The 71,899-nt window shown below is 36.0% G+C and overlaps 1 protein-coding gene and 1 pseudogene across 1 annotated transcript; both read left to right on the top strand.

Moving 5' to 3' along the window:
- The first annotated feature begins 32,976 nt into the window (after positions 1-32,976).
- LOC143601211 (putative methyltransferase TCM_000336) lies at positions 32,977-36,416 on the top strand. Its single transcript, XM_077078679.1, has 4 exons — positions 32,977-33,464; positions 34,196-34,606; positions 35,123-35,395; positions 36,013-36,416. Exons 1-4 carry the CDS (start codon positions 33,390-33,392, stop codon positions 36,343-36,345), a joined length of 1,092 nt encoding a protein of 363 aa, XP_076934794.1. The 5' UTR covers positions 32,977-33,389; the 3' UTR covers positions 36,346-36,416.
- Positions 36,417-48,620: 12,204 nt separating this feature from the next.
- Positions 48,621-54,121, top strand: LOC143601212 (putative methyltransferase TCM_000336; annotated as a pseudogene).
- The last annotated feature ends 17,778 nt before the right edge of the window (positions 54,122-71,899 follow it).

The following is a 71,899-nucleotide window of genomic DNA, read 5'->3' as shown; positions in this document are numbered from 1 at the left end:
GGGTTTTCTAGCTCGGTTTAAGTGAAAATGGCATGTAAAGAGAGATTTTGGTTCTGGAAAATTACAGAGGACTATGTGGATGGCAGGGGTCATCCAGGAAAAATTGGGATTTTTCTAAGGTCGTTTGGTATTTACAACATATTTAGTGTTTAAATGGTGTTTAAAAATAGATAAATAAATTTTAAATATAGAAATTAATTCTGGAAATATTTTTATAAAATTCCCCACTGTCAAAAAGTGATTTGTGCAAAATTTCAAGATCCGAGATTAAACGATAATTATTTGTGCAAAAAACAAACTTTTAAAGTTTTAAAAACGCGTAAACCGGTAAAGTTCGCCTAAACGAGCTGACCGGTGTATAAAAACCCTAAAAATGAATTATTTTCATATAACTGTGTTAAATGTAGATCATCCCGAAAATAATTCGGATGATTTGAGTAATTTTAACCGATTTAACAGTTTCCGGTACGCTAAAGACGGAAACGGGTCCCGCGGCCAATCGGGGCGTCTAAACCGAGCTCTAATTTCACAACTTTAATTAAATTATCAGGTCAACAACTATTTTCGGGTCGTGTGTGACCAAACTCATTTTTGAAACGTAAAACGGATAACCGTGCTAGGCACGCAAAACGGAAAAAACGACTATAGTAATTTTGACTAGTGAACTCTAAACGATATCACAATCTGAGTCCGAAGAAGTGTTTCTGGGTTAACATTGCCCCCGGAACGGGTACAGTACTGGGTTAACAGTGTCCCCAGATGTCCCTAGAAGTGTTTCTGGGTTAACATTGCCCCCGGAACGGGTACAGTACTGGGTTAACAGTGTCTGTACCGGTTAACACGGTTAAAGATTATATAAACTATAATTGTATAATAACGATCGTAGGGATCATATTACAGATTGGACGTGTTAACTAATAATGACTGTTGTTACCCTGCTTGCATGTGCTAAGTGAGTTTCACGAGCCCCTTTTTCTGAATTGTTTTTAAATATTTTCTCGGGGCGGAAGCATGTTACTACTAAAATGTCTAAGTACATACGGAACGCATGGATTTGCGTGTATTTATATATATTTTATTGTACGGAATCGTACGGAAATGTACTAAGATGGTAATTGTCTGAGTTGCTAACATTCTAAGGCCCTGGAACACGAGTGATTAACTGAAAGCCGGTAGAGTGTGAATAGTACTATTGGCCTGACAAACCCAACTGGTCCGGCATGGATTTGCTGATGTTTCCCAGCCAGTTGCACAGTCTATTTTGTTGTATATATATTTTGCTATGTAATGTTAGGCATAGCGGTTTGGGGCAGGTCCGTGGGCGGAGTATGCCACGGGGTTGTGTGTGGATAGTCAGAGGTTTCACTTGTGGGCTCAGCATAATTACATCGATAATATTATATTTTGATAACGATTTATCATGGGTTTACTCGAATTGTGAAACTCACCAACTATTCGTAGTTGACCCCGTTTTCTCACATGCTTTTCAGGTACAATTAAGATGCAGTGATTGCTTACCGTGCTAAGTGCTTGATGTGTGTAAGATTTGCGTGTGAGATGTTATGATACATTATATTAGATAGAATTATGTATCGTATTGTAGATGTGTGTATCACCTAGACGGTAATGCAATATGAGATAATGTAATTTGAAGTATTTAATGTATTCAGTTTTCTTTATAAACAATGTGGTTGATATCAGAGGTGTCTGTTGCATCCCGTTTACGTTTCCGCTGCGGTTTCGGGGTGTTACAGAACTTGGTATCAGAGCCATTGGTTATAAAGACTTAGGATGTCTTTAAAAGATACCTAAAATATAACAAGTAGCTCAAGTATTATAGGATCTGAATATCAACTAATAATATATAGTGACGAGATCTGGATGAACTTGGATGGACAAGTGAGTTATTATGGTCCGGAACATAATAACAGACTTGTCCGCACGAGGGAATTCAGGGGAAGTCACGGGGTACATTAATAGGTAAAAATGGCAACATATGTGTAAAGTATATAATATTATTTATACGTGTTAATGTGTATATATATGTACATATCTTGTGGGTACATGTATTGAGAAAATAGGACCCTGATAAGGAACCGGGGGATGAAATAATAAAAGTACTTGAGGATGCTGAAAATTTCTAGAGCATCGGTTGATGATAAGTCTGACTTATCGGGCCATAGTTATGATAGTACCAAGTTAGATCTCCCGTTTGACATTAACCAGAAATATCTAGTAACCGTCACTACCCAACCAAATTGATAAATCGCTTACCCTACCAACACCGGTACCATATATCCTAATAACCCCATATGTTCACCCGAACCGCCGACCCTCACGTACGGACGGACCTGTACGTGAACCCATTCTTATTCATTAAGGTAAAAAAAAATAAAAAAATAAAATAAAATAAAATAATAATAATAATATTAATAATAAATTTGATAATAAATGAGCAGATAGAAATAATATAAGAATATATATGTGTATTTCACACTCTCAAACATATGAGACATACCACCTTCAGATCGAGAATTACCGATTTTAGCGAACCTAGAACGCCGGAGGACAATGACTGAGCAAGTGATAGAGTTTCCCATAATAGTAATTGATAATATTTGAGGGCAACATGGGTTGCGCGATTACCTCGAACCTTGCAACTCCCTATGTTATCCTTACATCCGTTAGATGCCTATACCCATGCATACTCGAATAGAATGATTACCCATACACAAAGAGGTGTTGGAATCATTATAGCATAGTTGGTTGTTCGTTCGTAGGGGGTATACCGTGTATGTCGGATATACAAATAGACACGGATATTATAACTCCGTGGTACGTAATCGTTTGGTGCTCACGGTGAGCATGTATCGGTTATGCTGACATGCAGAAGGATATTGAAATCAAGCATATTAAACATTAATCTTTGTTGAGAAAGATCTATATGTCGGTTGGTGACAAGGGTTATGAAACATATTTAAACGTTAACCGACGTCAGGTTAAGTCCATATGTTATTATATTTGTGGGACATATATACTAGTTACTGGTATGTGTAATATGTATGATAATATTTGGTGTGTATGTGTACCCGCTGTTATGATTGAGCTGGTAACGAGTTATACGGTGAGATTAGTATTGATTATTGCGTACGGGATGGGTACGGCAGAATGACATAAAAAGAGTAACTCCAATGATGGAGATTGATATGAGTCAGTTGATTGCTCAAAGATAGCAGATGATGATACGGAAAGTCGTATCACAGATCACTGCTAGTGTTGATGCAAATGTGATCGCAGAATTATAGATTGAGCAATCACATGTTTATGAATATTTCAATTCTTAATGTTATTACTTAGAGTGATAATGTCCCACCGAATACTATTATGACTACAAGTATTAGTTATAAACTAAACATGAATAGTAGTCGTAATGAATTAGATCCGGTATGAAGGATATGTTTGTTGGTTGTGTTAAGGAAATTATTAGTAGTTTACTGATGGTAAAGGGAGGAATAGATTAGCGAGTGGATAGAAAAGATCGAAATGGTTAAGGATATTGGTAAGAGTCTAGAACATTTTGTGGTGAAATATGCTACAGATATGTTGGTAGATTATGTTGTATCGTGATGGAACACGATGGTACAAAATTATAGTTAGAAAATTTTTACTCAGATGATATGGTCAGAATTTAAAATTCTTGTGCTAGAGCACTTTTATTCGAGTAATTAAGTTCAGAGATTGGAAACTGAGCTATGGAAGATAGAAATGTTGTGTGCTGATCACTTAGAACACGCTAATCGTTTGAAGGAATTGTCATGTCTGGTAACGTGGCTAATTACTCCTAAAAACTAAGCGAAGTGAGCGCTATATTGGGGACTAACTCCATCGATAAGGAGTATAGTCAATCTTGTAAAATATACAACCTTTGGAAGGGTTGTGTCACAAGCCAGCATTGATATATTTGACTCTATGGGAAGCGGACTGGAAGGACGTTAGGTGAGACGTCGAGTGTTAAAGAAGAGAAATGATAAAGGTATAGTGCAAGATAGGCTTCTGAATAAGTAGGTATGTCCTACAACCCAGAATTATACTAAGACTAGTTCTGGTGTGAAAACATGAACCGCATGAAGGGTCCTTCCCTAAATGTGGAAAATATGGTTATCGGCAGGAAGAAGAATGTCGAGTGATAGTAGGCCACATGTATGGTAAAGATGGACGTAATTCCCCGATTGTAGAACCAATTAAAGCCATGTGAACCGGCAACCCCAACCCATTCGTGTACAACCACTCCGAACCCAACAGCTTCAATAACAATCCATCCAAAGAAATCAAATTATGCCAAACAGTTGTACTTGCTATGAATGTGGCAGTACAGGACATTTCAAGAGAAATTGCCCAAAGTTGAACCAAGGTGTCGTTGGAAGACGAACCTCATGACAAGCATCAACCTCTGATCAAGAAAGGAGCCGTGCTTTTATGAGTAATTCGAATAAAGCACGTCATGATCCAAAGATGGTATTAAGTATGTTGTAATTTTAAATCAATAGGCTTCAGTGATATTTTTACGGTCGCCGATAGAAGTTTTGTCTCCGTTCAGTTCCTATCGATAGCAAACCTTCCGATTAGTGAAACCATAGAACCTTATACCGTAGAAGTCGCTAGCGGTAAAACCATGATAGTTAATCAGATAGTTCGGAATTGCCCCTTTACTCTGAACGATCAATCCTTCCTGATTGACTTATTACCGGTAGAATTAGGTAGTTTTGACGTAATAGTGGGAATGGATTGGTTAGCACGTAACAAAGTGGAAATAAAATGTGAAAAGAAAATCGTCAAGATCCGGGTGTCGGATGGCGAAGAGATGTTAGTGCAAGGAGAGAAGTCGGGCACAATGATACCATTTATATCCCACCTCAAGGTGTTAAAATATCTACACCAGGGATGCGTGGCGTATCTAGCGAGCTTGACGGCCACAGATTCTGAGGAGAAACGGGTGGATGATACCCCGGTGGTACGCGAATTTCCACAAGTTTTCCCAGAAGAACTTCCTGGATTACCGCCAACCCGACAGGTCGAATTCAGAATCGATTTAATACCTCAAGCTGGCCCTGTTGCTAAGGCACCCTACCGATTTGCACCGTCCGAGATGCAAGAATTATCCAATCAGATGCAATAATTGTTGGATAAAGGATTTATACGTCCTAGTCATTCCCCATGGGGTGCACCTGTATTATTCGTGAAAAAGAAGGACGGGAGCCTTAGAATGTGCATTGATTACAGGAAGTTGAACAAGTTAACAATCAAAAATAGGTACCCTCTTCCCCAAATTGATGATCTGTTTGACCAGCTGTAAGGTGCGAGCTATTTCTCAAAAATCGATCTTAGATCGGGATACCATCAGGTTAGAATTCAGGAAGAAGATATCCCAAAAACCGCATTCCGGACTCGTTACGGCCATTACGAATTCTTAGTTATGCCTTTCGGACTAACAAATGCGCCGGCAGTGTTCATGGACCTCATGAATCGAGTCTGTAAACCATACCTCGATAAATTCGTCATCGTGTTTATTGACGATATTTTGATCTACTCGAAAAGTAAAGAAGAGCACGAGCAACACTTAAGAATAATTTTAGAGCTTCTGAATCAGGAAAAGTTGTATGCAAAACTCTCCAAGTGTAACTTCTGGTTACAAGAAGTGCAATTCCGCGGTCACGTTGTAAACCATCAAGGAATACACGTTGATCCGAGTAAGGTTGAAGCAATTAAGAATTGGCAAACGCCTAAATCGCCAAAGGAAACCCACCAATTCTTAGGCTTAGCTGGATATTATCATCGATTTATAGAGAACTTTTCCAGCATCGCCCAACCTTTAATTCTCCTGACCCAAAAGGATCGAAAGTATGAATGGGGAGAAGAACAGGAAACGGCGTTTCAAACGTTAAAGCAAAAATTGTGCCAAGCGCCGATTCTAAGTCTCCCCGATGGAGACGATGGTTTTGTCGCGTATTGTGACGCATCGCGTAGAGGGTTAGGATGCGTGTTGATGCAGAATAATAAGGTTATAACCTATGCTTCCCGACAGTTAAAAGAACACGAGAAAAATTACACTACTCACGACTTAGAACTGGGAGCGGTTATCTTCGCACTTAAAATCTAGAGACATTATCTCTACGGTACGAAGTGCACCATCTTCACCAATCATAAAAGTTTGCAGCACATATTCGATCAGAAAGAACTGAATATGAGGCAACGATGATGGGTCGAATTGTTAAGCGATTATGACTGTGACATCCGTTATCACCCCGCCAAGGCTAACGTCGTAGCCGATGCCTTGAGTAGGAAAGATCGGGTTAAGCCATTGCGAGTGCGAGCGCTGGGGGTGATAGTCCAGTCGAACCTTTCGGACTTGATTCGAGTCGCTCAACGTGAGGCGTTGAGAGAGGAACAATTGGAAAAGGAGAAACTTTACGGCAATGAGAAGAATTTCGAACAGCGCGTGGACGAAATTCTCTACTTCAAAAATCAGGTTTGGATCCCGACCCTCCATGACCTTCGTGATTTAATCATGGACGAAGCGCATAGATCGAAATAGTCATCCTACTTCCATTATTGGAAGGCGGTGAAGGAAGCATCGAGAGCTTGAAGCTTTCTATGGGTGAAGTAATTATCACCAATTTGTTAAATTGAAAATGGGCGTCAATCAAGCCATAAGATTTGAATTGATTCGAGAAACAACCAATCGGATTTATAATATTTAAGATAAGTTGAAAGCAGCGCGAGATTGGCAAAGGATTTATGCCAACATTCAAAGGAAACCATTGTCACTGGAAAGAGGTGACAAGGCGTTTTTAAGGCATCACCTTAGAGAGGTGATATGAGGTTTGGCAAAACCGAAAATAGCTCCTTAATATATTGGACCTCATGAGACTATTTCCATGATTGGTCATTTAGTTTATCGATTAAAGTACTCCAGGGGCTAAGTACTATTCATGACATTTTGCCATGTATACGGATTGAAAAGTACCTAAGCGATGAGGCAACGAAAGTACCAATAATGGAGGTACTCATAGAAGACATGCTTGATATCATAAATAATTCCGTAGAGATAGTAGACGGGAAAACTAAACAGTTTGGACACACCAAGCTTTATTGATTAAGATTAAGTGGAATTCACAGCGAGGACCAGATTATACCTGGTAACATGAGGGTGAATTCTATAGGAAAAACCCCCACCTTTCTCTCGGAAGGGGATAGTGGGCGTGTAAAATTTCGAGGACAACGGGGGGAGAATGTAACGATTCCGACTAGACCAGGTATACCCTAACCGGTAGACAATAGTTACGTTATATTCAATGTCGGGTACATGAATTACCATAGTAATTATACGAGAATACATGGTTCACTGTATTGATTGCACGTGAATATATAATTCATCGTATTGAATATGCGATTAATCGATCGATAGTTATTGAAACCCGAACGAATCGAGGGTTCAATTATAGACGATATCTATAATATTTAATGATTTTACGAAGCATTAATGCTTCGGGATAAGTAAAGTACGGCACAGAAAAAGAATTTCGATTTAATGGTACGTCGGTGCGTTAAACGAAACCTTTAATACCAAACCAAGCAAGAGACGATCGATCAAGCCGAAAAAGATGCGCAATTATTAATAATATGATGTTTTAAGTTAATAAATGTCATGGTTTAAGTTTTTAAAGTTTTTAAGTCGGTTTTATATAAATTTCATTTTTTAAGCCGAAAACGACCATTTTAGCCTCGTTTTAAGCCAAATTAAACATTTAACCGAAAAACGAACTGAACCAGATTATCCACAACATTATCCGGATTTCCATAATCCAAATATGTGGCTAGAAATGGAGAGGTGGGTCCCACCCCACCCCCCTCATATCCGATCGGACCAAAGGGGATATCCCCAAGCCCTTTATTCTTTTTTCTACAAGCATCCCATCTCCATCTTCAACTCTCTCCACAATTTCATCTAAAAACCCGAGTTTGTAGCAAGAAAAGTAAGGTAAAAATCGAGTTAATTACGTTTCCATCTTCGTTTCTTGAGTTTATTTGCAAGAAAATGAGGTTTCAAAGATGAAAACCGATTCTTGCATGATCAAGTGATGTATACGGGTTATACAAGGGATCTTGGTCCAATTAAGGAGTTAAACGAACCAAAAACGAATTTTTACGGTTTAAACTTTAGTTTTGAAACAATAACCGAAACTATAGTGTAAGAGGCTTGATTGTGAGTGTAACTTGCTTGGTATTGTGGTATGTTGGTTGTAGGTTCTGTATTTAGTGGTAGATAAGGCGGAAAGACGAGTGTGTAGCTTGTAGTGGCGGAAAACAAAAGGTATATTCGGTTTTTGTATGATGTTTGTGTTTTGGACAGATTGTGGTACGTTTAGAGTTAGGTCATGAAATTTTACAGAGGTGTTAGATATATGAAAATATGAGTTCTGTGAAATTTTGGTAATTTTTGGACAAATGATGAATATTTGGTGAATTTAATGCTCGGTTTTGGCTAAAAATGGTGAAAAATAGTTAAATATCATGAAAAATTCTGGAAAATTTCAGATAAGCTTTTTATAACATGTAAAAGTGACACAAAAAAAATTTTAGGTCCGTTGGAGAAGTCTAAGTAGGCTTTTCGGTTAAACGAGTTCTAGGGTTTTCTAGCTCGGTTTAAGTGAAAATGGCATGTAAAGAGAGATTTTGGTTCTGGAAAAATTACAGAGGACTATGTGGATGGCAGGGGTCATCCAGGAAAAATTTGGGATTTTTCTAAGGTCGTTTGGTATTTACAACATATTTAGTGTTTAAATGGTGTTTAAAAATAGATAAATAAATTTTAAATATAGAAATTAATTCTGGAAATATTTTTATAAAATTCCCCACTGTCAAAAAGTGATTTGTGCAAAATTTCAAGATCCGAGATTAAACGGATAATTATTTGTGCAAAAACAAACTTTTAAAGTTTAAAACGCGTAAACCGGTAAAGTTCGCCTAAACGAGCTGACCGGTGTATAAAAACCCTAAAAATGAATTATTTTCATATAACTGTGTTAAATGTAGATCATCCGAAAATAATTCGGATGATTTGAGTAATTTTAACCGATTTAACAGTTTCCGGTACGCTAAAGACGGAAACGGGTCCCGCGGCCAATCGGGGCGTCTAAACCGAGCTCTAATTTCACAACTTTAATTAAATTATCAGTCAACAACTATTTTCGGGTCGTGTGTGACCAAACTCATTTTTGAAACGTAAAAACGGATAACCGTGCTAGGCACGCAAAACGGAAAAAACGACTATAGTAATTTTGACTAGTGAACTCTAAACGATATCACAATCTGAGTCCGAAGAAGTGTTTCTGGGTTAACATTGCCCCCGGAACGGGTACAGTACTGGGTTAACAGTGTCCCCCCTAGAAGTGTTTCTGGGTTAACATTGCCCCCGGAACGGGTACAGTACTGGGTTAACAGTGTCCCTAGATGTACCGGTTAACACGGTTAAAGATTATATAAACTATAATTGTATAATAACGATCGTAGGGATCATATTACAGATTGGACGTGTTAACTAATAATGACTGTTGTTAGCTGCTTGCATGTGCTAAGGTGAGTTTCACGAGCCCCTTTTTCTGAATTGTTTTTAAATATTTTCTCGGGGCGGAAGCATGTTACTACTGAAATGTCTAAGTACATACGGAACGCATGGATTTGCGTGTATTTATATATATTTTATTGTACGGGAATCGTACGGAAATGTACTAAGATGGTAATTGTCTGAGTTGCTAACATTCTAAGGCCCTGGAACACGAGTGATTAACTGAAAGCCGGTAGAGTGTGAATAGTACTATTGGTATGACAAACCCAACTGGTCCGGCATGGATTTGCTGATGTTTCCCAGCCAGTTGCACATGTCTATTTTGTTGTTATATATATTTTTCTATGTAATGTTAGGCATAGCGGTTTGGGGCAGGTCCGTGGGCGGAGTATGCCACGGGGTTGTGTGTGGATAGTCAGAGGTTTCACTTGTGGGCTCAGCATAATTACATCGATAATATTATATTTTGATAACGATTTATCATGGTTTACTCGAATTGTGAAACTCACCAACTATTCGTAGTTGACCCGTTTTCTCACATGCTTTTCAGGTACAATTAAGATGCAGTGATTGCTTACGTGCTAAGTGCTTGATGTGTGTAAGATTTGCGTGTGGGATGTTATGATACATTATATTAGATAGAATTATGTATCGTATTGTATGATGTGTGTATCAACTAGACGGTAATGAAATATGAGATAATGTAATTTGAAGTATATTAATGTATTCAGTTTTCTTTATAAACAATGTGGTTGATATCAGAGGCCCGTTTACGTTTCCGCTGCGGTTTCGGGGTGTTACAGTTAAAATAATGAGAATGGTTAAGGACTGTAAGATAGAGTTAGAGGGACATGAGTTCCCTATTACTTTGTATGTTATGACCTTAGGAGGGTTTAATGTGGTTTTGGGAATGGATTAGTTATCAGAGTATGAAGCTCAAATAGTGTGTACGATAATAAGGTTTAATTGTATATATGTGTATAAAAAAACTAAAATTCTTATATTTCATTCCGGTTTCATAGAAAAACTTCGTAGTATACGCATCTGTATAATTTAATTTAATCTCTAGTTACGTAATGTACACATATGTACATTATCATTTACCTTAAATTGCATATATGTGCATAAAAAACCATGTATGTACATAGTATACATATGTGTATCATTTAGCTAAACCTAGACGTTTTTTTTTCATGAAACCGGGATGATAAATAAGAATTTTGGTTTTTTCACTTTTTTCATTTTTGCGTTTTTTTATTTTGTGATTTTTTTTATTTTTGTGTTTTTGTGGTCCACAATAATTCTTAAAGTTCTCAATTTCAAAATAGTTCTCACATGATCCCGATCCTATATAGGGAAAGGATTAAGATAGAACTCTTTAGAGAAAGAACTAGAGTACTAATAAAGAAGTATTTTTAATTTAATTAAAAAAATTATTGTATTTATTTCTTTCATCATTCTTATATGTTGTTATTCCTCATCACAATAATATATAAAAAAATTAAAATAAAAAAAAAACTCATTGTAATGCATATATGCAATAAATTGACTTTTTTATAATGCATATGTGCAATAGTGTGTATTTTGATATTTGAAATATTGTTGAATAGCATATATACAGTTTTTTGTATTGTATATTTGCAATAGTGTTATATTATATGCAAAAATAAAAAAAATTGATATAGTGCATATTTGCATTAGTGTTGTATTACATATGTGCGAGAGTGTGTTTTGCATACAATTATTAGTGTTATATTTGCATATATTCAATAGTGTGCATTATATAATGCATTTGTGTTGTATTATATGCAATAACACATCTATTTATATATGCAATACACATTAATGCACATATGCATTACATCAACAACTTTTTTTCTTTTTTTAGGAACAATATCATCTTATTAGGAAGAAAGAAAAAAAATCGTAAAATATTATTTTTTAAAAGAATTTAAAAAATAATTCTTTAGTAGTTCTCTAGTTCTCTTTTTAAAATGAGTTCTCTCTAGATCTCACATATATATATATATATATATGAACGAGGTTAGTTACCCGTGTAGCACACTGGATAGAATAAGCAATTTTTTTAAATAATAACATAATGTGATATACAAAAAAAATGTATCACATATATAAAGATATATTATACGTTAAAAATTACACATTACGTAATTTGAAAATAAAAAATTGTTAGAAATTTAATAAATTGTAAATTTTCTTTGTTATTTTCTATATCAAAACTTAGTTGTAAATGACTACTTTTTTAAACCAACTCGTGTACCAAAACTCATTATAATCTTAAACTGTTTTGACATGGATAATGTTTAAAATTTTAACCGGTTAAGGAAATCCACCCATTTCGTATTGATTACTTATAAAAAGCTAATATTAATATCTAATGCAATATATTTTATATTAAACAAATTAACATATTTATGATGGTATTAATTCTTTTAAATTAGGATGAAATTATTAAAATTCAAAATGAAATATTAAAAAAAGAAATGTAATTAATATGAGAGAGAGGAAGAAAATTTTGTAAGGATCAACATAGTAATGACATGTGACATTTAGAAAGCTTTATTTATTAAATAGTGTGTGTGTGTATATATATATATATAAACCATCGTTAGTGAAGATCAAACATCTTATCACCATTTTAAAACTAAACCAACTTCACCACCATTTCTTATGGTAAAAGAACAGTTAAATATCAAAATCATTAAAGTATGAATAAAATGTGGGAAAATTAAATAAAATGACCATTTGAATAGAGAGAAATTAAAATAACTCGTTAATCTTCAATATTTTCAAAATGGATCAAGAGATTTGGACCGGGGCGATGGAATTTAAAAATATAATAAATCACATATGCTTCGTCCATATTTAAAGTTAATCACGTCTTTCCTGTCTAAATTCTAAATAATTTCCTCTTCTATAACACTTTTTTCTCTCTACTTCAACCCCTCTCTCTCTCTTCCAGTGGCGAAACTTGGGATTAGTCACGGGGTGACACAAGTCACGGACTCAAAAACATTTTCGGGTCGACTTCGGGCCGGATCAAAAAATATGACATCTATATATCTAATTTTTCTTTATTTATTCAAACAATTGTTCATACAATAAAAAAAACAAAATAATTTTTTAACCAACAGAGAATAAAATATTCATGATGATACGAAAGGAAGGGTGAGTAGGGATAAGTAAATTCGGTATTTATACCGGTACTGGTTCCGAAATCGATACAGATTTGGTACCGTCGGTACTGAATAGATACAAAAGTTTTGAGTTTTGTTACCGATCTCATCCCTAAGGGTGATGCCTGTCTTGGATAAAAATCAGCTAAGGATAATGTATCCGAATCTGTTATGTGAGGTTTAGTGCTAAATTGATAACAATGAATATAAGAACGAAATTGAGATGAACACAGCGATTTGTTGCGAGGAAAAACCCTTGATCTTGTTCAGATCTAAGGAAAAAACCCCGGGTGATGACAACTGTCGATCACCACTTTATTAATATCAAAAGTGGATGTTACAAGGGTTGGAGATTATGATCAGAAGTACAATAGTTGCTATGTGTGTGTATGTTGCTGGAGAGAATTATGAGAGCTGCTAAAGTGTGTCAGGTGATAAGTGTGTAACCCTAGCTGATCACAATCTCGTTATATACAAAAAATAACAATAACTAATGTCCTATTTTTAAGGCACCACTCCCACTAGCTTCATCTACGACTTTGACCACGTGTTTGACAAGTTTACTAGCGAGATATCCGGTGGAATAAGTCTTAGAGCCGTTGCACTTGATGAATATCAACCTTCATATAAGAAATAACCGTTAACAACACCAAATACCGAGGATCCATGATCCTGACATAGCTCTGGAACTCTTCAGAAGGATCATGGATCTAGACACGTCTTCAAGAATAACATATCCTCAATACTCAATTACTTGTGACTCAAAAAGAAGTCCTATAAATTCGCCACTATCCCCACCACGTGCTGAAGGTGCCTTCTAGGGAAACATTAGGTAGACCACGTCCTATAGCCGTTATACCTATCAAATATTAACCTACATATGAGAAACAACGTTAGTAATACCAATTGCTGAGGATCCTTAATCCTGACAAGATCTGACTAAGGATAACTGATCCAAGAACATATGCCAGGATAACGTATCCACAATGTCAAATTTCCGTGTCCTAACAATTGCCCCAAAATGGCGGTTGTGATAAGTTCACAGCTGTCATTTTGCCTTTGAAATCAAACTTCCTGCAAAAACAGATGAGATTTGACAAGCTAGATATAATTATCAAATATCTATAGAGTTTTCTTGGGAACTTCCCTTCTGGCTATATATCCAACTCCTCTTATTCTCCCTGCACATCATGAACAACTAGTAACACATGTTTAACCAGGATAGATGGTCCATATTTTGAATGGTGAAGTTCGGGTTAAAACTGTAAGTAAGTTTAATAAACGGCATCTTTTGACTATTTGCTTGTTACTTGTTATTTTGAAAGTTTGTTTGATAGAACTTTAGCTTTATTGAAAGTTTAAAGAGATAATCTTGAGTTAAAAGTTTTAGGATAGAATATCCTTGCCAAAATAATTTAAAAATCTTAAATCCTTAAGTAAAAGGGTCTACAAAGATCTTAGCCAAATAAATGTAAATTGACAAGTAGAAATCATACCATAAGGTCTAATTAGACCTAGGTTACCATAAGTAATGATCATTTCGTGATCCTTGTATAAGTGATGAACTTAGAACATCTGTTTCAAACAACTTATAATGTTTACTGGGATCAAACCCATTAAGCTGGGGACAAGCCCAAATAATAAACTGGGGACAAGCCCGTGCAACTGGGGACAAGCCCGTGAACTGGGGACAAGCCCAAAACCGGGGACAAGCCCAAAACTGGGAACAAGCCCAAATACGGATGTTAACTGGGGACTCTCCCAACCCGAGATTTAGCCCAAACGAAGATAACGTGAAAACGTTATAAACCGGTGGTATGGTACGTCTACCATAAATCGTAGGATCCTCCATATAGCCGAAGACAACGAAATTGTCAGCCACTAAGCGTGTACTGGTCCCGCTGCCCCGGACTATACGTTGGATAACGTGCGCTTTAGGCGAGAGTGCAGAAACTCTATTTATAAGAAAGGTGAAAACCTTTAAACCTTAGAGGATATGACCATCGGGGGTCATACCCAAACGTGGGCTAGGCCAAGGGAAATAGTATAGTACCTTGAATGTAAAGGAGAGGTGGACAACCTCTTGGTTATTACACATCTTATTAACATCCTGCATTGATACTTAAAACTTGGAAAAAATAAATTATTAAGAATATGTTATATTGGAATTAATAATAGGAAATTGTAAAGAATAAGTAATCAGATAGATATTACCAATTTCGGGATCCTGGATCCTCTAAGGATAATGGATCCTCAAGGATACTTGATCCTGATCAGAAGAAATATTTCTTGAGGTGTATAGCATTCCATGCTCTTGGTAATGCCTTCCATTGTGAGCGAATGATATGCCCCCTTTCTTGCCTCCGACTCGATCTGATAAGGTCCTTCCCATTTGGGTGCTAACTTTCCATCAGCCGGATTGGTAGTATTTTGGAAGGCTTTCCTCAAAATTAAATCTCCTTCTTGAAATCTTCTGATCCTTATATTCTTGTTCTATGCCCTAGCTACCCTTTGTTGATAAGCTGCCATTCTGATCTTGGCCAAGTCTCTGAGTTCTTCAACAGTATCCAAGTCTTCAAGAAGGATTTCTTCGTTGGCTTCAGGATCACGGATGCTCGTTCTTGCTGTAGGAACCACCATCTCTGTTGGGATTACTGCTTCTGATCCAAATACCAATGAAAAGGGTGTTTGGCATGTTGCATTCTTGGGTGTTGTCCTGTCGGCCCAAAGAACATATGGTAGTTCCTCGACCCACTTTCCCTTCTTGGATCCTAGTTTCTTCGTTAATTGTTGATGATAATTTTGTTGCTAGACTCCTCTTGACCATTAGCTTGAGGATGCACTGGAGTTGAAGTAATTATCTTTATGCCCCAGCTGTCACAAAAGTTAGTTGTTCTTTTCCCAATAAATTGGGAACCATTATCACATATAATCTCAGAAGGAATACCAAATCTAGTTATAATATTCCTTTTAATAAAAGATATAACTTCCCATTCTCGGACTTGTACGAATGCTTCTGCTTCAATCCATTTAGAGAAGTAGTCCGTCATAGCAAGCATAAAGACCTTTCCACCTGGTGCCTTTGGTAGCTTACCAGCAATGTCCATTACCCATTTCATGAAAGGCCATGAAGAGGATATAGGATACATTGGTTCTGCTGGTTGATGAAGGATATTTGTATGCCTTTGGCAGGCATCACACTTCTTCGAATACTCTATTGCATCCTTCTTCATTGTCGGCCAGAAGTATCCAGTCCTAAGTATCCTGGAGAATAATGCACTTCCCCCTGTGTGGTTGCCGCAATCTCCTTCGTGAAAATCTTTAAGTACTTCTTGGATTTCAGGATCCTATATGCACCTTAAATATGGACCTGCAAGAGATTTTCTATATAGCATATTATCTAATAAAATATATTGTGATACCTTGAGTTTGAAGGGTTTCGGATTCTCCGTAGCTGGGATCTCTCCAGTTTGAATGTACTTCTTGATTGGGAGGATCCAAGATCCTTGGCTGTCTGAGGATAATGGATCCCTAAGTACAATCTGCTTATCACTTGTTATCTCCCCAACTTCTTGCTCTCCTATTGCTTGCGAGAGTATATGGATGATTGGGATCTTTGTATCCTCTGGAATTTTCAAGGATGAGGCTAAATTTGCTAAGGCAACTGCCCCAGCATTTTCCTCACTTGGTACCTGTACTATACTAAACATTTCGAAGGATTTTGCCAATTCCTTCACAATTTCTAAATACTTGATCATATTCTCACATTTTACGGTATAAGAATCGTTAAAGTGGTTAGTTATAAGTAAAGAATCCATATAACTTGAAGATACCTGATCCTCATGCTTTTGGCTAAAAGTAAACCTGCGATAAGTGCTTCGTACTCTGCCTCATTGTTGGTAGCTTGAAACGCACATGCAATGGACTGGGGTATTATGTCCCCCTGTGGCGATTTCAGTAGTATGCCCAATCTCGTTCCTTTTACGTTGGATGCTCCGTCTGTGAAGAGGATCCAAGTATCCTTGGTTACATCTAGTTGCTGAACCTCCTAGTCGGCTTCTTTCTGCATGTCACTGCTGAAATCAGCCACAAAGTCTGCTAGCGCCTGTGATTTGATAGCTGTTCTAGGCTCATACAGAATGTCATATGCACTCAGCTTTACAGCCCACATAGCCATCCTTCCTGAAAATTCTGGCTTTCTAAGAACATTCTTTAAAGGATAATTAGTTCTCAAAATAATAGTATGAGTCTCAAAATTATGTCTTAATTTAGTATAAGCCATAATTAAAGCAAGGAATAATTTTTCAAGGTGAGAGTACCTGGCTTCTGCATCTAACAGACTTTTACTTACATAATAAACGGGGTGTTGTTCACCTTCATGATCCTTGACGAGAACAGCACTCACTGCATTACCTGAAACTGCCAGATAAAAATATAAGGATTCTCCATCCACAGGCTTCATCAGGGCTGGAGCTGAGGATAAGTAATCCTTCAAGGATTTGAGCGCAGCCTCATGCTTTTCTGTCCATTCAAACTTCTTATTCTTTCTAAGAATGTCGTAGAAGTCTTTGCATTTCTCGGAGGACCTTGAGATGAATCGGTTGAGAGCGGCTATTCTTGATCATATTCTTTTGGCTATTCTTGTGAAGGATTTTGCCAATTCCTTCACAATTTCTAAATACTTGATCATATTCTCACATTTTACGGTATAAGAATCGTTAAAGTGGTTAGTTATAAGTAAAGAATCCATATAACTTGAAGATACCTGATCCTCATGCTTTTGGCTAAAAGTAAACCTGCGATAAGTGCTTCGTACTCTGCCTCATTGTTGGTAGCTTGAAACGCACATGCAATGGACTGGGGTATTATGTCCCCCTGTGGCGATTTCAGTAGTATGCCCAATCCCGTTCCTTTTACGTTGGATGCTCCGTCTGTGAAGAGGATCCAAGTATCCTTGGTTACATCTAGTTGCTGAACCTCCTAGTCGGCTTCTTTCTGCATGTCACTGCTGAAATCAGCCACAAAGTCTGCTAGCGCCTGTGATTTGATAGCTGTTCTAGGCTCATACTGAATGTCATATGCACTCAGCTTTACAGCCCACATAGCCATCCTTCCTGAAAATTCTGGCTTTCTAAGAACATTCTTTAAAGGATAATTAGTTCTCAAAATAATAGTATGAGTCTCAAAATTATGTCTTAATTTAGTATAAGCCATAATTAAAGCAAGGAATAATTTTTCAAGGTGAGAGTACCTGGCTTCTGCATCTAACAGACTTTTACTTACATAATAAACGGGGTGTTGTTCACCTTCATGATCCTTGACGAGAACAGCACTCACTGCATTACCTGAAACTGCCAGATAAAAATATAAGGATTCTCCATCCACAGGCTTCATCAGGGGCTGGAGCTGAGGATAAGTAATCCTTCAAGGATTTGAGCGCAGCCTCATGCTTTTCTGTCCATTCAAACTTCTTATTCTTTCTAAGAATGTCGTAGAAGTCTTTGCATTTCTCGGAGGACCTTGAGATGAATCGGTTGAGAGCGGCTATTCTTCCCGTTAGCCTTTGAACATCCTTGGCGTTTGCAGGCAACTTTAGGTTGATGATGGCTTCAATCTGTTCTGGGCTTGCCTCAATTCCTCTTTTAGTCACCATGTATCCTAGAAACTTTCCAGCCTTAACACCAAAGTGGCATTTTGACGGATTCAGATTCATGTTATACTGGTCAAGGATATGGAATGCTTCTTCAAGATCCCTGAGGTGATCCTCACCCCTATTTGACTTCACCACCATGTCATCTATGTAGACTTCCATGGTCTTACCTAACTGATCCTTGAACATCATGTTGACCAGTATTTGATATGTTGCCCCCACATTTCTTAGTCCAAATGGCATAGCAATATAACAATATATGCCGGTAGAAGTCATGAATGCAGTATCCTCTTGATCAGATGGTTCCATCTGAATTTGTTGAAATCCAGAGGAAGCATCCATGAAGGTAAGCATCTCATGTCCTACCGTTGCATCCACCATGAGTCTATATGTGGTAATGGGAGAGGATCCTTGGGACTTGCCTTGTTTAAATCTGTAAAATCAACGCATACCCTCCACTTTCCATTCTTTTTTGAAACTACAACCACATTAGCCAACCATTGAGGATATTGAACCTCTCTGATCATACCGGCCTTAAGAAGTTTCTCAACTTCTTCTTGTATGATCACATTCCTCTCAAGAGCGAATTTCCTTCGCTTCTGATGGACGGGTTTAATGGATAAATCAAGGACGAGTTTATAAGTAATTATCTCTTTAGAAATACCTGTCATGACTGAATGTTTGAAGGAAAACGTGGATTTTCTTCGTTTTATGAAGGATATCATATCCTCCTCAATCTGACTGGGGATACTGGATCCTAGGAACACTTTCGCATCTGGATCCTCGGGGTCCAAGGATACTTCCTTTAAGTCCTTCTCCCGAGCTTCCATCACGTCCCTAGGATGTTGCTGTGGTTGCTATACTATAGTTTGCTTGGCTATCGGCTTCATTGATGAAGAGTAATAATAATTGGCCTCCACCTGGTCACCGTCTATCCTCACTACTCCCCAAGGAGTTGGGAGTTTAATGCACTAGTGGTAAGTAGAAGCCACCACCTTCATCCCATGTAACCAAGGCCTGCCTAAAATAACATTGCAACAAGAAAGGTTATCAATAACACAAAATCTTTGGTAAGAATTTAACCCTTCGATATATATTGGGAGATTAATGTCCCCCAATGTCTTCTTGGTTTCCTCACTGAAGCCGACTAACACCGACGTCCTCGGGATGATTTCTGAGTCTGGTATGTTCATCTTCTGAAGGACATCATTTTGGATGATGTTGACCGAACTTCCGCCATCGACAAGGATCCTGCGTACATAATGGTTAGCAATAAACAAAGTAATAATCAAACTGTCATGATGAGGATCCTTGACGCTTGATTTATCTTCCTCATCAAAGAAGATCCATTTGTCCGTCGTTAAAGTGTTGGATACTATTGGTCGGTCCCCGTTATCCAACTTGATCTCTTTGGCGAGTCTTTTTGCTGCGGAGAAGGAGGTTCCACATATGTCGGATCCTCCAGAGATGAAATTGACCATTCGCACGTCCAGTTCGTCCTGGTGAGGATCCCGGGTACTCAAATCGAAGAATATTCTCTCATCAGTTATTCGAGTAGTAGGGATGAGTGGTCTTCGTACATCGTCCAACTCGAATTCTTCTGCGGGAGAAGAAGTTTGAAATATGTCGTATACTCTGGAGACAAAGTTGATCACTTGAGCATCTGGTGGTGGTGGTGTCGCTTTCTGTGGAAGATCTTCAGGATCCTGGATCTTGGATTTCTTCCTTCCCAGGAGCTCTTTAAAGTGGCCCTTGCTCAGAAGGTATCCAATTTCCCTCCTTAAGCCAATGCATTCGTCTGTCATGTGGCCAAAATCTTCGTGGAAGGCACACCACTTGGACTTGTATTTGAAGGTGGTTGTCTTCTCATTCTTACGGGGCCACCTTGCTTTCTCCCCTAGATCCTTCATGGCACAGATCAAGCCATGGTATCTACAGAGAAACAATACTCGGAGATTCAAGGATAGTCTTCATCATCATCTCCTTCTTTGACTGCTCGTACGTTTTGATTGTTGAACTTGGTGTACGGCTTTAATTTATTGTTCCTGTATGAGGATCCTTTATTCTTGTCAGGGGATTCCTGTTTTGTTTGAGCCCCCAATCTTTCTTTGATCCTTTTGTCATCTTCCAACCGTATTAACCTTAGTGCTCTGTTCCTTACTTCATCTAGAGACCTGCAAGGTGTCATCACAAGATCATCATAAAAGGGGGAGCCTCACTGAAGTCCCATCTTAAAGGCTTCAACAGCAGTAGCCATGTCAAGATAAGGGATTTCCAGAGCTTCCCTGCCGAACCTTGTAACAAAATCCCTAAGGGATTCATCACTTGGTTGGATAACTCGGTATAGATCACTAGTTAACTTCTCAAATTTCCTGCTACAGAAGAATTGACTGTTGAACAAGTTAACTAAGTGCGAAAAAGAAGTAAATGAAAGGGGAGGAAGATTTAGCAGCCATTTTAATGTTGATCCTGTGAGTGTAGATCCAAAGCCTTTGTACAAGCAAGCTTCCTTGAGTCTCTCAGGAATGGGGTTGATCTCCATCCTTTCTCTGTATTGTGCCACATGTTCTTCAGGATCAGTGGTTCCATCATAAGTCTTCATGTTGGGGATTCGGAATCGCTTCGAGATTTCAGCATCACAGAAAGGCGGAGCAATTCTGGATAACTTGTGGCTTCCCTCAGGTATCTCGGGGATTGGTCGTATCACCCCGGGAACACTGGATATCATATCCTTGAGCTTCTGTAGCTCCTTGGCCATAGCTTGGTTGATACCTGCATCCTGCATGGAACCACGGTTAGCATAAGGATAAAGGATCATACAAATTACCTCTTTGTTGGGCGAAGGTTGGCATCTCGGATGAGTATCTGGGATAAGAAGAGTCAGCGATAGGAGTTGGACCACCCGACGCGATAGTCTGCATGGGAATGAAATCTCCTTCATGGACTTCGGAGGATCGTTGATGTTGGACTCCTGAGGATCCTTGATTCTGAAAGAAGGATCCTTGAGGTTAGGAATTATAGGATCCATGGTGATATAACCCAGAGGATCCTGGTGGAAGGATGGATGATCCTTGTTGGAAGTATGGGGATCCTTGAGTTTGCTGACCCAGGTACCCTTGTTGAAGGATAGATGATCCTGGCTGAACCAGCGAGAATCCTTGAGTCTGTTGACCCATAGAACCTTGTTGAAGGATAGATAATCCTTGCTGAAACTGTGAGGATCCTTGAGCTTGTGGACCCATGGACCCTTGTTGAAGGATAAATGATCCTTGATAGAACTGAGTCATGGACCCTGAACTGGTGAAATCCAGCATCCTGGGCATTAGAGGAGTGTGATCCTCTGCTGGCCTCTTAGTCTTCTTGATATCTTCAATCTCACGAAGGATCCTCTAGTTAGTCTTGTTCTGCTACTCCATGTATGCTTTAATCTGCGAAAACAAAGATGAAACATCACTGTTAGTGTTAACCACCGGCACAGCAGCAGCGGTTTTTGAGCTCTGGAAGACTGGTAGTTACGTCTTGCTTCCAGCAGCAGCAGGCCGTTGTGCTCCCGTGATTGGCTGAGGCATCGGTGGTAGAGTCCTTGATGAGAGAGGAACCGATGTTAGCATGGTTGATGAAGCAGAGGTTGATTGAGAGGCCATTGATAGTGATATGGGTATGAAAAAATCAAAAATTGATAGGAATGATATGGATTATAGCACCAATTGCCCCACGGTGGGCGCCAAATTGTTTTGGATAAAAATCAGCTAAGGATAATGTATCCAAATCTGTTATGTGAGGTTTAGTGCTAAATTGATAACAATGAATATAAGAACGAAATTGAGATGAACACAGCGATTTGTTGCGAGGAAAAACCCCTTGATCTTGTTCAGATCAAAGGAAAAAAAAACCCGGGTGATAACAATTGTCGATCACCACTTTATTAATATCAAAAATGGATGTTACAAGGTTTGGAGATTATGATCAGAAGTACAATAGTTGCTATGTGTGTGTGTATGTTGCTGGAGAGAATTATGAGAGCTGCTAAAGTGTGTCAGGTAATAAGTGTGTAACCCTAGCTGATCACAATCTCGTTATATACAAAAAATAACAATAACTAATGTCCTATTTTTAAGGCACCACTCCCACTAGCTTCATCCACGACTTTAACCACGTGTTTGACAAGTTTACTAGCGAGATATCCGGTGGAATAAGTCTTAGAGCCGTTGCACTTGATGAATATCAACCTTCGTATAATAAACAACCGTTAACAACACCAAATACCGAGGATCCATGATCCTAACATAGCTCTGGAACTCTTCAGAAGGATAATTGATCCAGACACGTCTTCAAGAATAACATATCCTCATTACTCAATTATTTGTGACTCAACAAGAAGTCCTATAAATCCACCATTATCCCCACTAAACGTGTTACAGCCATTTGACCACGTGCTGAAGGTGCCTTCTAGGTAAATATTAGGTAGACCACGTCCTATAGCCGTTATACCTATCATATATTAACCTACACATGAGAAACAATCATTAGTAATACCAATTGCTGAGGATCCTTGATCCTGACAGGATCTGACTAAGGATAACTGATCCAAGAACATATGCCAGGATAACGTATCCACAGTGTCAAATTTCCGTGCCCTGACAATACCTAAAAGAAGAATTGCAAAGATCTAAAATATTTATAAAAACAAATCTTTTACTATTCGACTACTATTATGTAACTTTTGTTTATAAATATCGCGAGGATTTAGAAAAAAAAAACAAACAATGGGGTATTATGTTTAAAAAAAATAGTAGTGACCGGTAGTATTTGAAAAAATACATCGAGGGTGACCGCACTTAATACCTATAAAAGTTTTCGAGAAAAATCGCGAAATTTACCATACTACGGAGAAAACGGCGGTAGCCGGGGCCACCCCCGGTCCCCACATAGCTTCACCCCTGCTCTCTTCTTTTTCTTCTTCTTCTTCATCATCATCATCATCAGCATCATCATCATCATCATCATCATCATCATCATCATCTTCTTCTTCTTCTTCTTCTTTTTATTCATCATCTCCGGCGAATTCTGGTTTTCGACGAGTACAAGGAGGAAGATTTAGTTGAAAACAGAGTGGCTTCATCGTCAATTTCGTCTTTTTCATCACTTCTACAAAAATCTTAGTAATAATTTTCGATCACCGATAGGAAATCTTGAAACTTGACTGTTTTCCGTTAATGAGTTTTCTTTTTCTTGCCGGTAATGAAGAAGATGATGATGATGAAGACGAGGAAGAAAAAAAGAAAGAGGTTGAAGGAGAGAGAAAAAGTGTTAGACAATAGGACAATTTTTTTTTTTCTCAAACTTTTACTCGAAAGATAAAATTATTTAAAATTTAAACGGGAAATACATGATTCACTTTAAATTTGGACGAAACATATGAGATTCAAATCTTTTTGAATCCCGTCACTTCAGTCCAAATTTCTTGATCCATTTTAGGAATATTATTGACTAGTGAATCATTTCAACTTTTTCTCTTCTCGAATAGTCCATTTATTGAATTTTTTCATAAAATTTTGTAAAACCTGATTGATCAAATATTCAGATTCTAGTGAAAAAAGAGTCACATGGGTAATTGAATAGACAAGACTTAAAAAGAGTTAGTTCGTGGCCAGTTTCTACTTCAACTGGTCCTTGAATTGAAGATGGTGGTCCAAACCAAATTGCAAATCAATTTGGCAGACCATTTATGCAAACAAAACAGTGTTACCCATTGTACAATTTCCATACAGATGAATATGACTTTAGGAATCTTGATTGGAAAATATATTATTGATTTCTTTTTCAACACGCATCATATATTATTATTATTATTAATTTTATTATTATCTACCAATATTCTAATAAAGTAAAATAATTGTGACACATAAATTGGATGTGGTTCAATGGTAGAGCCTCACTTTACTAGTGAGAGGTAGAGAGTTTAAACCTTACTACCGCCAATTTATATGGGAGATATGGGGGATGACCCTTGCTTGTCAGGGTTCGAGTCCTGATCTCACCCGATTTTATCGGCTCCTCGCTGTCGTGCCGTTTGGCGGGCGTGGGGTCGGCTTTTATCCGGTGAATCCCCCAACAGGTGGACCGCTAGGGGCTCCGTCCGTCTGGACTAGTGGCCAGCTCGGGCTACCTTTAGAAAATGGAGGCCGCGTACGGAGTACCCGACGTTACTTAGTTGGCCGTTCAAAAAAAAATAATAATTGTGACACGTGTCAGTTTATGGTTAAACCTCACAACTTTTTTCCCTTCAAATCTTAATTGACCATAATATATTTCCATATTCACTTTCCTTTTACATTTTATTATATATATATATATTCACTTTCCTTTTACATTATATATATATATATATATATATATATATATATATATATATGTATATTATATTTTTACATTTTTATGCATGTTTATAAAAATAAAAATAAAATATTATTTTATTATATATTCCAAAATATTTGGTGAAATCCAAAAAATAATAACATGGTATTGGAAAGAATATGTAATTTAAAATGTTATAATTAACATATTTATTATGTATATTGTTCAAGATTATAAAGAAAAACAAAACTCGAACATGCTTTCATTTTACAAATTAATTTTTGTAATTGTTAAATCATAAATCTATGCTTAAAAGTCAATCCATTTTTTTAAAATCAATCGATTTATCTATTATTATCATTGTTGTTGTTGTTGTTGTAAATTGTCATATAAGTTTATAAATTATAAATATATGCTTTAAATCTATCAATTTATTCTTTCGGTTAATTTAGTAAACTATATATTTTTTGGTTAATTTAGTAAATATATATACCAATCACTTTCATATATAACAAAGTTTAACATATTTAATTTCTTGATTTTTTCTTATCAGTGATTGTTTCAGGTTTCGTGGAACTTAAATTTGCTCTTTACAGTAAAAAATTGGTAAATAGATTGTTTTGTACAAACTTTCAAAATTTGTTATGGGTCAAAAATGAGAAATCTAAGTATTCTTAAAAGTTTGAGAATGCAAATAGATTTATCGTTAAATTTGTTGCGGGTTCAAAGTGTTGACTTGAAAATGCCAAATGGAGGAAAGTTAGAATTTTAAACATGATTTGGGTTTCAAATTTATTTTCAGTGACATTTTTGGAAAAACTCAAAAAATTCAGTATTTGGTAAATTGACAATTTTTCCTTGACTGTTAAAATTTGAGAATAGATAGTAAACACTTACGACATGTCACCCCGAGCCCTATCAATGCTTCTAACTTGTATCAAATTTGAAACATTTGTGTCATCATTAACTTTTCCTTCAGTGGTGATCAGAACATTGTATGGGAAGCATGACATGCAAAACTATACTCAAATAAGGCAAAATATTCACAAAATTGAATGAGTTAACATGTTATTTTTATGTTGTCAAACTTATTAATATATTTTTCTTAGTTTAGCTCAGAAAAACATAATTTCTGAAGAACATTCGTCGTTATAATTTAATGTTCTCATTTCCTTTTATGGGTTGTAAATTGATTAATATATCAATAAAGGTAACATTCCTTCAGTATTTAGACTGAGTGGTCAAAACTACTAATGTATGACTATTGTACGAGAAGTCTTCTTCCTAAATTCTTTCAATTATACACATATGATACTGATATTGAAAGTTTCAATAAAGGAAGCATTCTCGGGTACGTTTTTGTACGTGCATTTTTTTATTAAGTTAATTTAAAATATCATTTTATGATATAAATATAATCAATTTATATACACATAGTATAGATACAAGTATAGATGTACTACAATTTTTCATACACGTTATGTAATTTTTTATAATTTGGATAATCCGTGTGGTACACGGGCTCTAAAACTAGTTACTACATATAATAATAATAATAATAATAATAATAATAATAATAATAATAATAATAATAATAATAATAATAATAAAAAGAAAACTATGGTGCCACAAGTGCCCGATCGGGTCATTTGGCGGTACCTTAGCGTTGACGACAGTTTATTTTTTAATTGTTTTTAGTTTCGGCAAAGTAAAGAACATAACGTAAATCGATCAAATGCCAAATTTTTTTTTTAGTTCTGGTACCGTAACAAATGTGAGCAAAATCGACCAAATTCACGTAGACTAGCCACATTTTGTTTTAGTTATGGTACCTTAACGAACGTCACAAAAACCAATCGAATGCCAAATTTGTTGTATTTATTTTTGTTTTTTTAGTTTTGATACCGTAACAAACGTAACTGAGGCCGACCAAATTTGACAACGTTCAGGTTTTACCGACGCCCGAGTTTTAGTTTCGATACCATAACGCACGTAATGGAAACTAACCGAATTCATGTCGACTTACCGTCTCAATGTCCGGGGACAAACAACTCTTGGGTTTTACCACCACCCATGTTTACCGACCTATCTTACGCATGGTGTAGCACTAGTTATACATATTGGAAAATATATTATTAATATCAGCATCATATGAATCTAAAGTTTTTTTTAAAACACTCACTATCATTCACAATATCAAACCTAGGGGTGTTCACTGTCCAATTTTCATGATTTTAGGCCAAACCGTGAATCAAACCATTAGTAACGGTATAAGTTTTGTATACCGAAACCAAATCATTGAACTCTTAAACGAACCGAACCAAACCGAACCGTTAGTAACGGTCTTATTCTAGTTTGGTTTCACAGTTTAAATTAGTTGGAGTTTTATACAAAAGATAGAATTACAGAAGTTGTGCTTTATGTTTGTACCAAACTTCATTCATTGTCTTTATCATCAAAATTGATAATTTTATCCATTACGTTGAAAAATCCAACAACGTTTGTCCTTTAGCCCTAACCCAGCTAGTTATTCTCGTTAAATCCGGTCATGTGACTTGCATGAGGACAAATTAGTCATTTTACCTATGAAATTAAAAATGTTTTAATAAAAAAAACTCAAACACACACTCTCTCTATCTCCCTCCTACTTACCATCAGCCATCATCACCCTTGCCTGCCACCACCGCCATGCCACCACCGCCATGCACTAGTTCAACCTGTCACAGACCAAACAACTGCCGTTGAAACCACCGTCAACAACTAGGACACTTAGATCTGTATTCCCTCACATGTGGTTGTGCCACCATTGCCGACTGCCTTTTTCGCCGAAACCCTAGTGGGTGTCTGAAAGAAATCGCCTCCCCTCTCTTTAGAACAAACCAACACCTAATTCTACTCCCAAGATCACCGATTACCCATGATTTCCACATTCAACTCAATTCTGTTTATAAATAAAACTCTCTGATTCGACCACAAAACCCACCATTTGCATCTCCATCGTTTTACCTGTCAAATTATGGAGTTTGAACCTGTCAATAACAGCAACCGGGGAGTCATCACTTACGCAAGAAATAATGAACAACCAGCACTGGTTGGCGAAGGTGATTGCTAGCAGATCTTCGATTTCTGGCGATGAAGGGGAAGATTGAAAAATTCGATGATCTATGATTCGGTGTCGTATGTTGGGTCAACGAAGAGGAATAGTTACCAGGATTTTGATGATAGTGATGAGGAGGTTGTTGCTAGGACCTATGGTGGGGGCTTCGAAGCCCCTCCACAGTGACACGTCAGCGCCACATAAGCACAGGGGGCATCGGATCCCCAACCAATAATGTCCCATTATGGTTTAATGCCCAAGGGCACCTATGTATATAAATATATACATACACATGCATATGTATGATGTGTTTGTGTGTGTGAGAGATGGAGAGAGTTGTTTAAGAGGGGGGCCCACTTAATTTCTTCTTTTGCGTCGGCCGTTCCATCAGAACCACGACACCTCACCACCAAGGGCGCCCCTTGCTGGTGTTGAGCGCCCATCAACGCCGGCCACCTCACCAACGCTGCCCCATAGTGAGGGATCTAATGGTGTGGCTGTTGGTTTGGCTAGTTTTATTGTATGATGTGATTACAAGTTATTCCGATTTGTTGTTTAACCGATCTGATTAAATTAAGTTTTGTGAAATGAAATTTTTAATGGATTCATACTTCATCAGTCTCCACTATATATAAAGCATGAGTTAGGGACTTCTTAAATTTTAAGAGGTACCAAACTCATTGCCTTAGATACAACTCTTGAAGCATAAATTTTAGAATTTTAAGGGGTAAGGATGTCTTTTAATCAGCATCATATTATGAACTATTTGATTTGTAAACATGTAATTACATTTTTTTCCCTCCATCTTTATTCTTTTTTTGTAAATTCAAGCAATAGTTACTCTTCAACCCCTCATGTTTGTTCATATATTCCTCAAACTTATTTGATTTTAGTATTTCTCTTATATCATTTAGTTTATCATGCTAGGAAATAAAAGGAGTTTACCGTTACGACGAGCTCATTTTTGTCGATGTTTCAATATAAAAAAATTTCAAAACGAACGTGTAAATTAAAATGTACAAGTTAGTAAAGCATTAAAGTACAAGCCAAAGATGCAAGTTTAAACTATAATATAAAATGTTTAAATAAAACAAGATACCCACGTTCTTTTTTAGTTTTCCTCTAATATTAAATTACAAAATTAGTCCTTCAATTTATATCAAAACTCAAATTACAAAATCAAAAGAATAAAACTAAATCCAATTAATATCACACACCACATGAATAAAATAAAACTTATAAAAACCTCAAATCATTTACGGAATTGTTTTCCTCATGACGTTGATGATTCTAGCATATTATTCACTTATCAATACATTACAAAAATTATTAATATTAATATCAAATTAACACTTTTCCTAGAATTAGGTAATCACAAATTTATTATCAATACTAACCTATCAAGACCTTATGCAACACCAACATCCTTAGTAGCATGTCTTTGTGCATCACTAAAGTAAGTTGAACAAATAATCAATCTTCTCAGTCATTTTTATATACTAATGACATATAGGTAATTACACTTATCATTTGAAATCCTATTATAACGTTAATAAAAACAAATTATTATTGAAAAACTTAGCAAGTAACATATAAACATTATTGAAGTATGTTATTTGAATTAATAGTTTCATCAATAAATGCTCTTAATTTACATCGATTAAAAAGGAAGTGGAATAATGCAGTTTTTTTTTAAATTTAACCCTATATATAAAGATATTAAGGACTAAGTGTTCAAATTAGATTTAATTTTCTATTTCACTTAGCCTCATGGATCATCCGACTTAAATTATCAAACAAGATAATTAGAATGTGCGAGAAGCAGGGCCGGTTCAACCATTTTGTTATCCTAAAACGATATTTAAAAACGAGACATTGTTGTATAAAATATTTTTCTTTCATTCCAAATAAATCAAGACGTTGTTTTATTTTTTGCAAAGACGTAAGTAATGCAATTCCACACACATTTATAGAACTAAGTCAGTTTAAACGCTGCTCAAATCACACAGATTAATCCAAATCCTAAATTACACATGTATAATTATTAATTTTATTTTGTTGTCTCTAGAGACAGCCTGACTAGAAGTATGACTAAAGTTTATTATTCTTGTTTTAGTTTATTGCATTGCCACGATGGCTTATCAAAGTAGACCATATTTTATAATGTTAATTTATTATTTATTTTATATGCGTAACACTTATGAATAGATATACCATATTCATGCTACTCGCTTGAAACTGTAATAACAGTATAAACAATTATATAATAAAGTTTTGTAAAATATTATGTGAATAACATAACTAACTAAAGTACTATTATTATAGAGTATATCACGAGTTGCTTTATAAACTAGCATAAACGAGTATGAAGTTGCAAATTGTTGCCGCCACAACATCGCGCGGACACTCTACTAGTTGTAAAAAAAGAGTTTGGTTATGGTGAATGAAATGCCGTTGGAGAGAGATTAAAATTTTCAAGATGTTTTTTTTTAATTTAATATGTGAAGGACTTAGTATATGACTAAGGGTACTTTTCTCCGGTAGTACAAATTTTTATATGTTTTGGTCGGTTTTTGTATTACACTACCCATTAAAAAATATAACGTTACTCTTGTTTGTTTAAAGCCCAATCAAATTAAAAGCCGAAACCAATTAAAGCCCCAAAACAAAATTTAAGCACAAACTAAATAAGCCATTTGTTTGTTTTACTCTTATGTTTAAACGCTTGATTTAGGCCATGCATCATCATTCAATAAAACAAAGTTTCATTCAGCCATGGCTTACACGCCACACTGCCCTGACCCCCTACATGCTGCATCCGAGTAGCCTACGGTCGGTGCTCCTTTAGTCCCTCATTCCCTCATCAACAGTTTAAATTCTACTTGTTCGATTTAGGTATCATTTTACTTCTACTTAAAATTGTAATTGTTTATTTGTTTATATAAAATGTTATTTTGAAATTGTTTATAGGCAATTAAATGATATTTTTTAATAAGGAAAATTGAATTTTATTAATCCAAACTATTACCAATTGGCCAATAATAATCCCAACTATTAACCTAGCTAGAGGCAATTCCAACTTTCAACCTTGTTACCAATAACAATCCCACACTAACAAATAGTTAACTCCGTTTATTTTTAATTACATTAATAGTCCCTCAGGTATACACATATTACCAATTTGATAAAAAATTCGATGAATCTTTATGAAGTCTATGACTCTCTGTATCTCCGACCACCAACTACCGGCGCAACCAGCCGTCAACAGCGTCCTAAACTACCGTTTCAATTCTTTCTCGCCTGAACTCCGAGTTCCTTCTTCTAGAAATTACTCAGCAACTCATCGAATCACGAGCCGGAGGACGGTTCCTCATGAAGAAATCTAAATCTGATGTGCGTGAATTTGTAGAGTATACACGGGCGTCGACAGATTTGAAGAAGCAACAAAAGGATCTTTCGTCGTCGTCAACGGTGGCGATGAGCGGCCACGGCGAGTGCCGGAGCTAGGGTTTCAACAAGCTGAAAACGGAGGTCATCAAGGACCTGCGTGTTTCATTTCTTTCAGCGTGAAACTTGTACAGAGATTTGGATTTTTCTAGGTGTAGCTTTTGATTTTAGATATAAACAAGTAAGCTGAGTGGTGCTCAATTGCTTTAATTCTGATCGAGTACACCTCTTTGTCTTTTATGTTCATAGCATTCTTACTGGCTTATGTTTAAATAGTTTAATGATTCAACATAGGTGAGAATAGGTTTTATAGACGATCCATGTATTTGATAATTGTTACTCGCCTGAACTCCGAGCTCAAAATGGAGGTTCATGCAGCCGGTGGTCGCAAACGGTGGTTGTGGTGGCCAGGGATATAAAGAACTTGAGAAAGATATCTATTTCTCATGAAGATTCAATGGTTTATTTTTTTTTATCAAATAGATGATATGTGTAAACCTGAGGGGCTATTTGTGTAATTAAAAATAAAAGGAGTTATCTATTCGTTAGTGTGGGATTGTTATTGGTAACAAAATTGAAAGTTGGGATTGCCACTTGTAAAGTTGATAGTGGGATTATTATTAGTCAATAAGTAATAGTTAAGATTATTAAAATCCAATTTTCCTTTTAATAATGAACTTTTAGTTTTGATGTTTATAGGATTTGAACTGAAGATACCCCCCTCCAAACTAGGTGTATTTAAGACTTTGTCTTTACCAATGGAGCATCACCCCGTTGGTAGCAATTGAACGATTGATTATGGTTTGTTGGATATTCGAACAATGTAAATTGAAAATTGTAATTAATTAGGGATTTAGGTTTTATGTGGAAGTTGAAATTGATTATGGATGGATAGTTTAAATTTTGTCCATTCAAAAATAAGGGAACTTGGAAGATGAAACAACAAAGTCTTATTAGCAATATTTTTAAATGAAAATTACAAGAAAATGATGATATCTGTCCAAATGCAAGTTAAAAAACAAAAAAAAAACTATTTTATGAAATATCTTTTAAAAAAATCCGGTTATTGTATGAAAACGGTAAAAAAATTTGTTGAGTTCAAAAAAATGATTTATGGGACGCTTTTAATGGGACAGAGAGAGTATTTTCTTTTAATATTTAGTAATTAATATTATACGCATAAATACTTTTCATTTGATTATATATAGTATATGTTTGTATACACATATATAAATTATAAAATATTTAAAAACTAAATATGATTAAATTATGCGCTCCGGTCTGTTTTTATATTGTTGGTTTTTGGTATAAACCGTACACCAAACCGTTCGTTACGATTTGAAAGTTTTCAAACCAACCGACCAAGAGTTAAGAAAAAAACAAACAATGAAACCAAACCAATGACAGGTTTGGATGGTTTCTCGATTTCAAACCAAACCGTAAACACCCCTATATTCAAACTTTTACAATAATATGTTATATATGTGGTGTAAGAGAGTGAGAGAGGGGAGGGGGGGCATCTTCCTGTCGCCTTGCTGTCTACAGCCACATACCTTCGTATGGGGCTTTGATCCACAACAGTGGAGTCCGCCTCCACCTCGCCGGCTGCCATGCCACAAGGATCCGGACCTAGGGTTCCGAATGTGTGGTGGGTGTTTTGAAAACCATATAATTCACTTGTAATAATACGTTGACTATGTTGCAAAAGGCTCATGACATTATAGCTTTCCAACTATTTTGATTATATTTCATACACAAGGTATAAATAAGGTATTCAGTTTTCATAGTTCTCTACATATTATTGTATTTAAAATAAACGAAGTCTTTTCTATATTCAAAATATAAAATTAAAAAAAGATTTAATTGTTTTATTTTTTCGAAACTTTTGGGATGTGCTGTTTTAGAGATGAGTTAGGCCATCAAGCATATTTGAAGCAAGTATAAAGAGGGGATAAGAGGTAAGTAGGCTTCACACTCAAAAATCATATCAAAACCATTATTAGCTATTGAGCATTAATGGATGTTGAGAAAGTCTTCCACATGAATGGTGGGCTTGGTGAAAATAGCTATGCCCAGAATTCATATCTTCAGGTAAAACATCTATTCTTTTAATTATTTTATTATTGCATGAATTTTAATCACTTTGTCATGTTTAAATTTTGTCTTTAAAACTAGTTTTTATGTTTACCCAATGATGTTTTAAAGTTTAAACTTAAGATTTAGACAAAGAAAATGGTTGGCATGTTGCAGACGGTTCGTCAAATCAAGTTTGAGCCAACAAGTATCAATAACTCTGGTCAGAATCGATAAATGGTGAGAAATTATCTAAAGAGAAAGTTGTGGTTTTCATTCTTTTGGTTTGTTCAAGTTTGGTATTCCAACCCAAAAGTAGAAAATTTGCTATTTCTGACCTTAAAGTTTCATTTTCGTCAATCTCGTTAACATATTTTGAATTGAAATAGTAGCTTCAACAACAAAATTATAAGGAAGGAAACCATAATTCTCTCTTGTCTAAAATTTATTTAACTCAATAACACTAGTTTGTCGATTTTTTTTCCCAAAACTTTTGATTATTAGAATCACAAATGATCAATGACATTAGTTTGTTATTTATTTTGTTTTATCCCCATACAAAAGTTTTTTAGCATGTCTTTTATAGACCAAAAGTATAAAGTAATTTACATTAAAAATGTACTTAATTATCATACAAATTAACCTTAATGATATAAACATAGATTCGGACAGAAAGGAGATTTAAAATGTGACAAGAACTATGAACACAAACTATAAACATATAAAATTTATGATAATTATTTTTGTAGAGAAAAGCCTCAGATATGGTGAAACACATAACACCCCAAAGCCTTGAAGAAACTTATGTCTCCACAACACCAGAGAGCTTAGGCATAGCCGATCTAGGCTGTTCTTGTGGCCAAAACACCTTATCAACTATACGAGAAATGGTGGAAACCATCGACAAAACCACCTCAAACATCCCACCACCCGAGTATCGTATCTACCTTAACGATCTACCAACCAACGACTTCAATGCGGTCTTCAGGATCCTGCCAGAGTTTTACAAAGAACTGAACACCGAGAGGCGTCTTCGGTGCCCAAAACGTGAATCAAGCGTGTACATCGCTGGTTATCCAGGCACCTTTTATGGTAGACTGTTTCCGGACAAATGTTTGCACTACATTTACTCCTCTTATAGTTTGCACTGGCTCTCCAGAGTAAGTATAATATTGTCTATAAGTTTATACACTACTAGAAAACGGGGTATTTTACCATCGGTCAATTGAAAATGGGTTGCGAGGGGATTTTGCAACCAAAAATACGGTGGCAAAAACTTCCGTAGGTAATCCGATTTTGTGATTGTCTTGTGACAGGGACTGTTTTACGACCGATTTTTATCCCATTTTTAAATTTTTCAGACCCAAAGTTGGAAGTCGCAAAATTTGTGTCCAGTATTTAAAATTTTAACTTTAGAAAGATTACCTTTTGCGACTGAATTTCGACAGAAACTGAGCAGTCACAAAGTCTGAAGTCGTTATGCAACATGATCTTGGCAAGTCGCTAATTTTACGACTGCTATGATTTCTGTTGCAAATCGATTACTGTTTTGCGACCATTTTTGTTGTTAAAAAATTATGGTTGCAATTTCTCTGTATGCTATTCTACTAGTGCAATTATGTTATAACTAGTTAAAAGTGGAAACTGATTATCATTCGCACAATTTACTCCTTCAGATTCCTCAGGGACTTTATGACAAGGATGGTAGATCCATTAACAAAGGTAGCTTTTACATCTCCAATTCAAGCTCGCTACAAGTCTCTAAAGCGTATTTTGATCAATTCCAACAAGATTTTCCATTGTTTCTTCAATCAAGATCAAAAGAACTAGTGCGAGGAGGTCGGATGGTGCTTATTTTGTTAGGAAGAAGAGATCAAAGCCATGTTGATAGGGGAAACTCATTCCTGTGGGAGCTTCTTTCACGCTCATTTGCGACCGTAGTCGCTAAGGTACTTTTTATAAGCTTCCTATAAATGGTCAACATATGGTGTTCACGGTTTGGTTTTGATGGTTTTAGATCAAAGTGTGAGTTAAACCGTCAATAACATTTTTTCATTTTTGAACAAAACCATATCAATGAAAATTAAAACCAAATCATGTCAAATCTTACTAATGATATGGGTTCGGTTCAGTTTCACAGTTCATGATTATTGGCATTCGTGATAGAACAAATACGGAAATACCTAATATAAGTTCAAAATAAAAAAGTGATAATGTTCCAACAACTGATACTTAAAAGACTCTTCTATTTTATAGTTATATTGTTAAACAAAGCCCAATCATATGTACAGTATAACTTAAAATAATGAAAGGCACGTGAAAAGTATAAGAAGTTACATAGCATAGAAGACTTATGATCTGTTTGGGCTTTTATGTGTGGCTCAGAGTATTAACCGTAAATTAACCATTCTGTATAGATTGAAAATTCCTATACTGACTTACCGAACGAAATGCTTCTAAAAAATCGATTCTAAACAATGCTTTGACTAGTTTTAAGGTTTCAAAGTGAACCATGAGCATCTCTAGTTAAGACTCTCATGAACTTTGATTTATTATGTTTACTTAGGGAGAAGTTAAGCAGGAAAAGGTGGACGAGTATGATGCCCACTTTTATGCACCCTCAAGGAACGAGTTAGAAAATGAAGTAAAGAAAGAAGGGTCCTTTAAATTGGAACGGTTTGAAATGTTTGAAATTGAACGCTACTTGGGTCCTTATATGAGTCATGGAACTACGGTCGCAAGGACCATTCGAGCCATCCAAGAGTCCATGATTTCCCAACACTTTGGAGAAGATATCCTCGATAAGTTGTTTGAGGATTATGGAAATTTGATTGATGAAGAAATGGGTATAGAAGATATTAAGCCCATAAGTTTTATTGTAGTTCTTAAGAAGTTATGAATTGAAAGATATGTAGGTGTTCTTGAATTGAACGTGTATGTAGCATGTATGTTTAGCGTGCATAATTTATTTGTATAATATATTATTAAAATTTTTATTTTCTCTCTGTAGATGGGTTAAATATTTATAGTTTTATCGGAAAGATAAAACATAAGATCCCACTAGGCTTTGGTGTCAGCACTTTCATTGTGGCCCAATAAAGTTGAGTCTATGCCAACCGTTAGGTTTTCTTTCTCCTGTTTGTTTAGTTCTTTTATTTCTCTAGCCGGGCTAAGACTGCCTGAGGTGCAAACTATAAATCTAAACAGGTTAGTAACCGAAATCAAACCATTTAGTAATCACTGAATATTGAGAAATCGGTTTGTAACTTATACAAACAGTAGGTTAGAAATCGGTTTTTAACTTATACAAACCGCATGTTAGAAATCTGTTTGGCATTTTAAAGGTGGAGCCAGTTGGTTAATAACCGGTTATTACCACACTAGTTTGAGGCCCGTATATTACACGGTTAATTGATTAAAATTTTAAATTTTAGTCATTAAGTGAAAAACAGTCAACAAAATGATCATATATTGTTCATATGATTACAATTCATATTAAAATTACATAACTGAAATTACACATATATGTTATAAATAAGTAAAACATTCCTTGTACACTGTACTTGTGATTGTATTGGTCGGTATACATTGTTTATCAAAAATCAAAATCTTTAGTCTATGTTTGCTTTTAACTCTAGATAAGGTAACACACATGTCTGCTTATAACTCTTCTATGTGACAAATAAGGTTGTTTATGTATATACCAACCCTAGATAAATTATAATGTATCCATGAAACTAACAAAAAAATATTCATGCACATAAAAATATATATGAAAAAGTCAAAACTTTTGTTCAAAAGAAGCCAAAACTTGTTATAGAATCTTGGTGCAAAACAGAAAATAACCAACAAATACGAATGTCGTGTTCAGTTCATGTGTACGATATAATTTGGTTTCGAGTCGTGTTCGGGTTAACTGGACCTACCAACCCAAGAACACGAGTACACGCACCGTGAAAAAATTTAAAAAACATTTAAAACAATATTTTGTCGGCTATTGAATCTGAATATATAAGGCTTCGGGTCGTTTTTGGGTTAGTTGGGCCTACCAACCTAGGAACACGAGTGCACGAACCGTGCTGCAATATTTTTTAAAAATAAAAAAAAAATAAAGAAAACAAAGAAATCCAAGTGATACCTTGGTGTCGGTTGTGTTTTAGTTTTGAAAGGTTGATATAGTAAAGTTGCATCAATTACCATCATCTGGTGTTATTTGGTCATCTTTTCAGAACCGTAATACATCTTACGCGGCTATTGAATATGAAACTATATAAAAAGTCAAAACTTTTGTTTAAAATAAGCCAAAACTTGTTATATAATTTTGGTGCAAAACAAAAAATAACCAACAAATACGAATGCCGTGCTCAGTTCATGTGTACGATATAATTTGGTTTCGAGTTGTGTTCGGGTTAGCTGGACCTACCAACCCAAGAACATGAGTATACGAATCGTGAAACAATTTAAAAATAAACATTCAAAACAATATTTTATCGGCTATTGAATCTGAATATATAATAAGGTTTCGGGTCATCTTTGGATTAGTTGGACCTACCAACCCAGGAACACGAGTACACTAACCGTGCTACAATATTTTTCAAAAAACAAAAAAAAATAAGGAAAACAAAATTAATCCAAGTGATACCTTGGTGCCGGTTGTGCTTTAGTTTTGAAATGTTGATATAGTAAAGTTGCATCAATTACCATCATCTGGTGTTATTTGGTCATCTTTTCGGAACACTAATACATCTTACGAGGCTATTGAATCTGAAAATGTATTAAAAAGTCAAAATTTTGTTCAAAAGAAGCCAAAACTTGTTATAGAATCTTGGTGCAAAACAGAAAATAACCAACAAATACGAATGTCGTGTTCAGTTCATGTGTACGATATAATTTGTTTTCGAGTCGTGTTCGGGTTAGCTGGAGCTACCAACCCAAAAACATGATTACACGAACCATGAAACAATTTAAAAAAAACATTCAAAACAATATTTTGTCGGCTATTAATCTGAAAATATAATAAGGTTCGAGTCATCTTCGGGTTAGCGGGACCTACCAACTCAGAAACACGAGTACACAAACCGTGCTACAATATTTTTTAAAAATCAAAAAACAAAAAAAACAAAAAAAGAAAACAAAAGAAATCCAAGTGATGCCATAATGCAGCAAGGGACTATGGTTATTGCAGCGTGAGCGATGTGGAAGATATTAATAATGGCAACAATATCTTCATCTGCACCAAAACAAATGCAATTTAGATATACAACATGTATGTATAATGTTTATATCAAATATATAAAATGAAACGTACAACATTGTCTTTACTTCCATCGACAACAGAAAGATGTAAAAACTTTCCATCGTGCATGTGGTGCAGGTAGGGATGAGCAAAAACGGTTTGGAACCGTCAGAACCGAGGAACCAGAACCGAACCGGTGCCTCCGAACCGCTAATGTGTGTACCGGTTCGATTCTCGGTTAGCAGAATTTGCATTAAACGGTTCCTGGTGTTCTCGGTCAGAATATTCAAAACGTTTTAAATAAATATACCAATCCCAATTTTTTTAGACTAACTTATAAACCAGCATCCATTCAATCATTTTTTTGATTCAAATCTTCTTTCTTTACGTTCAAGAACTAGCAACCACGATCAATTTTGATTTAGGCTATCAAGGTAATTTAATAGAAAATGATTTGATCTTCCATTAATCTATCGTTTCTAATGATTTATTTAACTTCAACACTTAGGTTTAAAAAAAATATAACGGATGTTCATGTTGTAATCTAAATTAGTTTTACCGTGAAAAAAGACATACAATTGTATAAACTTGTTTTGCAACTTGCAAAGTTTGCATAACTCATTTGATAAATAAATGATCGAACCGGTTCTAGCCAAAACCGATTAGCGAGAACCGGCTTTAGCGGTTCTGGAACCGAACCGGTTTACTATAATAGGTTTCGGTTCCGGTTTTATTTTTCACTGATTTTCGGTTCCGGTTCGATTCCGGTTCTGGTTCAATTCTCGCAGTTCTGAACCGTTGCACAGCCCTAGGTGCAGTGCATCAACAATAGGTATATCGATTGTAACACTTTCTGGATTTGGAGTCATTACGTGCATTAAATCATAAAAAAAATTTTAAAATTAGTTGAAAAGATAGTGAATAACCACTTACCAATATAACATCTTACTATTACATTAAAATTGCAATAACAATATAATATACTAGGTTACTAACCCGTGTAGTACACGGGTGAAAAATAGGAAATTCCTCACGTAAAGAAATTTGATTATATATTTGAATATTATATTCTTCGTCTAATAAACACAAATAATTTTAACCGACAATATCGCCCGTTCTTGAAAGTAAGTTCATTGAACTTGTCTAAAATCGAAGGATACACAAAGTCTATTAAATCATATACTGGATATAATGAATTGTTAATTAGAATATCATGGGGAATTTGTACATTCATTTGTCGTCATTTGGACCCCCATCCCCAACATTCCCTTCACCTATATCCAATAATTAATTCGCAAATTATTTTATTATTCCAAGTCTTTTGCCCCCTCTTCAACATGTAAGGATTGGCCTCCAACTGTGAGCCTCGTGTTTTTTTGATAGTTTAAGTATCTTTCACTTTGACAAGATGTAGGAAGAACTTATCGAAGTGTAATTTAAAATAAACACGAACAAAAGTCTATACAATCTAACTATTTATTTAACAAAAGTATCATAAATTTAATATTTACAACTCCCTAAATACTTCCTTTTATACAAGGTTTATACTTTAATTTGTAGCATTTCGTTGTTGTCAAAGATTAATATAAAAAGGAACAAATTGTTTTTTAATAGTTAATAACTAAACACTTAGAAACATCAGTTGGCTTATATGACTTGTTTAACGATTCATAGAGCCATAACTTGTATACACTCTAATATTGACTTGAACTTGTTATGACTTCAACTCAAGATGCTAATAACCCATCTGGTATTATAGTATTTTCCATAATACCTTACCGGAAAACCGTAATAGTTCAACATCTCCATTGATTTTTTTTATTTTGATATGGAACCTAAAGAGATTATAAGAAAATTATATAATAATTAAAATCAATACAAACAAAAAGGGAGAAGGAAAAGAATTGTTAATGAAATAATGAATAATATGAGAATCAACTATTACAGTATCAAATTTGTTGGGACTTATATTTTAGACCGACGCATCGAATTAATCTTTGGGTGAAAAATATATTATTTTGGTCTCAACCAAGGGTGGATGGCTTGAAGACCAAGTCATGCTAGGCTAGTATAAATAGATGTTTTTATTCATTTGTCTAGTATGAGTGACTGTATTGTGTATGTGTGAGATTTAGGGTTTTATCCCTTTGAGAGAGTCTCTGCCTCCAGGATGAGCTCTCCTGGTGGCGGCTGAGATATTTCTTAATTGATTGTATGTATGAATGTATGTATGAGTGTTTCATCTTAATGAGAATCATTCGGCTAATATTTCATACTACCGTTTCTATCTTGTTTGTGTTTTGATTACAATTGTTCATCCTACTTTATTGTTGATTGTTAATCAAATCAGGCTCTCTCCCAATACACCTCATCCGTCCAACTAACATCATTCAAGAGTGAATACGAGTTAGATTCGATCCTAACCCTAGATCCGAGCTCCACACCGTTGATTGGTATTGATTATTATTCACGCTTCCGCACCGGGGCTCGGTTCTCACAAAATTAAACCTTACCAGAAAATAATTAATCTCCCTTACTGGAATTGGCGATGACGGAGATAGTAATCCGAAACACACACACACACACACACACATAGAGAGAGAGAGAGAGATAGATTATAATGGTTAGGGTTTTCAACCTTAAGATTTATATAATATAAATGAGATTATTTAGTATGTTTTTGAATTCTAATAATAATTAGAATAATTAATATCATAATTACATTAATAGGTTAATTATGATTTGTTTGACTAAAAATATTTAAGTTACTGTAAATTTTAAAATTGGATATCTTTTTAGTAATAATGAATTTTTAATCATCTTACATTTAGACATTATGGAATGTTTGACCCTTTAAATTTAAAAGTTTAAAATTTAAAATTGAAATCCTTTTAAAAATAATAAGTTTCAATCATAGTAATGTTACACATTATGAAATGTTTGACCATTGATTTACAAAATTTACCTTTGAGTTACAATTTAAAGTTTATAAAATTATTAAAATGGCATAAAACTTTGAGTACTATGGTTATAAAATGGTGACACAAAATAAACATAACTAAATGTAATTATGATAAAAAAACATATATATATATATATATATATATATATATATATATATATATATATATATATATACTTTTGAATGATAAAAATAGCACTAATGAAGACAATTTTTTTTATAACCCAATTTTCTTATTGGCTCCTTTTATATTTCATAGAAACATCCAAACGATTTACAATGAAGTGGCAGGTAAGCGGGTAACAAGCTACGCCGCAACCCCCTTTTGGATAGCAAACCCAATCCGACTAAAAACAAAGTTTTGATTCTTATGTGCTGATACGTTACTATACACAACTTTCTGAACCCTATTCAAAAGGTCCACGGCATCCGGAGCTAAGAAACCAAAAGTGTCAAAGGCGAAGGGGATAAACACGTGTTGATTCTCCAAACAAGCTCTCTCGTGTATAGCAACCTTGCCCGATGCCGCCTTCAATGCTGCCTGGCCTGCTATAAATCCAGTGTCCCTAATCCCAACAAGAGGGGACACTCCTGTGAGGTCGACACAAGCGTGTTTTCCCCCTACCCACCCAAAAATAAGTATATCTGCCGGTCGTAATGTAGATCTTCCTTCTTGAGGATCCGTAAGAAAGTTTACGGGGCTTCCTTTTTAGCTTAAATTTCGGCTCGTTTAAGAACATCGCATAGAACATCCCTCACCAAATCATGCCTGTACTTAAACCCAGGCAACTCTTTGCAGTGAACCGCATGCTCGCCAAAAGAATCCAAACAAACCTTACGGCAAACCGGGCACGGCTCATCTACCGGAAACAAAGGGACCATTAACCGATACTTCAGGATGGCCCGGTACTCCAAAGCCGACATATGTTGACCCAATCCTTCAATAGGGAGAACACTTAAGAAATCTTGAGCCCGAGGAGCCCGAAGACACTCAAACACCGCTTTCTGACGAGGGGATAAATCAAACTTCATTTCTAATAGAAAAAAATTGCTATGTTCCAAAATCGAATTCTCAAAGAAAATAGCACTAAGGAAGACAATACAAACTTTATTTCAATATACATAGTTGGATAAATTAACCTTACAATATTCCAAGGCATGTCAAAATGCAATTAGAGTTAGATTTAGATTTAGTGACGACATAAATCATTAAATTCATAACATACTTAAGGGAAATTTAACATCACAAAACATACTTGTATACATTAATTAAATGGTGACCAAATTTTAATTGTTTTGGTTGAAATGTTGACGAAATGTGAATACCTTTTGTGGATTGTTTGACCAGATTGTAAAAATATTTAAGTTATTGTAAATTTTAAAATTTAAAATTGAATCTTTTTTAGTAATAATGAATTTTTAATCATGGCACATTTAGACATTATGGAATGTTTGACCAGTTAAATTTAAAAGTTTAAAATTTAAAATTGAAAATCCTTTTAAAAATAATAAGTTTCAATCGTAGTAATGTTACACATTATGAAATGTTTGATCATTGATTTAAAAAATTTACCTTTGAGTTACACTTCAAAGTTTTAAAGTTTATAAAATTATTAAAATAGCATAAAACTTTGAGGACTATGGTTATAGAATGGCGACATAAAATAAATATAACTAAATGTAATTATGATAAAAAATACATAAAAAACATATACACATAATTATGATGTGCAACAAATATTTGTAAGTAGACATATTTGCATCGAGTGAGGCCTTCCGAACAATCAAAGATCTATTCTCGCCAAGCCACACGTCATGCTTGGGAATGCATGGCTTCCTTACATAGGCTTGCATTATGTTGCCCTGCCAAATTATTATTAAGATTAGTACAAAGTTGTATGAATAATATAGTAAATTAATGAATGTGTTAACAATACCATTTCGTCTTGCACGATCATTTTGATCGACCAACCTTCCCGGGCTTTGAATTGTCCTTCAGCCGCCAAAGTTTCAAAATACACACCTTTAGGATACACTCACTGTTAAGAACATCCAATTGGCTCAACATGGTGATGTTCATTGGCTCCATCTTCCTAGTGATGAAAAGTTAAAATAAACAAAACAAAAAATACACTTAGGAACAATAACACTTTTAAGCCAAAAATGAATACAAAAATGGACGATATAAACACAACACAAAATAAAAACCTTAAACACAAAGATAATGGTTTTTGCTAAAGATGGTTTGATGGTGTAAGAATTACCGTATCAAAGTTAGGTATTTGTACGGATTTAATCATGGGAGACTGGATTAGAGAAGGAAGGTATACAAGGAATTAATTAGAAACAAATTAGAGAATTTGAAATATCTTAAAGTAACAACGAAAATTATGGAACCAGGATTAATGGATTTTCAAATTTTGAATTATCTATAATGTAATGTTCGAAAATTAGATTATTATAAATGTAATATTATTTAAATGTTGACTATATTTATATATACGGAAATAAACTTATTAATGTAAAAATATAAGTTATAAAAATAACCATGAATCATATGATATATAAAATAACCATGTATCTAATATATAAAATTATAATCATTTATGATATAATCAACTTCTAAACCATATGATTAATGTAATAATATAATTTATAAAATAACCATGTATGTAATATATAAAATTATAATAAATTCTGATATAATGAACTACTGAATCATATGATTGAAAGTTATAAAAATAGTTAACATAATATAATTATTTATTACACAATTACGGAATTTTATAATTGAACACTAATTATCAAATCCAGTATAATCAATCCATATAATCAATTAGAATATTTAAAATTAGCACCATATTACACGAGTAATTGAGGTGGAATAAATATAAGTTATAAACATAACCATGAATCATATGATTTATAAAATAACCATGTATCTAATATATAAAATTATAATCAATTCTGATATAATGAACTACTGAACCATATGATTAATGTAAAAATATAATTTATAAAATAACCATGTATGTAATATATAAAATTATAATAAATTCTAATATAATGAACTAATGAATCATATGAATGAAAGTTATAAAAATAATCAACATAATATAATTATTTATTACACAATTTTAATATAATTGAACACTAATTATCAAATCCAATATAATCAATTAGAATATTTAAATTTAAAATCAGCATCATATTACACGGGTAATTGAGGTGGAATAAGGATGATTAGTCAAATCCTTAATCAATTGTTATATTTGAAATTTAAAATCAACACCATATTACACGGTCAACATTTGTATTTTTAGTAAATTTTAAGGATGGTTAATCAAATCATTAATGAATTGAGCCATTAATAATTTAAATTTAAATATTGTAACATATTCTAATTGAAAAATTCCGTAATTAAACATTATCCTTAATCAAAGGTTTGATTAACTATTTGATTACCCATTAATAATAAAATTCCGTAATTAAACAATTTCCGTAATTAATAAGTCAATGAGTCTACATCCGTAATTATAGTAAAGCTTAATGATTTTTAATCAAATAGTTAATCAAATAATCTCTTCTGAAAATAGTTATCATTAATCAATTAATCAAATATTTAAATGAAAGATAATAATAGTTATAGTATACATAATAAAGAAATCGTCATTATAGTTATAATATACATAAAAAATCCGTAATAAAAAATAATAAAATAAAATTATTTTTAAAAGATAAATATAGTTATAGTATACATAATAAAGAAATTAATTATCTAAATTATATATTATCTATTCTCTAAAAAACATTAAACCTGGTGCGAAGAAACATAAAGCTTGTGAATGAAATCAAACAAAAATAATAAAATAAAATTAGTTTTAAAAGATAATTATAGTTATAGTATACATAATAAAGAAATCGTAATTATAGTTATAGTATAACTATAACTGTAGTAAACAAATAATTAAATATTAATTATAATTATTAAGTTGAAACATAATTATACAAGATTTAAATTTCAAAAAGTATTAAATTAACACAACTACACACATGTATACAATAAAAATATAAATAAATAAATAAATATATATATATATATATAATAATAATAATTATACCCCAAATCAGAAAACTCCATTGTTATTCGGTTTTGATGTTGAGCTTCCCTTAAAATGGAGTTATTGTTATTAAAAAATCTGGTAACATGTCTGATGACATCTACAAATAAAATATATCAGTAATTATACATATCATGAGGGTTATTTATGTGGTAAATAAGAAATACAAATAACGTATAGTTCCGTTTTGTGGAAAGTTTTTGGCTTTTATATCATTAAAATTAACAAATTTCAGCCCATACAAGTGACCTTCAAATTCGTAGGAATTTGAGAGATGGGTCTCGGCTGTGAAACAAAGTTTGTGTGGGAAGTCTATGTATTTGTAAGTAGACATATTTGCACCGAGTGAGGCCTTCCGAACAATCAAAGATTTATTCTTCGCAAGCCAAACATCATGTTTAGGAATGCACGCCTTCCTTACATATGCTTGCATTTTGTTGCCCTGCAAATTATTATTAAGATTAGTAAAAAGTTGAATTGATAATATAGTAAATTAATTAATGTATTAACAATACCATTTCGTCTTGAACAATCATTTCGATGGACCAATCTTGCCCGAGTTTTGAGTTGTCCTTCAGCCGCCAAAGTCTCAAAATACGCACCTTTAGGATACACTCACTGTTTTGAACATCAAGTTGGTTCAACATGGTGATATTGGTTGGCTCCATATTGCTAGTGGTGAAAAATTTAAAAAAACAAACATATCATTTACGAACAATAAAAAATTTAACCAATAAAATTAATAAGAAAATGGAAGATATAAAAACAACAAAAAGTAAAAACCTTCGCACAAAGGTAATCGATTTTAATAAAGAGGTTATGATGGTGTAAGGATTAGGCTATCAAATGTACGTATTTATACAAAATGAATTAGGGTAGACAAAATTATAGAAGGAAGGTAGTAAGGTAATTGATTGCAAACATAAATTTAGTAAATTTGAATATTTTGAAAATAAATTATGGTAAGAACGATTACAAAGGATTCCGTAATGAATGTATTTTCAAATTTTGAAATTTTGAAATTTCTATTATTCAACAATTCAGCAATTCTAATTTTGAAATTTTCGTATAATTAGATTAGTATAAATATAAATATTAGATTAGTATAAATGTCATATTATTTAATTTAAATGTTGACTATAATCTCATGTAAAAATATAAGTTACTAATTATATTATTTATAATAATATAAATATTATTTATAATAATATAATTAATCATCAATTATAACACCATATATTATTTAATGTAATTCATATAAGGTTTGAAAATAAAAGTTAATAATTTTGTTATATATATGTAAGTAAATTGTGAATTATATTATTGTAATTATAAGTAAATCGTAATTATAAGTCATGGTCAATGGGTCAAGAATGGATTTGTAACTCAAGTGTTATTCTTAAACAATAATAAGACAATGAATTTTGGTTATAATTGTTAAAACTTAATGACCGAAATTAAGTAAATGGGTCAATGGGTGAACATCCATAATTATAGTAACACTAAATCATTGTTAATTAATTCAAATTTACATTCAAATTGACACCATAAGTTATACAATCATTAATTCAAATTTACAAATTAATTACAATCAAAGAATATACAAAAATTTTATTTAAATTTACAATTTTCGTAATTAAACCATTTCTTAATCAAATCGGTCATCATTTCCTAAATTTAACATGAATGGTACAAACATTTACAACTTTATGAATTTGATAAATTTAAATTAAAATAAATATAATATTTTAACAAAAATTCAAAATTTAATATCGGTAATCTCTATATACTATATATATTCACTCTATACGTAATCTCTATATTAAATCCATAATCCTTTCTATTGATGAAATATCAAATAATAATCTAGATTATATATTATATACTATCTAAGAAAATAATAAAGGTGGTGAATAAAATCAACCAAAAACAATAAAATATTCAAAATGATATTTTGAATATTTGGTTTTGGAAACTATAGCTACGATTTTAAATATTCAAAATGAAATGCACCTAGAAATGTCACTTAATAGAAATATCTAGAAATGTTCCTATATAAATGACAATTTTAAATATTCAAAATGAAAATGAAAGATAAGACTTTAATAGCATTGATGAATCTAATTTTAATATATTTTTGATTAATTTAATTAAGATGAAAATTAGAGAAGGCCTAGATATATATGGAAAGTATGAGAATCAACCAATAGGAAGGGGGGATTTTGACATAAAGCTTATTGCTTTAACAGTATAGTTAGATGTTGTTAATCGCTTGGAGCTGTTTATCACTTGCTACAATATTAATTAAAAAGTGACAATTATATACAAATTTAATAACAATCAACATCAACCAAACAATTAGATAACACCACCAAATCAATTTCAATGGTCCCTTTCTCTTGTTTTAATCCCACCCCACGATTCATGGTAGGCACCAACAGTTCTAAAGTATGGAATTGTAAAATTACCTAAAAGTAAGCGACAATGGAACGGTCTGAAGCAACGGTGGAGATGAACAATAACAACGGTGGAGATGAACAGTCTCGTAGGTTTAATCAGATAAGGGAGAAAGCAGGGAAGTAATGGCAGATTGGCAACAAAGTGAAGAGGCGCCTGATTGAGTGTCTACAACGTAGATTTTTTTATTTGGAAGGGAAAAACAAATGGATTGAATAATATAAGGATCCACATAACATTAGTTGGGCGGGTTGACCCAAAATATACCATTTTAGTGAATATGGGTTAAAAAAGGTGAAGAGTGATGAGAGATTGACAAGTGACAATATATAGTAGTTTAGGCATAGCCGATCTTGGCTGTTCATGTGGCCAAAGCACCTTATCAATCATACGAACGAATGGCGGAAGCCATCGACAAAACCACCTCAAACATCCCTCCACCCGACTGCCGTGTCTACCTTAATGATCTTCCGACCAACGACTTCAACTCCCTCTTCAAGATGCTTCCAGAACTTTGCAAAGAACTGAACACCGAGAGGCATCTTCGGTGCAAAAACAATGAGTCAGGTGTCTACATCTTTGGTTGTCCAGTACTTTTTATGGGAGATTGTTTCCGGAAAATTAATCTACACTTCATTCACTCCTCTAGCAGTTTACATTGGCTATTTGGCTCTCAAAAGTATGTGCAGTACCGTCTGTCTATGCATTTATATTAATTTTTGCTAGTGTTAGTTAAAAGTAGTGACTGATTATAAATCCCACAAATTACTTGTTTAGATCCCTCTGGGACTTTATGACAAGGTAGATCGATTAACAAAGGTATCTTTTACATTAGTTGGATTGAATAATATAAGGATCCACATAACATTAGTTGGGCGGGTTGACCCAAAATAATACCATTTTTGTGAATATGGGTTAAAAAAGGTGAAGAGTGATGAGAGATTGACAAGTGAAAATATATAGTAGTATTTTATTAGAGTAGTAAGATGAGTTAAAATCTAGCCGTTTGTTTTACCATTTTATAGAACATGTTTGGGATTGACTTTGAAAACACTTTATTAGCTTATTGGCTTTTTCAAAAAGCAATTTTGAAAACCCAAGATTTAGGGCTTTTAAAAACTATTTTTTAACTCATTCAAAAAGCTAAAACAAAAGAAATTTTTATGTTTGCCAAACATCATTGAACTTATTGGCTTTTTGGTAAACCTAATAAGCCAATAAGATGTTTTCAAACTCAATCCCAAACATACTCATAGTCATTTGAACATGTTTTTGGACCATTTTTCTCCCATGAGTTAGTATAAATAAGTATTGGGATGTATTGGTTTGATAAAAAAACTTCTCTAGCTCTCATAAACACAAATACATTAAGAAAAATGCCCCCCCCCCCCCAACCACCAAAGAAAATAATAATAATAATAATAATAATAATAATAATAATAATCTCACATGACAAAGTGGCAAACTCTAACAGTAACACTAAAAAACACTCACATGTGGTTTGTGAAGATTTGTTGTTTTGGAAGCAAATGAGGTTCTTGAAAAAAGTTTGGAATCCGAGATGGGGCATATCACTCGATGCTCGTACGCACCCAAGAAAGGCGGCATCGGATATGCATTTCATGTGGCGCTCGACACATGTGGTCACGCCGCCGGTATGCATAACCGGCTTTGCAAGCGTAACCGGAATTAGAATGCGAGTAATTGCCATTCAAATCATACATAGCGTACTTGCTTTTATTAAAGAAGATGAAGAGAGTGTGCAACAACGAACTAACGCGAAGGTATTTTTAAGTATTTTAAGATTCTTGATTTTTTTGTTTTATATTCACTTGTTGGACGATATTTTAGGCCTCACAAGTGCTCCATCAAACACATTAAAAAAATTAAGACTTGTTAGAAGCGTTTAAGTTGATAAGCGAGACAAACTGAGCATTGAATAATATAAGACAAAGCGGGGTTGACAAGATGTTGGCTAGAGTGACATCATTTTGTGAAAACAAAAACAAGATTAAGATGCTAGATATCACGGAAAGCTACGGTAATTAACGAAACCGAAAGAATATCATTACTAATCGACATCATTTTGAAGTTGAAGTTTTTAATACCGTTTTGTATATGCAAATTCAAGAACTTGTAAACAAATTTAGTGAGGTCCCAACTGGTTTGATAGAAAATATGTCCAATTTAAATCCTTGTGGTTCTTTTTCTAAGTTTACATATCGAAGATAGTGGCATTTTATGATATGTATCGGAATGACTTTAGTAATGAAGAAAAGGGAGTATTTCGGGTGATCGTACGACCTTTTATCACACTTTAAAGGAAGATGATATATTTGCAAAATTAGGTGGAATGTGTGACCTTGCTCGTGTAATGATGGAAACCAGAAAACACGCCACTTTTCCTTTGGTTTATCGTATATTGAAGCTAGCGTTGGTTTTACAGGTTGCACTCGCAACTATTGAAAGATGTTTCTAAAATGAAGTTTATCAAGACGAATTTGCGCAATCGAATGAGTGATGAGTTTTGAACAATGTTTTAACTTTTGCGATTGAAAGAGAAACGCTTGATAAAGTAAAAGAAGAGGATGTAATAGCTCGATTTCAAGCTTTCAAAAACCGACGGGGAGAAATATGCAGCTCATGTGTTTAAATTTATCTATCATTGTGATTCTATTTTGGTTTAGTTTACATTATATGAAATACGATTTTTTTTCTTAATGTTACCCCTGACATTTGGTTCTAGATCCGCCATTGATGAATTTGATTGGCAACGGTTAGTTCGTTATAACAACGGAACTAAACTCGGAAAAGAATTCCTTAAAGTAACATATTAAATAAAATAATAAATAAACATATTTATATAAAAAAAAATGAAACTGCGGCACCAAGCCACCTCTTTTAAATCAATTTGGAATCAATATTTCAACCAAGCCACCACAATATTTCGGGCAGCCCTTTTTGAACAAGCATGGGTTTTAATTAAGGAGTTTGGTTGTAAGTCCAAAATATGATTATAATGCAGTAATTAACGGCAATTAAAAATTGTATAAAGAGGGGAGTTGTATGTCCTAGGTAGATCCCATCTCACATCTGAATGTCAAAACCATCCATGGACGTTGATAAAGTCTTGTTGGGTTTCAATAGTGGTTCGGAACGAAAACAGTCAAGTAATTTCAAACCCGTTTTAGTTATAATTTCGTTTCGATAGATATTAATCATTATTAGTATACAAACTTAAACGAACTATAAAAACGCAGCGGAAAATAAACGATTAACACGAACCAAAAACCGAAACCCAAAACCCGGATCTGATTACAACTATGTACGACCACGATTAAACAATAATAATAAACAACCATAGATAAAGTTTCAAGCTTTTATACCTCGGTTATCGAAACCGGGAAGACACCGAAGGCTTAACGAAACGTGCTAGACGAAACGACACAATCAAACGAATCCAAGCAAATCCGGCAGCGGCGGCGGCTAGCGGCGGCGGTGGCGGATTCCGGTAAGCAGTGGGGAAATTTCCGGTGGCTTGTGGCGACAACGCGGTGACTAGCAAGTTCAGAGAACCAGCGGCAGCAGCAAACAACTACAACAATAGTGGCGGCGTTTTTCCGGTGACGGGAAAAACGTCCGACGACTATTAAAGATGATAGTGGGCTGTGGTGGTGGCGCAGAATGACTGTAGCAGCTAAACAATGATGGTACAGTAACAATGAAGGTCACCGGAAGTCTCAGATGGTCGGAAATACCCTCGCCGGAAAACCGGCATACGCCGGAATCATACAACACTCGCCGGAGAGGAGCTGCGACTTGTGGCTGAACTACATGGAGGCACCAGCAGCTCGGCGGTAGTGTAAAGGGCGGTTGTGGTGATGATTGGACGGTGGCCGGAGGTCCGGTGGCCCGAAGGTGGCGGCTGCCGGAATTCTTAAGGATGGTGGCTAGGGTTTTTTTGTGATAAAGATGATTAGGTTATATTATGCATATATATAGTATACTATATATGGAAAATATTTTAGGGTTTAATCAATCTTAAACCCATTGGGCTTAAGCCCAAATACCAACTAAAGCCTAAACCACCATCTTATAATTCTTACTGATTGTATCGGGCCCAGTTAACGTTTAAGTGAGTTTATATTTCGTTACCCCCGGTGTACTCATACCGGGTCATATTCGGGTCGGTCTGCGTTGACTTGACCCGAACCGACCATTAAATCCAACAAGTCTTTCACATGAACGGTGGGCTTGGTGAAAATAGCTATGCTCAGAATTCATATCTTCAGGTAATACATCCTTTGCAATATATAAAGTGTACGTTTTCTATAAAACTAGTTAATTTTATTTGTTTGTGACTTTGTGTAGAAAAAAGCTTCAGATATGGTGAAACATATAACACTCAAAGCCCAAAACCCTTGAAGAAATTTATGTCTCCACAGCACCAGAGAGTTTAGGCATAGCCGATCTTGGCTGTTCTTGTGGCCAAAACACCTTATCAATCATACGAACGAAAGGTGGAAGCCATCGAACAAAACCACCTCAAACATCCCTCCACCCGACTGCCGTGTCTACCTTAATGATCTTCCGACCAACGACTTCAACTCCCTCTTCAAGATGCTTCCAGAACTTTGCAAAGAACTGAACACCGAGAGGCATCTTCGGTGCAAAAACAATGAGTCAGGGGTCTACATCTTTGGCTGTCCAGTACTTTTTATGGGAGATTGTTTCCGGAAAATTATCTACACTTCATTCACTCCTCTAGCAGTTTACATTGGCTATTTGGCTCTCAAAAGTATGTGCAGTACCATCTGTCTATGCATTTATATTAATTTTTGCTAGTGTTAGTTAAAAGTAGTGACTGATTATAAATCCCACAAATTGCTTGTTTAGATCCCTCCGGGACTTTATGACAAGGAAGGTAGATCGACTAACAAAGGTAGCTTTTACATCTCTAAATTGAGTTCATTACAAGTCACTAAAGCCTATTTCGATCAATTCCAAGAAGATATTTCATTGTTTCTGCAATCAAGGTCAAAATAACTTGTGTCCGTAGGTCGAATGGTGCTTATTTTCAAAGGAAGAAGAAATTAAAGCCATATTGATAGGGCACTTCATTCCTTTGGGAACTTCTTGCAAGATCATTTGCCAACTTAGTCTCTAAGGTACTTACTTACATATGCTAGCTTCATTAGAATTGCGAGTTTATATATAAAAAACAATTTCATAAACGTGAAAGGGGGAGGGGTAGGGCTCAAAGTTTTCAAATGAAAATGGGTAAATTTACATTGCGTAAAATTTTTGATGAGCAACAATAGGTTAATTTACAAGCAAAAAAGGAAAAAGGGGGGGGGGGGGGTTGGAAGTCTCCATTAACCTTCGTCAGTGGTGACAGACAACTGATTGCCTACCCGACGAAAGCGAACTATGGGCGGCTTTCTATGATTACGAATAGATCAACGCCGATTCTTTATTAGATTTAGTTTAAGTTTTCATTGGTTTATTTTATGTGGTTGATCCTTTTGCGATTATCAAAAACTAGTTCATGAAGGAACGTATTATGTTCCATAAAATTGTTTTGATTAATCTCTCTCTATAATAGGATGTACAACGATATCTCATATTTTGAGATAATATATTACAATTAATATAAGCATATCTAGCATAATAATACAATGATTCTATCACACCCCTGCAGTCGAAGCGGGATGATACTGTCTGCTTAGACTGGATCAAAAAGAATCTTCGGAAGATCTTTGGTGAAGATGTCAACAATCTGGTAGCATGCGGGAACATGGACAATGTGAAAATTTCCACATTGTACCTGTTCACGAATGAAGTGAATGTCCAGTTCAATATGTTACGTACGTTGACACTGCACGTGATTGCCAAATAAGTAAATAGCATTGATGTTATCACAGTACACCAAGGTAGCAATGGAAAGCGATTGATGTAGTTCCAATAGAAGGTTTCAGATCCAACAAATCCTGCCACGGCATATGCAACGACTCGGTATTCGGCTTCTGCACTGGAACGAGAAACCCTGGACTGACGTTTCGAGGACCAAGACATAAGTTTTCTCCAAGATATACACAGTACCTAATATTAGAACGTTGTGTGTCCGGACACCCGACCTAGTCGCCATCCGTATGTTGAGGTGCCTTTAATGTACCTTTGTATCCGTTGAAGAGCATGCCAATGGGCGAACTTGGGAGAGTGCATGTGAATGCGTACATGTTAAATCGCATAAAAGATATCTGGACGGGTAAATTTGAGATATTAGAGGGCACCAGCTAAGCTCCAATAGAGCATGGGGTCCTTAAAATCGGTACCAACATATGAACTGAGCTTGGGTTTAGTGTCCACACGAGTGGGGACTGATTTGCAGGAAGACATCTACCCGCTCAAGGATTTTGTCAGTGTAAGAGTGTTGTGGTAAAAAAATATGATTACTATGCCCCTTGACCGATATTCCCAATAAATAGCTAAGGGGGCTGAGATCTTTCATTGCAAATTCACCTGCAAGACTAGCCATGATTTCAAGACGTAATGCATCAAAGGAAGTAGTAAGGATAATGTCGCCGACACAGATCAAGAGATAAGCCATGTCTTGTCCATGTTTGTAAACATTGAGAGAGCTATCACTTTGACTTTGTATAAATCCCAACGTGGTAACAAAATTTGTAAGTCGTTGGTACCATGCCCGGAGTGCCTATTTTAAACTGTATAGAGATTTCTTAAGATGACACTCATGATTAGGATAATCCCGATGGTGAAGTCCCATAGGCTGTTAGATGTAAACCGTTTCAGAAAGTGTGACGTTGTAAGCCTCGGTCCCGTTGCCCTACGTTAGCGTTGGATTTACTCATAAACACAGTTTTAAATATCAGGGTGAATTATAACTTTCGCGGAACATTATAAAAGTCAACCATTCATTACAAACATCCATAACTTGTCTTTTAAAACATAACATAAATTATAGCATTCAAAACATCATGACAAATATTCAGATGCTAGCCTCTTCAATCCTGCCATGTGTCCCACACAAACCAGCTGTCTCAGTCTGTTAACCTGCGTGCATACTAAAAGTCAGCTACGCTGAGTGAGTTCTAGTTAATCAGGAAACATACATTACTTTCACATACTTACGTAAATACGTATCCGAAGATACATACCTTCATCTTTCCTTACATACTTACATACATTCATACATTCATTCTTACTTCCATACTCACATACATACATACTTTCATTCATACATATATGTTATAAAGAGCATTCTGCCCTATAACCTTTGCAGATATTATTAGGGTCTATTCCCTACATTCGCGGATATTATTAGGGTCCGTTTCCTACATTCGCGGATATTATTATGGTCTATTTCCTACATTCGCATATATTATTAGGGTCTGTTCCCTACATTCACATATATTATTAGGGTCTGTTCCCTACATTCGCAGATATTATTAGGGTATGTTCCCTACTTAAACCATACCTTTCGTTCGTGCTATAACCATACATACCTTTCTTTACATAATCATACTTTCGTACATACTCATTTCATTACGTGCTTTCATACCTACATATTTCACACAAGGCATACTAATATTACTTTCCTCGTCGATACGTGGAATATCCGAAGATCGTTCACGCACCGACGAGCTTTCATTCATACATACTATCACATATATCATAATAGAATACATTTACCATTTAAGTAAGTGTATTAACATTCACATTGAGTATGCACACAGCCCCGAAAACATAACAAGGAAGTGAGGCTAGAAACTCACCTGAGTCCTGTTATATTCATTGTTAATGGTTATTCCCTTCTTTAGCTGTGCACGACTAACTGTATAACAATTACACGTATCAATTAACTATCGCTACCCGTATCGTGTTTCTAGTTTAATTATAACCCTCAACGAACGGGGGTCCAGGGGCAGCGCCCCTGGTAGTGGGGTTCTAGGGGCGCAACCCCTAGCAGGGTCCAAGGGGCAGAGCCCCTGGCTGGGGTCGAGCTGCCATGTCAGCTTGGAAAAATTTTATTTCCATTAACTGTCTTAACACATTTTCATTAGAATTATAATTTATTATTTTATTTGCTAAGTCATAAAGTTCGAGGGATTCTTTGTAATTAATCCATTCTTTTATAATTCCGGGGACCTTTCTGTCATTATTTTAAAGTCTAATTCGTTATCCTACCCCCTTAACGAATGAGGTTCATTCTTTACTTCTTAACGAATTGGTATTTATAACAAACTAGTCTTTATAACAAACTGGCCTTTATAACGAACTTGCCTTTATAAAGAACTGGCCTATATAACGAACTGACCTTTATAACGAACTGGCCTTAACCAATGATCATAACGAATTGTTGTTAATTTGTTATTCTTCCTTAACGAATGGGCATAACGAATTGTTGTTGATTCGTTAATCTTCTGTTAACGAATTAGGGTTAGGTCAGAGATTGTCAGAATATTCTCTGACATTCCCTTTAACCTCGTACGCCGATTTCCGGCGCCGCTTTTCCGACACCGCCATCGTCGAAAAACCGTGATCTCGCCGGAAAAACGAGATCTCAGAGTAGTCTAAGACCAGAAAGTCAACCGGATAGTAAAATTCTTCAAATTTTACCATCACATCCTGCACAATTCCTCGGGGGAGTTTATGAGAAAAATCGGCTAACACAACCGTTGTCTCAACTCGTTTTAAAGGACCAAAATCATATTGGTCGTATAAACCCCCGAAAGAATACTTACTCCGGCCCCAAGATCTAGTAACGCCTTAGACATTTGAAAATCGCCTACTTGAATGTTAATTAATGGCGTTCCCGTATCTTGAAGCTTAGGAGGAATATATCCTTTTAAAACCACAGTTACCCGCTCAGTTTAATCCACTCGTAGAGGCACTTTTTGTTGCCTCTTTTGAGTGCACAATTCTTTCAAAATTTTTCATATGCGGGTACTTGCTTAATTGCCTCAAGTAGAGGTAAAATTACCTTTACTTGTTTAAAAACTTCCCACATCTTTTCTTTTTGAGGACCCCTTCTTGAAATGATGTTTTTCTTACCCGGGTCAAGTAAGCCGAGGGAAATGGAACCACTTTGGTTCTACTTCCTTATTTTTATTGTTTAAATTTGAAGTTTGACCAGGATTTTGTAACGGTTTTTCAAAAGTGACATGTTTAGTGGGTTTTGTTACTTTCATTACCCGTAATATCCTCAACTTCCCCATCAACCGCACCCGGTGATAAATCTTTTTTATATTCTTTACCACTTCTTAAAACACTAACGTGATTAATAGGAACATTACGAGAAGAGTTATGAGAAGGATTTAACTTTGTGTCGCTTGGCAATTGACCTTTATTCTTCTTCAACTCGGATACTTCAGTTGCGAGTTGACCCATTTGTGTGGTCAACGATTGGATGGCTTTGTCTCTTACTTCGTCCTTTTGCATTCTAACCTCATCAAGTTGATTTCTTCGTTGCATGTCTTGTTGCATCAACTTCAACATGTCCAAAACCTCATTTCCACTCGATGAACTTTGACCCGTTGACCCGCTTTGACCGCCACCCCCTTGACCTTGAAATCCTTTATTATTCCCGCCATGATAATTACCTTGGTTATTATATTGTTGGCGAGGGACATAATTGCTTTGACTTCCTTGAAAATTCTGGTTAGATTGAGTGGCCGGATTTCCATAACGAAAATTCGGGTGATTTCTTAACCCGGGGTGGTAGGTGTTGGAGTTCATGTTGTAATTTCTACCACCTCCCCCTTGAAGTGCATTCACCTCTTCCACCAGTGCTTGACCTACCGTACATACCTCCGTTGCATGACCCAACTCGTTACAATTTGTACAAACATCAATTACTTGATGAGTGGTTTGTACATTTCCTTCTTCCACGGCTTGCACTTGCGGTCTACCAATCGCCGGTCTTGCTCTTGGTCCAGTTTAAGCCTTTCTCTTTCAGGTTACCGCCATTTGTTCCGAATATGCCCAATCATCTTGTTCATAATTGGTACCAAATGTACCATTAGTGATCGACCGCAAATCCCGTTCATCCTCCATACTCAACCCCTCATGAAAAGCATTTAATAGCTCCCAAAGAGCAATTCCATGATGGGGACAATTCTCAATCATCATGTTAAACCTCTCGAATGCTTCATGAAACATTTCCCCCGTTTGTTGTTGGAAGGTTCTCAAACTTCTTCTCGCACCGTTTGTTTTCTGGGCCGTGTAAAATTCTTCCAAAAATCTTTGTTGCATTTAGGCCCAAGTATAAATAGACGCGGAAGGCAGAGTGTAAAACCATCTCTTTGCATTGTCTTCCAATGAAAAATGAAATAAAACCAACTTTACCTCATCCGATGTAAAACCTTGACCCCCAATTGTGTTGCAAATGGAGTCATATGCCTCCAAATGGAAGTAAGGTTCCTCCGTTGCTAGACCTTTATACTTCGGAAGACTTTGAAGGGAATTGGTTCTTTCTTCAAATTTCCTCCCTTGATGATTGAGAGGAATAACCACCGGAGACGGATTATTAGTAAATATAGGTCGGAAATGGGCTTCAATCCCCCTAACCATCTCACTTGCGTTCCTTCTTGGCACCCCCATTGGTACTCTTGGTTGACCCATTGGTCTATTAACGGGCCTTGGCTGCACAAATTGTTGTTGAAACTATGGTTGGGGCATTTGTTGAAATTGTGGATCTTGAGGTTGCCCTTGTGGTTGTTGAACAATCGGTGGCGGTTTAACCTGTTGATGAACAACAACCGGTGGTTGTTGTTGAGCTTGTTGTTGAATCGGTGGTTGCACGTTTTGTTGGACAACCACCGGTTGTTGTTGAGGTTGTTGTTGAACACCCGGTGGTGGTTGTCTATTAAACCCTTGCACCGATTCCGGATGTTGCCATTGACTATAGGCCAAATTTCCCGGATTTACCCTTTGGCTTCCATCACCTCCCGTGTAGTAACCTTCCACTTCATAACCCTCGAATTCACTATCAAACCCATATCCATATCCATCACCTTGTGATCTTGAATGTTGCATAAACGGTTGGGGTTGGTATTGGTAGTTTGATTGTGATTGTTGAAAGGGTGGTGGTTGATATTGTTGAGATGATGATGACGCACCAAAGTTAGGAAAAATATTGGTAATAGGTGGCAATGTGGATGATGCTGAGTAGGTGTATTGAGCAGCTATGGGTTCGGTTGTGGGTGGTGGTTGGAGTTCACTTGATGCTGTAGGTATATTAGTAGTAATCGGTGGAGGTGGATTTGGTGGAGGTGTAGTCGGGATTGTTTGACCCGAAGTGGGAACTGGTGAATCCATGTTGTTTGATGTGGTAGGAGAACCAAGAAGCTTATTCTCCCTAAGTAAGACTCGGTTTCTTCGAAGTGTTTTGTCAATCTCGGGATCAATAACTAGCGTTGATGACCTGTTAGAGCTTCTAGTATGCATACACCTGTAGGTACCTGCACACTAACAACACCAGCGTAAACCCGAAAATAACAGACTAAAACTACTAAAACTAACACACGTTGCGCACTACTCCCCGGAAACTGCGCCAAAATTTGACGTGAGGTCGAAGACTCACTAAAAAATAAACCAAATACAACTAAATAGATAGCAGTAAGTGGGTATCAAACACAGGGAGTTTGTGGAAAATGCGTTACTGAGTAGCTATAAATTTAATCTAAGTGCAAAATGTAAATTCAATGATTTGGTTGTTTGATTTTTGATTAACAAAATTAACTAAAACAATAAACGAGTTTTAAACAATATAAGAAAGCATGCTCTCTCCCGATTTCAGGTTTTCAATGTTGATAGAGTTAATGTTTACTTGTGAGATGAACTACACAATTATAGTTTGTGAACATGCGTTTGAATGTGATAAGAGAGGACTAAGTACTTGGATTACAAAAATGCAAGGTTGTCACTCAATAATCAGTTTAGTATTGTTAACCCTAATTCTCTTCTACTAAATCTCGATTGCATATGGCACCAAGAACGGATAGTCAAGAACACGAATTTATACCATACTAACAATTACAAAACAAACATACAATCACCATAGCACAATAATCAAATGATCACAATACTATCTCACCAATAACATAAACGATTAACAAATATCCAATAAGAAAACCTTACAATTCGGGAGAGAACAATAAGAGTACTAGCCACACATTGTTTGATTAATCATCACCTCAATTAAAATAATTCAATGAATCATAAACCCAAACAAATGATTATAAACACTAAAGTCTCGTTCTTGATCTCCAAAATTCGTCTCTAAAGTGTTTTGAATGAAAAGATAATGAAAAGACCATATAAAATCGATTGAAATGATGAAGGAAAACTGCAGTTACGATTTCGGACAGTAGCCCACGGTTCATACCGTGGGTCACGGTGATTTCTAGAAAACCTGGAACGTGGCCCACGGTTCAACCGTGGGTCACGGTGAGCTCCACGGCCACCATACCAGCCACGGTACGGTGGCTTCTGTTTGAATCAACATTTTGAACCGTGGCTCACGGTGTGGACCGTGGGCCACGGTGGACTTCAGCCCCATTTTCTTATTTTCACTTCTTTTGACCATCTCTCGCGTACCCGGTTCCTTAGGTTTCTTCGTTATACACCATGATAGCTCCAGAACCGCCTTTGTACCTACAGTTCACCAACAATACCGTAGTCATCTAATTCTACCAAATAAACCAATTCAAAACATGATTATTATGGCTTTAAATCAATTAAGGGTTGTCCCATGGACCACCCGTCAGCAGACTGTATTTTAGTGGCAGTTTTGTCTTTAAGTTCAAATTTCTCCTTCTGCATCTTCAGTTCAGCCTCAAGTTCTTGAATCTGGTTTCCCTAGAAGGTCACTTGGTTTTTGAGGGCTGAGTTTGTTTCTTGAGCCCGAGCAAAGTCATCTTTTTTCTTTTGGGCCTCAGCCCGGGCTGCCTCAAGAACGACATTTTTCCTCTCACAGGCTTCCTTCCATCGTTGAGCAGCATCAAGATTTCGATATTTTTCCTTTTGGAGCGCAGCTTCGGCGTTGGACTGTTTCCACCTCGCTGCACTTGCTGCTTTATGATGCTCCTCAGCCTCTCTCTTTGCAGAATCTACGGCCCCAGAGGCCTTACCTAACTTCCCTCCCATTATACGCCACTCGCGTAAGATTTCCTGGCTACAAGCTAAACTGTTAGCCAAGGAAACAGAAAGATCAACATGAAGATCTTCACGAGAACGGTCACGCTGGTGCGCCATCTCCGCAGGCGGCACGCAGTGCTTGACAAAGTTCATGCAAGTCCTAGAGTTGGAAAACCGGGACCCATTGACAATGTCTCAAGGAGGAACAAACAGGTCATAATCAACTCCCAAAATAGCATCCCCGAAGTACTGGGAGCTTGAAGTTTCGAGACGATTGGAGATTGAGGAGGATTGTTGCGGGGAACTTTGCGTTGAACCCCCTCCAACCTCGTGGACGGATGGTCCAAATTGAAAACTCCCTCCCGCACCCGTAGTTAACGGTGGGGAGGTAGAAAAGAATTGAGAAGCAGATCGGGAGGGAGATTCATGAATCCTGAAGCCCTCTGCGGTGACTTCAGGATGATCACTCTGAAAACTAGTGGCCCCTCCAGCCTGGAAAAGATAGTCCAAAGATTCGTTAGCCCCCAGCTGAACATTGGACCCCTCCACATTTGATTCCGTAAGAGGTGTAGCAGGCTTGTTTTCCGCCTTCCTCTCCGGAGGAGGAGACGGTTGTTTCTCAACAGTTGGGGTTGGAGTTGGCAATCTTTCGGATACGTCATCTCTAGCAATCGACGAATCTACATAAAATAAAACTTTATTTAAATACATATTATGGAAGTAAAGTGTTAAAAATAAAGCTCGTACCAGTCACCGTCTTCAATCGATCCACAAGAACATATTGTGGTTTCTTGGGACGACGGGTTCGCTGCTTCTTAGTTACTGGCTCATCTTTGGTGTATGTAGTACTCGCACCCGCGTCACTGGCCTGAGAAATCCTGAAAGACCTCTTCTGTGCTAACTCTGCCAACAAGTGCGACACAGATGAAATCTCATAAGCATCGTCAAAGTATTCTTCCTCTGAGGACGATGAGTCGTCACTCGACGACAGGATAGCGAATATCCCCTCAGAGGTAAGCGCAATAAGAGGAGGAGGATTTTGAATATATGCACCTGTTTGAAAGGTAGCATCCGAAACAACGGGTTCAGCACGAACCTTCACCGGGAAGAGGAAGTATTTCGCAGTATTCTCGAGGATAGGCGTATCCTTCGCATCACGAATACTCTTCATCACATGACCTCTGTCATCAAACAGAGCATTTAGCATAGATCCTGGAGCTGGAAAGAGAAACACCAAAATTAGTCATATAATCTTCTTGTAATAATAAAAAGAAAATAACTTACGCTCATCCAAGCCAAAAAACACGGGCTCCAAAAAATTGAGACGGCTATAGGCGGCTCATACCAGCCCACACGAGGGCTTCTTCGGGTAATACCTGCATCGGAGTTGGCGGAGAAGTAAGTATTCGAAACCAGTCCTGCCCCTCGTGAGCAGCTGGGACAATGTTAGGGAGTGCCTCATTAACAGGACGGCGTACCATAATCTCCGGTATCACATCCTCTGAAATCCAGAAGAACTTGTTCTTCCAATCTCTGGAACCTCCCTCAACCTCTCGACCGATCCTCCTGTCAGTTATCGCCTGACAGGTTAACCACTCGTTTCAGTTGACCATTCGGTAAAAAACAACGAACCGGTCAAGACGAGGCACCATCTCATGAGCCATACACATGGATTCATAGTGACGAATTCGCATGACAGCATGAGGGTGCAATTGAGATAAATGTATCCCAAAAGCACCCAATATCCTCATAAAAAACTTTGTCACAGGAAAACGGAAGTTTTCATAGACAAAGAAATCTGAGTAAACAGCCATCTTCCCAGGAGGAGGGAAACTGGCTATAGATCCAGAAAAAGGAACTCTGGTCCCCACTTCGGAGGAATACCATAAGTCTCAATGAGCTTCTGGTACTCAGACTGGTCCCATTGAACCTCTGTTTCATCGATTTCAGACTGAACATTCGTCATTACAATAATATCCAATGAAGTATCGAAGTGGTTTCAAGAAAGATTGGACGAATAATCGAAAGCTTCAAAGAAAGAAAGTAAGGTAATATTTAGAATTCAAAAGCAATAAAACTTCAATGAGAAGTTAAACTCCACTATTTATACCCATCGCAATTAATGCGATGGGATATGAACAGTGGAGAGAAGAAAGATCACCCATAGACAAGCGCCGCACGCGGGAAATTCGAAAAAGAGAAAAAGGCGAACAGTCGGGTACAGTGACAATCGGCATAAACGTCACATCCTCTGACACACGCGCCTGCGAGTGGTCAACTTGTCCTTTATATGATTATCCACAACAACAAAAGATATTTCTCACCAACTTGCAGAATAAAAAATCCCCAAATACGCATTAAGTCCAAAATTTCACCCGCATAAAGTACTTCACGCGGAAGAAACACTGGACTGGGGGACTTATAGAGGTAGGGTAGCGAAAAGACCCAAATACCTTTAAGTACTACCCACGGGTTAATCAGAAGTTCCTCATAAGGCACCCGCGGGGCACATGGATCACCCGCATAATTATTTGAGGAATGAACACCCTCAATATATGCGGAAGCATCCTGTGTTGGAATACCGTATGCCCGAGACACATAATTAGGTTAATGTGGCTAGTCGTGTTTGATCCAAGTCGGGTCATACCCAATAACGAGTTAGACACACACCAATTATGTATTTGTTAAGATAAGATCTATAAGACAAATACAGAACACGACACATTTAGAAAATCGGGTTTCTGAATACTTACTTGAAAGTGTTAAATAAATTAATTGGTTAATTTATTTATTCAAATAATTATTATTGGAATGATTATTTAACTATATGTTCTTTTGTAAAATGGTTTATAAAAGATGGGGTGTTTATATATTTTATAAAGTATAAAATAAATAAAATAAAAAAAAAAAAAAAAAAAAAAAATTTATTTGGGGCCGGTTTTGGGTGGGCCCCACACCCCAAAAGTTTTGGTCAAAAATCTTGTCATGGATATGGGATAGATTGAGTAAACTTCACTTGACCAAAATACCTAACATATGATGTGAGAAAGATTTTGTTTTATATCTTTGAAACAAGTAAACAAAACACAACTTTCAAGGAAGCAAAAACCAACTCTTTCTTTCTTTCTTGGTTTTGGTTTTCGGCCAAGAACAAAAGAAGAGGCTCGGGTCTCGGTTTCTTGTGTTCAAGCTTCCTAACATAGCTCGGTGTGTGTTGGAGGCTCGGGGTATATTCTGTTTGAGGATTTTCTTTTGAAAGTCTAGCTTCAACATCATCATCTTCTTCAACATCAACTACACTCTTAAAGGGTTAAGAATGTAAGTGTTTATAGCTTTGATAGTTTAGTCTTTCTCGTATCATTTGATCCTTGCTTCGGGTTTCTAATAAATAGATTATTGGTAATCTTATAACATGAATAAATTATGTTGTTCATGTACACATTTCCTATAAACTTGTAATATATACATATATAAACACATGGATACATATGTGTAGTTTGTTTATATCACGCTTCCGCCTTAATTGTGACTAGTTAAATGGTTAACTTAGTATAAAATATTCATAGAAACCCAACAAATGGCATCAAGAGCCGGGATACGGGAAACTAAGCTTCGGGTTTTCGGTTTTATATTTTTCCCTTTGAAAGATTTTATACAAAAATAAACATGCATGATTTTTTTGTATTTAATCTTGTTATTATTTTTGGCTTTGTTCAAAAAAAAAAAAAATATAAAACCGAGTTCATGGGCCGAAGCCCAATTCGGATGTGATTGGGCCGAAGCCCACTTCATTAGGTTAATGGGTTAACCGAGAAGAAAAATAAAGGAGGGAAGAAAGTTAAATGGGCCGAAGCCCATTAGACTTTTATTGGGCCGAAGCCCATAATCAAGTTATTGGGTCAAGCCCAAATGGGTTGGGCTAGGCCCGATAAGGTCAAGGGGTTTTGGAACGGGTTCCTAAGACATAACGGGTTATGTTTGTTAAAACTAGACCGAGCCGTAGACCAAATGGATGTTTGTTGTGATTGTTATTAATTATTCAAAGTTTCGGTTTGTAATAATTAATTAAGGGCAATTTTGTAATTATTTATTCATATGGGTGTGTAATAAATAGTTTATTTGTAATATCTTTATTTTATAGAAAAATGTATTAGGACATTTGTTATGTAAATTTAAAGAAGATTGCAAAATTGGAAGTTTGGGCCTTATTGGGCCGGGTATGGTGATAATGGGTCTCACAAGCCCATTAAGGGGATTCAAGCCCAAAAGGACCTAAGCCCACCAATTAAGCCCAAATGGAAGCTTATGGAAGCTAAGGCCCAAGTTCAAGCCCTATGGATCACAACGGGGTTGAAGAAGATGCTTGACGCATTTGGATGCGGGATCGAGTGGGAGCTACAACATCCATGTGTCATGTGTCCCTTAGGATTGGACCTAAGACACACACTTGTTTCGTCTAACAAGTGTGGTCTAACTTAGTGGCTCGTGTCTAGTATAATTATGTATGCTTGTTAATTGATTGCTTGATTGTGTGGTTGTTAGATATTAGGATATCAACTTCGTCACATAGAATTAATTAACAAAGCATAAAACGGGTTCTAATAATTATCGGTAATTACGTGACACGTAGTTTAATAAAATGGATTTATTAACTAGCCGACTCACGCCCATGATAAAATGGTTTTATTATAAATTAGAATTTTGAAAAAAAAAGGTTTCAAAATAATCATGTTACTAAATGCATGTTAGAACATGATTTAAAGTTTTATAACTAGAATTATTAAAACTAAAAATCCCTTTTGAAATTAAGGATAACAAGTTAAACACCATCCTTTTGTATTAACGCTTAACATATTAGTAAGCTCTTAGTGGGAAAAAGGTCACCTAACCGCGTAGAGTAAATTAATATGTTGAGGTAATATTGGCATATAAATGTGAAAAAGGTCACCTAACCATTTATATGTTGATATTACAAGTTGATACAAGTAGGACGACTTAAAATTAGAACCATGTGAAGAGGGTCACCCAAGCATGGGGTCTAATAGGTGTTGATGGGATAAACATGCCGACACGAAATATGATTTCGAACCGGTCCCATAAAATCTAGAGGTTGCAAAAGGGTTTGCAATGTTATGAATAACTACCTTGATAAACCGACAATGGGAAAAAGGTCACCTAACCGGAGTCGGGTTTATCGTTGGATTCTAGATTTTAATTATTAATTATATTTGGTATATATAAAAGGGTATTAATAATTAAAAAGGTAAAACACTAAAATGAACTTAATTAAAATTCTGCAGATGGCCGCACACGTCGACGACAACATAATCCCTAACGTCCCAAAATGTATCTCTCCGATCTATTCTCGCTAAAGACCGTCTTAACCACAATAACTTTTCGGATTGGTTCCGAAATTTAAGGATTGTTCTAAAACAAGAAAAATTATATCATGTTTTGGAAACACCTATCCCCAATGAACCGGAAGAGGGAAGTGAGGTCGAATATATGAATTGGGTCCAACACACGGAAGATTCCATTCAAGTGTCATGCCTCATGTTGGCGACTATGGTTCCCGAAATCCAAAAGGATTTCGAAAACCATAATGCGTACGACATGATTACTCAACTTAAGGAAATGTTCCTTAAGCAATCAAGAGTTGAAAGGTTCGAAACGGTTCGAGCCTTGCATGCATGTAGAATGGAATGATAATCAACCAGTTTCAACTTATGTGCTTAAGATGAAAAGTTACATTGATCGCCTCGCCAAGCTCATTGTCCCATCTCAAAAGAGTTAGCTACGGATTTGATCCTTAACTCTTTGTCGAAAAGGTTCGACACTTTCGTGTTAAATTATAACATGAACGGGTGGGACAAAAACATTGGAGAACTTCACTCAATGCTTAAAACAGCCGAGGCGAGCATGGGTAAAAGGGTTTTACCCATGTTTGCGATCAATGAAGGTAAATCCAAGAATCGATCTCACCCAATCCTAAGGCTAAGGTAGCAAAAAGAAAGGGTCCTCCTATGCATCTTAAGGGTAAGGGCAAATCACCGGTTATGGCAAAGAAACAAAAGGTTGTGGAACCGAGGGGTCATAAGGATGATCCTTGTTTTGGTTGTGGGGAGACCGGACATTGAAACGCAATTGCCCGGTCTACCTAAAAGAGCTAAGAGACAAGAGGAATGCGGGGCATGCCTCGGGTAATGTCTTTATGATTAATATTGAGCTAAATCTTATTTCTTCTAACACATGGGTATTGGATACCGGATGTGGAACTCACATTTGCAATTGGTTGCAGGGGTTCAAAAGGAATGAAGACTTAAAGAAGGGCGAAGTGAGTCTTTTCATGGGCAACGGTGCAAGGGTGCACGTGGTCGCTAGAGGAGACTTCACTTTATCGCTTCCAAGTGGTTTGGAAGTTGTTTTGAGAAATGTTTTGTATGCTCCTAGTTTGACTAGGAACATTATTTCTGTGCACCTTCTTAGACAATGTAACTTTGACTTTAAATTTGTAAAATCAGAAATGCATGTATCATCTAATGGTATCTTTTATTTTAAAGCTGTACCAAACAACGGTATTTATGAATTGGTTCATGACAATACCTTAAATAGCTCATTATATCAAACTTCCACTAAAAGACTCAAAAAGGATTTGAGTGATTCCTACATTTGGCATTGTCGTCTTGGACACATAAACAAGAATCGTGTAAATACTCTCCAAAAGAATGGTCTTTTGAAAACAAATAAGTTAGGTTCGTTTGATGAGTGTGAATCTTGTATTCAAGGCAAGATGACCAAAGAACCTTTTAAAGGTACAAATGAAAGGGCTAAGGACTTGTTAGGTATCATACATACGGATGTATGCGGACCTCTCAAGCCCACTAGTAGGAATAGTGAAAGGTACTTCATTACCTTTACCGATGATTTTAGTCGATATGGGTATGTGTATCTAATGAAACACAAACATGAAGCCTTTGAAATGTTCAAGGAATTTCAAAATGAAGTACAAAATCAGCTCGACCGAACAATCAAGGTACTCCGCTCCGATAGAGGAGGCGAATACCTAGTGATGCTTTTCAAAGTCATCTTAGAGATTGTGGAATTATTTCACAGCTCACTCCTCCTGGTACTCCTCAACATAACGGAGTATCCGAGAGGAATCGAACACTGTTGGACATGGTTCGATCAATGATGGCAAGAAGCTCACTACCACCATCATTTTGGGGATATGCGCTACTTACAGCGGCTCGTATTTTGAATATGGCCCCGACCAAAAAGGTGGATCGAATACCATATGAAGTGTGGCATGGAAAGGTTCCATCCTTTTCATATTTAAGGGTATGGGATGCATAGTTTATGTTAAACGTGACACCCCAAATAAGCTTGAGGCTCGATCCATCAGGTGTATCTTCATAGGATACCCAAAGGATAATATAGGATATATATTCTATGATCCTAGTGAACAAAAGGTGTTTGTTTCACGCAAAGGATACTTCTTAGAAACTAAGTTCCTTATGGAAGGACCTAGTGAAAAGAGAGTGGAACTTGAAGAGGTTCAAGAATCACTGGATGATACACAGTTGGTCGATACTAGTTTTCAACACGAGGATGTTGAAGGTGATCAAATGGTTGATCATACACACGTTGCTCGCAGATCTAGTAGGATTAGTCGACCTCCCAAGAAATATGGATTTCTCGTGGATGATTGCTACTTGGTCGATTCGGATGAACCGATCTCCTACAAAGATGCTATGTCACAACCTGATTGTGACAAGTGGCTTGAAGCCATGAGCGCCGAGATGCAATCCATGCACGATAACCAAGTTTGGGAATTGGTTGATCGTCCACTTAACTCCAAAATGGTTGGATGTAAGTGGGTCTTCAAGAAGAAGACCGATATGCATGGAAATTTAGATACTTACAAAGCACGACTTGTAGCAAAAGGTTTCACGCAAACTCAAGGGATTGATTATGATGAAACCTTTTCGCCGGTCGCGATGCTTAAGTCGATCAGGATATTATTTGCCATTGCAGCTCATTTTGATTATGAGATATGGCAGATGGATGTCAAGACCGCTTTTCTTAATGGATATCTTGAGGAAGATGTCCATATGGTTCAGCCTGAAGGTTTTGTCGATCCATCTAACCCTGACAAAGTATGTAAGTTAAGGAAATCAATCTACGGGTTGAAACAAGCATCACGGATGTGGAATCATCGTTTAATGAAGAAATCAAAGCGTTTGGTTTCGTCCAAAACGGTGATGAGGCGTGTGTGTATAAATGGCTAGTGGGAGTATAGTCATGTCCTTATTTTGTATGTCGATGATATACTTTTATTTGGAAATGATATACCAAGTATGGAAAACGTTAAAGCGTGGTTAAGTAGTCGTTTCTCAATTAAGGATCTTGGAGAAGCGACATATATCTTGGGAATAAAGGTCTATAGGGATAGACAAAGGAAATTGATCGGACTCAATCAAAGTGCATACATTGATAAAATCCTGAAAAGGTTCAGGATGGAAAACTCTAAGAAAGGTTTGGTACCTATTCCTAGAGGAACCGTGTTAAGCTCATCCCAAAGTCCTAGCTCTAAGGAAGAGCAGGATAGGATGAAGCATGTTCCTTATGCTTCGGCAATAGGATCTATTATGTATGCAATGATGTGCACTAGACCGGACGTCTCGTATGCTTTAAGCATAACGAGTAGATACCAGCACAACCCAGGTGACAGTCATTGGATGGCTGTCAAGAATATATTAAAATACCTTAGAAGGACTAAGGATATGTTTTTAATATATGGGTCTGGTGAGGAGGAACTCGTCGTAAAGGGGTTACGTGGATGCGAGTTTCCAAACTGACCGAGATGATTCTCGGTCACAGTCGGGATATGTCTTCATTTTGAATGGAGGCGCTGTCTCTTGGAAGAGTTCGAAGCAGGATGTTGTCGCGTTATCCACTACAGAATCTGAGTACATCGCCGCTTCAATGGCAGCCCAAGAGGCTGCATGGATGAAAAAGTTCATCATGGATCTAGGGATTATCTCTACCATTCAGGAGCCCCTAGAGATATTCTGTGACAATGAGGGTGCTATTGCACAGATCAAGGAGCCTCGTGCTCATCAGAAAACGAGGCACATTGAGCGCAGATTCAACTACATAAGGGATGAAGTTGAAAAGAGAAAGATATGTATTCATAAAGTTCATACCGATCAAAATATTGCGGACCCACTCACGAAGCTCCTCGATAGGCCAAAGCATGAGGGTCATGTTTGTGCATTAGGACTTCGGTATTCTAGTGAGTGGATTTAATCTGTATTTAGTGTTTGTATAAGAACGAATGTAATGGGTATCTCATGAAAATTAATTATATTTTAATTTTTCAATGAGTTATGTTCTATATTTGCATGTTTAATCCATGAATGACTTATGTTGTTCTAAAAGTCCGTAGTCGATCATGCTTGTGGGAACAAGTATGAAGGAAAGACTATTATGAACCCGGATTGGTTGATATTCATGTGATGAATATAGGGCATAGGTTTGCCACCAAGGTTCATAGATATTTGTGGGATACAAATATTGGACATGATCCGCTCTCAAGGATCACTGCATGGAGTTAGTGCAACTGATCATAAGTAATCCTTGAGTAAAGGCGAGTATCATTGTGTCTTTTGACCTGAGATGCATATTGGATCTGGTTTCTCATCAAGTCTGATAACTTGACTCTTTTCTTTGTTATTTCGGTAACACGATGACGTGTAAGAAAGAGCTCAGATATCATATGAGATGTCAACGAGGATGTATGCAGTCAAGATGGGATTTGTTCCTCTTATGTGTTGAGAGTTTAGATGTCTAAGGCCTGTTAAGTTAAATCATTGAGAGAATGATCACTCTGTGTCTCTTCGATTTGACAGGACATCTAATAACAAAGGGATGTAATGATAAGACTTACCTATATCATATCAAGTATGGACTTGAAGGGGATGATGTTATTGAATGGCACTTAGTCAAACACACTAGGGGTGGTGACCTGTTGTTAGGCGGTATTCACCATTAGCATTAACTTCCTATGAGTCTCGTGCAAGTGGGAGATTGTTGGAATACCGTATGCCCGAGACACATAATTAGGTTAATGTGGCTAGTCGTGTTTGATCCAAGTCGGGTCATACCCAATAACGAGTTAGACACACACCAATTATGTATTTGTTAAGATAAGATCTATAAGACAAATACAGAACACGACACATTTAGAAAATCGGGTTTCTGAATACTTACTTGAAAGTGTTAAATAAATTAATTGGTTAATTTATTTATTCAAATAATTATTATTGGAATGATTATTTAACTATATGTTCTTTTGTAAAATGGTTTATAAAAGATGGGGTGTTTATATATTTTATAAAGTATAAAATAAATAAAATAAAAAAAATAAAAAAAAAAAAAAATTTATTTGGGCCGGTTTTGGGTGGGCCCCCACACCCCAAAAGTTTTGGTCAAAAATCTTGTCATGGATATGGGA

The sequence above is a fragment of the Bidens hawaiensis genome, unplaced genomic scaffold (genome assembly GCF_021521415.1).
Source record: "Bidens hawaiensis isolate Kalapana, Puna unplaced genomic scaffold, B.hawaiensis_p1.1 tig00055901_1, whole genome shotgun sequence".
Lineage (NCBI taxonomy): Eukaryota > Viridiplantae > Streptophyta > Magnoliopsida > Asterales > Asteraceae > Bidens > Bidens hawaiensis.
The sequence above is the reverse complement of the archived record's forward strand: the minus strand, read 5'-3'. Positions and strand labels throughout refer to the sequence as shown.

Excerpts from the sequence above, each read along its gene's own strand:
- LOC143601211 (XM_077078679.1), top strand. The coding sequence starts at position 33,390 with ATGGATGTTGAGAAAGTCTTCCACATGAATGGTGGGCTTGGTGAAAAT. Across the intron at positions 33,465-34,195 it reads CCCAGAATTCATATCTTCAG|AGAAAAGCCTCAGATATGGT; the intron begins GTAAAACATCTA and ends TTATTTTTGTAG. Across the intron at positions 34,607-35,122 it reads GTTTGCACTGGCTCTCCAGA|ATTCCTCAGGGACTTTATGA; the intron begins GTAAGTATAATA and ends TTACTCCTTCAG.